The 72,089-nt window shown below is 40.0% G+C and overlaps 2 protein-coding genes across 2 annotated transcripts; one reads left to right on the top strand and one right to left on the bottom strand.

Moving 5' to 3' along the window:
• Positions 1–17,612: 17,612 nt before the first annotated feature.
• LOC128979416 (atrial natriuretic peptide receptor 2-like) lies at positions 17,613–54,827 on the top strand. The gene is given in 23 exon segments (XM_054397630.1): positions 17,613–17,666; positions 18,696–18,792; positions 23,079–23,211; positions 25,277–25,400; positions 27,353–27,457; positions 27,935–28,037; positions 29,661–29,806; positions 35,667–35,739; positions 35,830–35,842; positions 38,711–38,797; positions 39,062–39,205; positions 40,061–40,182; positions 41,699–41,840; positions 43,673–43,743; positions 44,659–44,744; positions 45,701–45,820; positions 46,675–46,768; positions 48,064–48,151; positions 48,881–49,020; positions 50,760–50,912; positions 51,812–51,910; positions 54,071–54,162; positions 54,663–54,827. Coding segments are annotated over 23 exon segments (2,451 nt in total).
• Positions 54,828–66,694: 11,867 nt separating this feature from the next.
• Positions 66,695–67,417, bottom strand: TMEM215 (transmembrane protein 215). Its single transcript, XM_054398182.1, has one exon. It carries the CDS (start codon positions 67,415–67,417, stop codon positions 66,695–66,697), a length of 723 nt encoding a protein of 240 aa, XP_054254157.1.
• Between the last annotated feature and the right edge of the window lie 4,672 nt (positions 67,418–72,089).

The following is a 72,089-nucleotide window of genomic DNA, read 5'->3' as shown; positions in this document are numbered from 1 at the left end:
CACACAGCAGCTTGTTAAAACCAAAGGGAAAATAACTTTGAAGTTCAGCAAACAAACTCTATGAAAAATGCTCTCTGATTGTTTTTCTCTCTCCTCTTGGTAGGAGGCTGCAAGGTTGAGATCTAGCTCCTCAGCTTAATAGAAGCCTTTTCCAAAAGCCATTCTCATTTTTAACCTGAAGAAATGCTGTAGCTCTGAGAAGGAAAGGAGTCATACCGGTCACATCTCAGCCTTTTTGCAGGAGCTCCCCTCTGCTGACCTTTATCTCCAGGTATGCTGGTTGTTGGTAATGCTGACATTTCTCCATTAAAAGCGAGACTAACTTCATCAGTAATAAATACAGTCTGACTGGTGTTTCAAGTAGTTTTATATTAATTTGCACTGAATTAAATCCAACAGCTGAACAAAGAAACATATGATCATAGATGACTTTAAATTCAATGTTTTATGACAAACAGTGATTTTTAGTTTATAACCAGCAGATGGCTCTTACAGATTGTTGCAGTTGCCATTTACTTCTGCTAACAAAGTAAAAAATCAGAGTTCAGGCTCTCATATCGGATGTAACATCCATCATTTATGTCTGAGTATTTGAGCTATCATTCTTTCAGGAAAAAAAAAAAAGAATGAAAAAAAAATTGTGCCAAGGAAGCTAAGAAAACAGTCCTGGAAAATAGCTGACTGCTGCACGATTGGTGTGAATTCTTGACAGGTGTTTCTAGATTTTAAAATGCACTCTTTAGGCATAGCCTGAAAAGTCTGGGTTGTGGCAAGTAACTTGTTCAATGTCTTACATGGTTTTGAATATTTTTCTTGGCTGTTATTTATCCTTCAGGAAGTAAGGAAATAAGAACCATTGAAATACTTTGCAAGGAACAAATTTCTTGGGAATGTTATGCAGTATTTTGGAACCTGGTCTGATTTATTTGTCTGATTTATTTTGCTTTCTTTAGACAAATCATTTGCCTATTTTGTTCTTTAATATCTGCTTTTCGATGTTGACACGGTACCTAATTTTGTTGGCATGTGGTATTTCCTTCAAGTAAGCACTGTAACTGAAAGATGAAAAGGCTATGTAACATGCATTTCCTTCCCAGTCATTTAATTCAACGTTCTGGAGTATCTTTATGAAGCTCAGTGTTCTAAAAAATCTATGAACATCTTATGAATGGGATAACATCTTCGTTACAAGGAGAGACTGAGAGAGCTGGGTCTCTTTAGCTTGGAGAAGAGAAAACTGAGGGGTGACCTCATTAATGTTTATAAATATGTGAAGGGTGACTGCCAAGGATTGAGTCAGGCTCTTGTCAGTGATGCCCAATGACAGGACAAGGGGCAATGGGTGGAAGTTGAGGCATAGAAAGTTTCATGGAAACATGAGGAAAGATTTTTTCACTGTGAGGGTGGCAGAACACTGGAACAGTTGTGGAGTCTCTGGAAATATTTCTCTGGAAATATTCAAAACCTGCCTGGATGCCTTCCCATGTGATCTGGTATAGGTGGTTCTGCTCTGGCAGGGGAGCTGGACTGGATGATCTTTCAAGGTCCCTTCCAACCCCTAACATTTTGTGATTCTATGATACCATTTAAATCACAAGTACTTTAATGTGTTATTTCTGTCAATCTCATAGTCATCACATTGATTAAAGAAGCAGTGAATTATACAAATTGCATTTTGATGCATTGCAAAGCTAGCGTGTGTAAATTACTGTATTTTTCTCATGGTAACTGACAAGAGGTACATTTAGTGGAAAGAATTGAATTTGTATTTGTATTTAAAATAGGATAGTATTCTTTCTTCTGTTTAAATGAGTGTGTGAAATTGAGGGATTTTTTATATCACCAAAATACATAATTTATGCATACTTTCATTTTTTCAGTATTTTGTATTTCACAGTTCCTACAGTTCCTGGTGTTTTTTTCTCAGTAGAATGTTCTAGGTATATGTAAAAAAGGCACAATGCATCTGCTTCTGTGTCCAGTTTTACACACATTCAATACAACTGCATAAAATTTACTGCATGTCATGTTTTAATTTAATAATTTTCAATGCAGATGGCTTTGTTAATAGTTGCTTTTGTTACCCCCATGTATTAACTTCAATTTCTTCCGTTCATCCCAATGAGTAAGTGGTAGTATGAAAGGACTGAAACACAGTATTCAATTTTTAAACACATCAGGGAAAGGGGAAAAGCATGTTGATTCAAAATATCATGTACCTATTGTATGTGATTCCACATTGTGTCAGTTACTATTGAAAAATAAAATGGCAAGACAGAGAATGAAGCATTAATAGACAGAAAACTAAAGAATGCCAAGAATGCCAGCAGGCCTCTGTTGACTAGACCAAAAAAATAAACTTCCAAGTATTCTGTTTTTCAGGTGCTTAGTCTGTTTCAGCACAAGGTAATGGCTTGCTCACCAAGGACTGAACTCTGTCACTCACTATGTATCCTTAGCCTGCACTGGCTATATCTAGAAAGTCACTGAATGTTTCCAGCCCTTCACAGAATCTCAGAATGGTAGAGGTTGGAAAGGACCTCTCAAGATCACTGAGTCCAACCCCTATGACAGAGCAGGACCACCTCTGGGGATATTCTTCTAGTGCTCTGCCACTCTCAAAGTAAAGTTCCTTCTCATGTTCAAGTTTATTGTTACAAGTTTAAGAACTGGGAATCCTGAAAGTCCTGAAAGTCCTCCAAGTACCAGCGAGGGGCAGGGAGGTGAACACCAGAACAAGTAATCTTTGTTACTTCATCTCCATCAGCCTGCATCTCCCTTCCCTATATAAACTGCCTGCATAGTCAGTTTCTTTCCACTTTTCCCTCCCTTTCTTCTCCCACCATGCACAGGCCCTTATCTCCCTGGTTTGCAGGAGAGTGGGGCCTGGTGCGGGCAAGCTGATTTTCTGTCTGCGTAATGTGACCTGGGGGCAGGAGAGGATGAGGGGCAGAGGGGGGAGTTGGGTGGGCACTGGGGCATTGAGGCCTGGGGTTTGGGCCTGGTTTTGGGGGAGGTTGTGGAAAGTTTTGGCCTAATGAGGTTCTGTGGTAAGCCCAGACTGGAGAACTGGGCCAGTGTTGACTATGGATTTGTGTATTTTGTATGTTTTTTTGTACTGTTGTATATAGCTGTTAATAGTACTCCGTTTAAATGTATAATTTTTTCCAATCCTGTGTGGAGCATTTTACTTTTACTCCTCTGGGGAGGGGTAAAAGGGCTTCTGTCTGCTCTCTAAAACCATGACATGTATGCACATTACCTCTTGTCCTGTCACTGGAAACCACTGACAAAGGGTTTGGTGCCTTCTTCTTGACAACCACCCCGTAGGTTTTTGTAGGTATTAATAAGATCACCCCTCAGCCTCCTGTTCTCTAAGCTAAATAGACTGAGCTTTCTCAGCCTTTCCTCATATGGTAGCTGTTCTAGGGAGGAGAACCTCCCAGGATGCCATTTGCTTTCTTGGTAGTGAGGGCACACTGCTGGTTCACAGTCATCCTGTTGTCTACAGAACTCCCAGCTCCTTTTCCTCAGAGCTGCTTTCCAGCAGGTCAGCCCCCAACCTGCACTGACACCTGGGGTTGTTCCTCCACAGATGCAGTACTTTACACTTGCCCTTACTGAATTTCATTAGATTTCTCCCCACCCAGGTCATGCTGGATGGCAGCACAGCCTTCTGGTGTGTCAGCCGCTCCTCCTAGTTTGGTATCGTCAGCAAATTTGCTGAGGGTACACTCTATCTCTTTGTCCAAATCATTAATGAATATATTAAATAGGGTCTTAATTTCCTGTCTTTTAGCACAAACCCTAAAAAAGGATTCATTTTATTAAGCATTGTCCTTTAATAAATGTCAAACTAGTTTGAATGACATCACAGAGACAGTTTTTATGAAGACATTGTCAACATTTTGCCTCACATATAGACATACAGAATATTAATAAAGACCTCAGAGTGGACACACTCATCATCCAGGTACTATAGTGGCTGAGCAATGTTTAGATATTGCTTAATGTCACAATATTGCCTTACAGAGCGTTTGATATTAAGTATCCTATTTGAAGGACAATAGCCTGTCCTGTGCATTGCTGAGTCAGCTGCATGCTCTAGAGACTTGCGATTTGGAGCCACAATTTGAAATAGAAAGGATTATCCAAGTCACACCAGCCAGGAGTCTGAAAGGCTGGATCAGTTCCCCTTAACTTATACTGTCAACTGTTTTTGAAGGAACTTCTCCTTTCTACCCAAATGGATAATTGGAGACTTGCTGACTTGTGTCTTTAAAGGAGACAATGACACTAGAGCTATTATTTGAAGGGCAAAAATTGTTACAGGTAAAGTCCTAAAAAATGCAAGGAGGAGAGTTTGTTCTAGGAAACATCCTAAGGCAAGTAGGTTTTTTGAATGGAGGTCTTGGGATATGTCTAGGGCTGCATCTTGACTCCTTGTGGAGAAAAAAGGGCTTGTTTCTTAGGCACTAAAAATTGGCATCTAAGAAGGATTAAAAACGGATGAGAACAAACCCTTGGTATCTATGTTGGTATCAATGGTATCCTTACAGCATTTTATTTTCAGTTACCTGAGTCAGTGGTAACAGTCTGTGGATTATCACACCATTCCCCCACCTCTGTTTCTTTCCTGTAGGGAGTTTTGGTATGTTCACTATTAAAGGCTTCCCCTTGTTATAAACTCTGACAGATCCCTCAGCTGGGACTAGGATAGAAAATTTTTAAGACTCCAGCTTTTGAAACAGCAGCTCTAGGGACTGAAATGCCTGGACCATTCAGTTAGAAAGAAAAAATCAGGTGTGTATACACAGATTAAAAAATAGCTTGCTTTGCAAGAGCACTGAATAGGTCTCCTACTTGTGGTAAATCAGGATCCATTAATTATAAGGCACTTAAAGCCCTATTTTGAGCATCCATCTTAAGTAAGTTTATATTAAATGTCTGCTTGAGTGCTGTAAACTGCCTCCTTGTCATTGTCTCAGAAGATGCTCACTGAAACTACTGCTATCACTCAACTGTTCTTACAGAGATGTGGAACATGCCATAACAGTTTCAATAGCAGCCAAATTATTAACCTTTCCCAGTAGTGGTGTTTTCTGTAATTAAATGTGATGAATGTGAGTTTGGGGTTTTTGGTTTTGTGAGGGTTTTTTTGTTTGATTGGGTTTTGTGTTGTTTGGTTGTTTTGGTTTTTTTCCCTCTGGGAGGGTTTTCACTTTGAGGCCCTGGGAGCTTCAAAGCAGTATTGGGTCACCACCTTCCTACCTCTACTAGTTACCCAAGAACTTCCAAGGTTCTCTGTAAACTTAAAGAGGAAGTCAAACAGGTATGTCTCTTTAAGTAGCTTAAAAATCTTTCTCTCTTTCTGTCTCACCTTTAAATGAAACAGCTGAAGGAGAGAAAAAAAAATCATAATATGTGAGCTGAAAACTGTGGTATTTTTAAAATTTCCTACAAAGAAAAGGCACTTTAGCTACAGAGAGAAAAGTTCTGGAAAAAATATATTACAAGTATTAAATTTTAGTAAATGAAAAAATTACTGGGAAGAAAATTGAGTTAATCGTGGCAGCTAGGCTAGTCTATATTTTCTCCATAATTCAGTAGAGTAATAAAATCCAACTGCAAATAAAGAAAGAAGTTAGAAAGTCCTGAAGTAATTACAGTGACACAATAATGCATTCTGGGACTGCTTTGACAAAACTGATTAGCTCATGGAGTAGGAAAAAATTCTAAAGGAAATTACTTGAAATATTTTTTTGTTTTGCTGGTTGCCTAATGCAGTCTTATGGAGGGAGAGATTCAGGTTACAGTTCTGCAGCCACAGATTGTGAACCCAGCAGAAGCATATAAGAACTTAGAAGCTTCTCCATTCTGTATCTTATATATCTATTGCTTAATACAAATTTGTTCCTAATATCAATTTCCTTTTATTCAATGCAATAACAAAGCCAAGATAAAGTTTTCATTTCTAAAGAATTCATCCTCTTGGTGTTGTTTCTTTGTATGGCTCTAACCATCAGTATTGTTGCCTCTAACAGGTGAGACATGTTTCACTGCTGAGGCAGAACTGAAATTTTCCAGAAACAATAAATTGATGTCATGTGTCACATGTCACAGAATTATGTTTGTGCTGTCCTAGGAATAAAGGAGTTAAATGAGTGTATTCTTGAACTAAGAATTAATCGAAAACCAGCACCTTGGCTAATGAAAACACCACAAAAGAAAGAATATATTAAGAATCATAACATTTACCCTGGCTAAATCAAAACCAGGGGCTTTCAAAAAATTATTACAGAAAACCGATGAAGATATATCTGTAAAAATGTTGCATTACAAGAGTTCCACACTGTGACAATTAATCATGCATGATCACTATCATCTTTATTTACTATTTTGATTCTTCTTTAAAGATCAGGTAGCAATTTGCATTACTTTTTTGCTGTTGTGTCTAAACATCCCTGGCAAGAATCTGAATCTTTCTCTTCCATTCTAAAACCAAATCCATCATGAGCAATACAAGGCATAGGCAAAGGCAGAGATTTGCAAACACAGGTGAAAAATATGTGTGTTACATGTATGACTAGAATTTCTTTTACCTGTAAGAAAACGTCATTTGCATGGCATTGCTTAAAACACAGTTAACTAATACACATTACTTGCTAATTTAACTAATTAACTAACTTTAACTAATACACATTACAATCTGGCAGTTCATCCTAAGAGCTGAGACTTCTGTTTTATCAAGTGTCTTTTTCATTATTTCTTGTAGCTCTTAGGCAAGCCATTTTTTTCAGTACACTCTGAAGAAAAAATGAAGGCTTTGCATTCACTAGAGAAGACAGCAATAATAAATATCAATAACAGTTCTCATGTGAATCAGAGAAGAAAACTCAATGGCACCTCAAGATAAGTCCAGATGTGCTTGTCTCTATTCATTTTGTATATCTAGCGAGGAGTAAATACATATCTCACAATTCTGAACGGCACTTACCCATTCCTCCCTAGCAACTGAGACTCTAAGATCATTTTGTCTCTCTCAACTAAATCAAGCTAGTTATTAAAATCCTGTGCTAGAGAGGATCATTGTGGTGGAAGGGCCATGATATGGCCCAGTACAAATCCAGACAGGCCTTAAGATGTCTAGACAGAGTCCCTTTCTCTCCCCTCCTTCCTGCAGAAAAAACAAGGCAACCTGGGAAATGGAACAAAGGGGAGAGGACTCCTACCTGTCTGGTAAACAAGATGTTTATCTGGGGTGAGAGCACCTAAGCTGACCACTGCTCCCCCAGACACAAGGTCCTTGCTTCTGCCTTTTATGGTCATAGCCTGGCAGAACGCCTTTCCATTGGGCAGCTACACATTAGCTTCAGTGCCCGTTGGACCATTTGACTTCTGGCAATTTGTATGTATACAAGTGGCTAGCTTGCCTTGCTCAAGCCTGCAGAAGCCTTGCCTTGCTTCAAGCCTTGCCACCTCAAGTTACCCTGCCCTGCCTCAAGTGTCTGGTCCAGAGCCTGGGATAAAGCCACGAGCCATTCACGTGCAAGCCGGAGAAGCCACAAGCCTAGAAGCCGAATCAAAGTCACTTAGCCTGCTTCCCCTTGCCACCAGACTCGTGCCATGCCTCAGTTTACCCAGGAACCAAGCAAGCGCCTGTCGCCAAGAGCGTCGTTAACTGCCCACCGTCCACTGAAGCCAGACCAGCCTGGGACCACGCGGGAAACCTTTCCTGCCGGCAATCTGCCGTGCTGTGCCCTACGAGAGCGCCCCAAAGCTAACGCAGCAGCAGCAGCATCACTATATGGGTGAAACTAGCTGTAACTCATTCACTGCCCTTTGGGTTTAACGCTTCTTATCGAGCCTCCTCCCCCCTGCTGTAATCGAGCGCTATCTGCTCTTGGGGACCTTCTCTTTCCAAGTTGTTGCCTCCCAATTTGCATAGAATAGTTTGTGTTTGCCCTAAGACTGCATAATTCCTATCTTCCAACTGCACAACGATCCTTTTAACGAGTTTTGGCATATTTCATATTGATAAAGGCTTACTATTATTATTAATACCTGTTTGCCATATCGTTTATTAATTATTGTTGTGAGGATAATTAATTTATTCCTGCCCTGGACCACAACAATCAGTAAATTTTGTACTTCTACCTGCTCCTTGACTGCCTGTGTTCATGAATTCTCATTGTCAATGCTTTTGAAATAGCAGGGCCATCTTGCTGTCTCTGTTCTGCCAGTGGCCATCATTCTGTATAATCTGTTCTTTCAGTTAGTTCGTCTAGTAGTCAGGGATTCCAGTAAGGAAAATGAGAAGAGCATAATAGAGCAGTTGGAGTATGTCTTCATCCCATCAAGGTATCTTTCAGCCCAGAAATCAAGAGAAACACGTTTATTCAACACAGAAGTACAATAACTTCCTCACTGTGTGACACCAGGCATATGCAGACTTTTGTCCTCACAGCTCTGGTCTTTGATTCAGCCCTCTACTCCTCTTTGCGGTCCTGGATCCTCCTTGCTCCGCTCCTTGCTCCTTTAATCACAGACATTTTGGCTATTTCAATTCTTTTAGAATGCATGTATCCTGTGGGACTCCCACAGTCCTATTGGTCATACAAGTCCAGGCAACTCTGAAACAAATTTTCTTTCTTCTTCCCAGGTTTTAGCATTTTTACTCCAAACCTTTTACTTGGCCATTCTTATCAAAGCAGGTTAACCCAACTTTCTGTGCACAGCTGTAGAATACACATTGCAATACTCCATATATTGTGTGAGTGTATTATATGATTCTCTTCCATACCATGACTTCTTTTTAAGCAGAAGTGCCTCCCAAGCATTCAAGGATGGAGTTAGAAATGCTGCTTCTTGAGAAAGTCAATCTGGCCCACTGGCTACATGTTGTGAAATGGAGCTGCTAATGGTAGGTCATATTCATTCCATGGTTGGAAGTGTAAGTGATCTCAGAATGCTTTTAAGAGAGAAGAGAATCCTCTTTATAGAATCATAGAGTCCTAATACACAAAGATGTAGCTCATAAAAGCTGCCTGACTAAGTTTTCTGAAATAGAACAATTTATAAGTTGGTTTAAGAACCAAACTTAAGTGCTGGGTATTTATCGAACCACTGGTACCTCAGAGGGAACAAAAATAACCACTGAGTTATTTAAGGGAATGATCCACTTATGTTTAACCAAAGCCACAGGAGTCATCTTCTCTTCAGCTTTATGCTAGCCACAGCTCCCCAATTTATATCTCTTACATAATCAGAGCACACATTCAGGGGAGAATTTGACCCTGAGGGAGGCAGGAGGACTGCAGAGACTTGCTAATAGTCATACGGTAAAAATAGTCTTTTCATAAACCCTGCATGAAGCACAGAGCATGCCTTGAAACATGCCCTAGCTACTATCAGAAATAGCCAAGCCAGAGATGAAAAGCATCCTTCTGCTCAAATGTAAAAAGGGGGATGGGGGGAGAGAGAGAAGAGAAAAAAACTGAAGATACTTTATAATAGTCCTCATGAGTCAGTCCAATGTGCTAATGAGTTCATCACAGCCCGCAATTTAAAATGGCATCCCTTCCTCTCCAGCACAGAAGCACACCAATTCCCTTGTCATTAAGGTTCTCATGTACCCCTTCCCTCTTTAAACAGGGAATATACTAACATCAATCTCATTTGGGGTTCATAGGAATCCATCTTCATTGCCTAGTTCTTTATTCACAGGAAGAAAAGTGAATAAGCCTCATGATCCCAGTGAAGCAGCACTTTCCACAGAAGTTGGGAGAAGAGCAGTTTCTTTCCTGATTTTGCCTGTACAGCAAGCAAATCTAGTTTCCATACCCTCTCTGCATGTAGCCTGGCTCTTTCATCCCCTGTTGTCTGACAGTGGTAGGAAATTTGTCCTCTTTCATGCTTGGAGGGATAAGAATTGTGTGTGTTGTTCTTCCAAGTGAATCACTTGCATCTCTAAATTTTCACATCAACTATGAAGCTGCTTATGCAGTTTCCATGGGATATAATAACAGCACTAGTACCGTGATTTTTTCCCTGCCACTGAAGTACAAATAACAAAATACATACAAATTAAAAGATAGGTCTTATTAATGGAATAAGTGCCTGGGGCATTAGAGAGGACATGCCTAGTCTTTTTATGACTGGAGAAAGAGTGATATTATACACCAATGCAACAATTGGTAGTGGTCAAGCATTAACAAAAAGCTATCATTCTTAAAAAAACTAAAGTGGCTGTATAAGCTGTACAAAAATTTCCAAAACCAGCACCATTCTGAGGCAGATATTTTGAAGCAGGGCTGTGTCTGGAAAACAAAACAAATCACTGTTCATTTAAAAATGGCAAGAAAATCCCAAGATAGTGATAGTGTCTGTGTTTGAAGTTAGCTATGTATAGAATTCTGTCCTGATAATTACATACTTAATATGAAAAATATTTTTTTGTTTGTAGGGTAAGTCTTTTAAAATAATCTAGACTTGCACTTGGAAACAGTTTAGCAAAAGGTGCTGTAAAAAGTATCTGTATGAGAGTTTGTGCAGAGCATTTACATTTTCATTTATGGGTAGAATTTTGTTTCATTGCATATTTACACCTTTTTTTTTTTTTAACTGCAGCATTACAGCTGATGTGTACTTGTCAGCAAGCAGCAAGGGCAAAGTGCTCCACAATGTGCGGAGATCCAGGGTGACAACAAGGCTGGCAGAATAGTGTCACCTCAAACAGACCCCAGGTCTTCAATGCCTGAAGAGGACAAGCAGGGCAGGTCTGGAGATAGCTAACAGGGTCAGACAGAAGTGGGGGGTTATGGATCAGTCCATGCTGATAAGGCAAGCCTGAGGTCAAGCCAGGAAGTCAAATCCATGTGTTGTGGTAAAAATTCAAATCAACAGGGTGCCCGACTGGGTATGGGCATAGGAGCAATGTAGCTCTGGAAAAAAAAGTAAGTGTGAAAGCCCAGCCTAAATGTAGCTCCTAGAGAAAGACATAGAGCCTCTGCCGTGAGATGAGGCATCATAAATTCCAGAAGAGAGATGTATGGTCAGGGCCCTGATAGCCTGTGTTTCCTTTTATTATTCACTGTACATTTAGTTTACATAAATAATAGAGGACATTTTTCCAAGAAGTGGCAGTAAACAGCCAGGGTTTAAATTCAGTGGTCATTAGGCCTTTGGTTGCACTTTGGAGAATCTCCTGCTTTTGTTTAAAGTTTAAAACCTTAGGAATCAAATTATAAGGGAAGTGAGAGGTCTGAAGGGAAGTGTAAGATGAGAAGCCACAGCTCAATTCCTAATTAATATGTGTCAGAGCAGAGAAATTAAATACTTTGTAGGAGAATCATACCGAAACCCCATGCTTGTTAACTAGACTACTCCAGAAACCATTAAGGATAGCACTGTGGAATGTGCTCTCTGAAAGGAGATAGATATTAAAAGACAAGAGAAAAAGCTAATCAACTAGTAGCCCTAGGCAATACAAGAGTGAAACAACAGAAAATTAAAATCATCTTTATAAGTACTGACTTGGTATGCCTGATTTTCTTCTTGCAGCATGTTCTCAAGTTCTTCATTCTGGGACCGGCATATCACTGGACAAAGCAAAGACACATGCCAGGGATTTCAGTTTAAGTGAGGCTGAGCCCTAAATCAGATGGTAGTTGCATGTGGCTATGAAAGGATACCTTATCACATCGGGCCACAGCAGGTATGTGGGTTTCAAACCAGTTTTCTATCTCTTACTTTCTGTCCCTGCCCGAAACTCTGTTCCTTGTGTCAAATCTGCAGTGCAAATCGTAGAGTGATCTCTGGATGCTAAACCTGACAACAAAAAAAGCTGTTGGCTCCCCAGTGTTTTCTGACAGAATGAAGGCATGTCTGACTTCAGCAGAGAAAGTAATGTACTCAAAGGACTAGAGAATCCTGAATGGCAGGGAAATATTTTCAGGCTCAGTAGCCTGTGAAAATCCTCAGCTTCTCCCACTCAACTAGTTCTGACAACTAGTCAGTCACAAAACTGTCTGCAAAGTGGCATTGTGCCAACTGGACACTTACCAAGTTTGCTTCACTTGAGGCACAAATTTTAAAAGCTGCTTGAGACAAAGACTTAGTAATTTTCCTTAATCACTCTTTATTCTTGTATTATATTGCTGAAACTCAGATTATCCCTTTTTTTCCTGTGAAGAAATGTAAGAATACATTTGTGTGTGGCATTTTGATATGTAGTTAACTGGCAGAAGCCAGAATGATTTCAAGCATGTAGAGAGCACGCACAACAGTAGCTGGGTTAAGTGCTGAGATTAAATTATAGCAAATAAAAAAGCAGGTGGTGACGTAAGGAAAAGTTCCTAACAAGGAAGTGTAATGAGAAACATTAGACTACATCAGAAAGGAAGGGATAGAGGGTCTGCTACGGAAAACCGTTAAAAACAGGTTAGACAAACATCTCTCTAGCTGACATGCAGAAATAATCATGACTTGAGGAAAGGAAATATTTTGAACCTCTGTTTCATTTTGAGACTTCTCCAAAGAGATGATCCAAAAGGATAAACGATCCTTCAATTACAAATACCTTCTGTCTCGGTGTCTGTTAAGAATTCCTGATCACGTGAGATCCTAGCAATGTTGAAGCAATTGTGGCTCGTGAGAGTGTCTTTTTCAGGGGAAGAAAAGGCGTGTGCACTGTCCATAAATGTGCAGTGTTAATGTGCTTAAAAATAATGGCAGAAAGTAATTCATGAATTCTGAAAATGAGTCATGCAGTGAGAAGTGAGGTGAAGAAAAACCTTTCAAGGCAAAATAAAGGTTTTGACTAATGACACTACAAGTCAAGTAGTGACCAGTGGATTTTAGGAGTATGTTGCAGGTAAGAACAGAAATGTCCCTCAGCTGCCATTTGTAACTGACACTCAGATCCTCCACAGCAGTCAAGTTAAGAGCAGTCAAGTTTGCTGTTCTTAAGCATTGCAAATCGCTGTAACATTTCTGCCTGTGTGGGCAGATGGAAAGATGGGAGACATTTGAGAATATCAGTGATGTTCTGCTCAGTTTTTTTCCAAAAGAGAAAACTCAAATTATTCTGTGCTGAACTGAGACTGACTCTTCTTAAGTCTCTCAGGCAGTTAACCTATCAAATTGAAGTTGAGTCCCACATTCTTAGACTTCCTGAATACCCTGTGAACAACTGCAGCATTGACATACTATGTTATAGTAATGGAAGCCCAGAGATTTGTTCAAGCAAACACCTTGATGAAGAAATCTCTCTTAAGCTGTGCACTAGGATCTTTTTAAAGGTTGATCTGGATCGCTTCGCAAGTGAAGCTATGGCTTCTCTGAGAACTACGAATTCAGTTGTTGTTAGAGGCTTTCAGTTGTACATTTGACCAACAGCATTTTCAGACAGAGAAATCATCCCTATTACCTGTTAGTTTTCTAGATGTTAGTATTCTCTCCACAAAACTGTAGATTCATCTTTCTTTCTACCTTCTCCTTAGAAGACAAAAAAAATATTAATTTCTTTACATGATAAAAATTCTGGAATGTTGTTTTCCTTCCACAGCAGCTCATATGCTGATAAATCCTCTGAACAGATAATAGCACATATTCTTAAAGAGAAATATTTCGTCTCCAAATCTTGGATGTATCCCAAATGATAGTCTCCATACAACCTTCAGGGACTATAAATGTTGGTTCTTGTTTCAAATGTTGATGTTTTTTCAAACATTTTTGAAAGTCATTAAAAAAGTAGTCGTGTTTAGTGCTATGGATCAATCTGAAAGCGCAGCAGCAGCAGAACAAGCTTTCTTGTGATACCCCATGAATTAGCATGTATCTTAGGAATGCATCTTTAAAAGCATAAATTTGTCCAGCATTCCCAGTAACTTGATAGTCCAATCAAGTCTGCCTGCCACCATACCAATGAATACTATTTGCATTTTTGAGGTTTCTATGCGTTTGTGAAGTATGTATAACATCATAGGTAGTAGGCAGGGAAAAAAGGGTTTAGGCCTAGTTTTCAATGTCCCTAATTAACCTTTTACAAAATCTTTCTCTGATCTGTCATGCTTTCGTTCTGCCTCCCAGCACTGTTCCTGTCTTTGCTCCTTCTGCTGCAATTGAGTTAAACTGTCATCAAAGATTAATCATCTAACATTAACCTTTCAGATCTTTAGTAACAAATATGTCACTACTGCTTTTTAATTTTATGATTGTCATTCTTTTAACCTAAGGCCTCTTTCCTTGGAATTCTCTCAAACTTTCCATATTTGGGAGAGTGTGTGAGAGAAATAAAGAGATACTACAAAGTTAAGGCATGGTGTGTGTGCAATGCTCAGGAGCTTGCTACAGCTCTCCAGCACTTTGCCAGACCCACACCTGTTCCTTGTCCAGCACTCTCAGCAAATCAAGGCCACTCATTGACTTACTACAAAACTTATGTCAATGTTTTGTCTTTTAGTTAAAAGGCCAAGAATTCTGGAGATCAGTCTTGCTAATTCAGGCTCAGCTGATATCTGAATCTGAACACTGAACCACAAGTGTATTACTTGAGTAAGAGTTTGCACCTGGAACAGATAAGAAAGACTAAGAGTGAGAAGAAAAAACACTGAGTCAGTTAAAAGTAATGCTGCATCATCATCATCATCAAAAGAAATTGTAACCAGATCATACTTTTGATCTAATTGTCAAGTTAATTTCAGCAGAAAGTTTGGAGGACCAGCACCACAGAGAGAGCAGAGTAGAAGTTCATGTTATAAGGCATGTTTGGTCACGTATCCTTGTTTGTTTCCACGTGAAGTTACAAGTCAAGCTCAACATTGTTTGGCTGTGGGATTGCATCACAGCAGAGCACTTTCTGTGGGCTAAAAATAGGTGAACAAGTAGTTATGATAACCCAGTGAAGGTGTGGTCATTTGCTGTGCTGTGATATCTTGGCCATGTTCCAGAGCCCTGGGAGTTTTTGGTTGCTGTCCAGAGCATCACTCCACTGTTTGGAAGGAGATGAGCAGGTCATCACCTGCTGCCCTCAAACTCTTAGGTGGTAACTTGAGATGAGGCAGCATCTCTGCTATCCTGCTCCTAAATACTCCATTCCTGGCAGCTTGCGCTTCAAGGGGAGGCTATCCTGAAACAAAAGAATCTGCAGGCCGTTGTTCTGCAATCAAACCACTAGAGGGAAGTGGCCACCGCTCTCACCGTGCTGCTCAACGTCCCCTTCACAGAGACAAGTTGAAGCTGTCGTGGTCCGTTATCATCACAGTAAGACATTCGGGCCCGGTCATTTACAATGCTTTTTGTAAGAGCTAACACTATAAAATGGGAGTAGGATAGAGAAACTTTCATTTCTTTAGATGCTAGAAATCTGAAGAGATGTAGCATGATGCCAAGACATGTGCAGGGTGAGAATTCTGTGTAGTGGCGTTTCTGTTTCAAGAAAGTGTTAACTACTGATTTTAAAAATGACAGCACCATTCTGACAAGTGTGTCTCTGGAATTCCATAATTTTGAATGTTCAACTACAGCCTGGTAGGGATATATTATATTTGAGGATATCTTTATTTTCAATTATATTTGAAGATTTCATTGCAGTAATTTTTGTTTCCTTATATTGCTGGAAATTGCTTTCCTAAAATACTTAGTTCTGAAATTATTATAAAGACATTAATATAAATGCAAGCTTTAACTTTGAAATATCTTTATTTTCCCTCTGCTCAGTTGCAGAAGTTATTATTGAGTTAACAAATTAAATTAAAACAATATGGCTTAAGAGACCAGAAATTAATCTGTAGATGTAAAGTTTATTGATAAACTTAATTTCAATCAGTAAAATTACTTTTTTTTTTTTTTTTTTTTAGATTAAGAGGTACCCCTAAGAAAAGAAGCCAAGGAATCATTTCATTGCTCTAAACCCATCAAGTGCTGTTAATTTATGCTAATCTCAGTCTGACTGTGTTAATAAACTCACTCATTGTATGATGCAATGTTAAGATGTTAATGCAAGTTATGTAACTGCATGTAACTTTCAAATAGACAAAGGAGCAAATATAAACCCAAGATTATTAGGTTTGAAATGACCATCTCACTTTATTCAAGTCTGTTTCTGATTTCCTTTATGTAGAAGGAGTTTAGATAGACCTGAAGAATGCATTACTCACTAACCTGTCAATCCTTTCTTTTTACCAAGGTTCGTGTATTTATATTGCAAAATAGTCCTCACTGGTTTTCTTTTTAAAATTTTCAAGCGTTTAATTGCAGAGGTGGTAATGTGCTTCTCAAAAGGCTGAAATAGATTGTTAAATCACCCATCCATCTTTAACTCAGTATTCCCAGACCAGCTTCTTGTACCTGGCCGTTCTCCAGGAATTCTGAACTTGGTGATGGACAAGTGTCTATCAAAGTAATGTACAATATTTACAGTCCTTGAATCATTATATTAATGTTGTGAATGTTTGACAGTCCTATTAAAGACAATAGGATCAGTCTGTTAATCTTTTGCCTGCTGTAGGGTCTAACAACTCATAATCCTCATCTTTCCTGCCAGCAAATTCTTCATTAAGCACAAGATATCCTAAACAAATAACCAGTAAAACATCTCCAAGGTGTTAATACATGTAGAGTTCTTTTAAGCAAATAATTCTAGCCAAAGAAAAGGCACTTTTTTTTTTCTCTACTATGAGGTTTAGGATTTCACTAAAAACATACAATTCCAACCTAAGATGTGTTCATTAGCTGATATAAATATCTTTTAGGAGTGAATCTAAACTTTTTTCTTTAACTGAACTACACTCCCTTTCAAGATGAACTACTGCTTTTTTTTCATGCAATTTTGATGCAATAAATAGTGAAGTACAAGCATTTTGACTAAGATTCTTAATCTCAATTTGAGCTTAAAGACAGAATTCCAGAGAAGACACAGAGAAATATTCAGGAGAGCTAAGTTCCACATTGGCAGTAATTGCAGCAAATAATAATAGTCAACTTTTACTGTCTTTATCATATCAGAGTGGCTAGGCAGACATCTGTTTCACTTACCAGGACTATTCTCATATAGAAGCTCCAGGGACTAAGAAATTGAAGTCATAGGGTCTAATAAAATTCAGGGTGCAAGGAACCTCAGGAGACTTAGTCCAACCTCTAGTTTTAAATTTGTCTTACATAGGTGACCTTTTCTTGCCTTGGAGTTTACACACCTTTCCTCCTCAGGTCCAGCTATATGTCTGTGTTTATTTCCACAGTGTTGATTTATCTGCAAAAGCTTCAGATGCTGCTCAAGTTTAATAAGGCAGTGAAATATCTCCTGTTGCTTCTCCAGCTTTGAGCTGGCAGGGGTAGAGACATCAATGGTCAGAGAATCAGGCTGACCCCAAGACAAGTCATGGTTTTTCAGAGAGGTTAAACAGAGGTGCAGAGGGGTGCTTCCACCCTGCACTGAGAAGTGGGGTAGGGAAGAAGAGGGAAGGAGGAGGCAGAACAGCTGCAGCAGCTGGAGTTGCCAGGATCAGCTTGCCTAGCAACCACCCTTTTTAGGCAAGGGCATCTAATTCAGTAGCAACAGCAACATCAGAAGCAGCCCTGATACTTGGTGAACTGGGTGCACATTAGGGAGCATGAGAACTATCAAAATACCAGCCTTAGGGCTCCGAAGCCTCCTGAGTTTATTGGTAGGTAAACTACAAAGATCTGCTTACTAGAGTGTATTCTTGCAGTCTGGGCATATGGAAAGTACTGTGTATGGCTTATTGCAGTAAAACTGCGATTTATACCAGGAAATTGTTGGTTGTTATTTAGCAGTGGAGGAAACAAGAGTAACAGAAGAATATATTACAAAAATCATCTGAATAAGTCTATTTTATTCCATTAATACTGTGATAAATAATTGTATGACCCAGTAGACAGTTATCCTCTGATAACTTAGAGGAAAAAAATAATAGCAAATTATACAAATAGAAACAATTATCTTTTATCAGAAGTGGAGTAAGCTAAGGATGCATTATTATAACATATTCTGTTCCATTCAGATATACCGTATAAGTGTGTATCTTAATACATAATATAGCTACTGCAATGTATAAAGTACATGCAGGTATCATGTAAATTCTGCTATTGCTGCAATTCAATCTGTATGCTATTATGATGCTGTATTCTACCTGTAATAGGCTTATGTAATGTTAGTATTATCTATAAATATGTAATTTAACGTCTATATAATTACCAGTTGTGTTAGTAAAGGCATAACCAAAATGACTCATTCAAACACTTCCAGTGTAAAAGATTAAAAGAAAACAGTCTAGAGCAGGGGAAAAGCTATTTTAAAAGCAAACAAACTTTAAATGTCTCTCTGCATATGATCCTAAAACCACCCGCTCTTCTGTAGAAAAAACTTCCTGCAAGAGGAGAATTACTTAAGTACCCTTATTATTTCATGGATAATTTCTAGATAGATCAAAACAGTATAGTGACTAAGTTTGCATACCCCTAAGAAAATGTCATTTTTTGCTCCAGAAGTTGAAGAGAGCAAAATATGCCTGGCTACTTTTCTGCATTTAGTTTAATTTCTTTAGAAGAAATATATACTTTGTAAATGGAACTTGTCCTTCCTTTGTTGTTCTTATACTGTCTTTTTTTTTTTTTTTTTAGTCTCCTTTTTTTTTCAGTCTGCTCATAGATTGTTTGTGTTTTTTTTATGACAGGTGATACTGGTGGAGGGGTGGCATGATTTAGATAACAAAGACTATGACTGTTGGCCCTTGGAAAAGCCAGATGAGTACAACATGCTGGATTGTGGAGGTGAGTGAGTGATTGCTAAAGCTGCTCAAGAAAGACCATCTCTTGCTTGAGAAATAGCTGAAAACCCAAAACCGAAGTTCTCAGAATAGTGTCTAGCTCATGACAAATATTATGCAAGGTGGAAAGTATCTGAATCAGTGATGACATCTCTTACTAGAGAATAAGTAAGAGAAAATATCCAAAAGGTACTGTAAAGCAATTATTTGTCCAATAGTCATTATTTTGAAAAGAAAAATTAATAGCAAGAGCTGAATGCTTTCCCCCAGAAAGAAACTGAGAACAGTCCATTTCTCATTAGAAAACAAAATGCAGCTTAACCCAAGCCAAGCAGGTAGGCAGCTCTTCATTGAGTCATTGCTGAAATTTTGTAGCATCATTTCAAAAGTGGGCTGTGTTTAAACCCTCCAGCCAGTAAGCAAAATCACCTGTTCTTCATATCATGCATTTCCAGTCTGCTCAGAACTGTTTTCCATGAGTATTTAAGAAAAACTTATATCTTTAACCATTTATTCCTGTCAATTTTAAAAGTAATTTACATGGTGAATTAAACCTAAACAAGATCATGAGCAACATGCTTTAGATGACCCTGCCTTGAGTAACACAGGGCTGGATCAAATTATTTACAGAGATGCATTTAATTTCAACAGTTCTGTGGTCTTGTGGCTCTGTAACTGACAAAAGGAACACATTTGTTTATGTTTTAAAAGACTAGACCAGAGACAATGTGTTTCAATAGGCTTTTCAGAAACAAAACAAGAACAGCTGAAAAACTAATACTGAGAAAACACTCCAGGAAATATACTGCTGTGTCATGCTCAATATTACGGTTAAATGTTTTTGAGAGTTCCATTGGAACAGTGAAATTCAAAGACTATGTAGATGATTGCCAAGTAAGCCTCTATGAATTCACTATTGCTTTAATGTTGAAACAACTATTAATCAAAAGAGATTATTTGTTTAAAGCTGTTCTTACTAATAATCAAATTTACAACCAATTTTAGAATTAACTCCACCCTCTCTTCTACCCTTCTCTGTATTTTTTCCCTTGTCATCTTCTGGACATTGCTAAAAGCAAAACAAGAGGCATATATTTCAGTATCATTGCTGTGAATTTAAGAAAATATCTACAAAGCATTTAGATGTAGGAGTATCTATCATTTAAAGAAGGAGTTTTGTTTATTTTGTGAGACCTTTAAAGGAAAGTAGAAAGTAATTTAACTGAAATATATGCTGACCTTTTGCCTTCATTCTTACACATTCCCTGAAACTCAACTCTCTCTTACCTTTTAGTACAAATCACACTAGCATTTGTTTTTATAAAAAAATCTTAGTGTTGTAGTTTCTCTCATAGTGTTAACATGAGAGTGTTTACTTTTCAAGGTAAATGGGAAATTGAGGTTGTTTTACAGTTTGCTTCTATAGATACAAAAATGAGTTATATTTACAGTAAAAATAAACAGCTCCACTAACCATGCAAATGAAGAAAACACATGCATAAACAACTCTGGAGCAATAAATAAACTTTATAGTTGAACAATTACACCAACAAAAGTGAGGACATCTTCAAGTGGAGATTTACCCATCCCTTGCAGAAGGGATTTAAAAATTCTGGAGGTTGTGGTTTAACACAGCCTGCTTTCACAAGCAAGTACTCCACACAAAGATTGTGAGGGAAAGTAACACAAAAAGCTCTGTGTTGTGAGAAGGATTTCAATGGAAATAATGCAATGTATTAGATTATTTTACAGAGAAGCACAACAAAAGCAGAAGCAACAGCAAAAGCTCGCAATAAAATGACCCCCTTAACCCCATTAGCTCACAGCCTGCCCAACAGAAGAGACCAAAACCCCAAAACCAGAAACCAGAAGCAGATACTGAAAACAGGAAGCATCTCATGTTACAATTCAAACTATAAGCTACATAATACTTTGCTCCAGCCAGCACTTTCATTGTAAAGCTGTCATGGTCAGCATGGCATTGAATATCAGCAGATATGGCTAAACCCATGACATTCTCTATCTCTTATTCTATGCCATCTACATCATGCCCAGCAGCAATTAACATCATGTGTCATACATCACACATCATTCACTCAAATCTCACACATCCATTCTCACTCAAATGAGATCGCCTTCCAGTACACAACAGACTTGTTACTGTAGATGCTCTGGAGCCCCACCCTATTCCAATACAGTCTGGGTCAGTCCATGACAGTCCAAGTGGTGGGGCTGTATTTCCACCTCTGGGCCAATTGATTCCAGTGACTCCTTCCACCCCTCCAAGAGAAAGCAAACTGTAGTTTGCAATTTGCTGCTCTGCTTCCAAAACATCCAGCTGTTGGGATCCCACTGTCACATCAGAAACACAGATGGGTTCCATCCTCCCTAGTTTCATGGCATTGGAGTGCACCATGAGCCTGTATCTGCTAAGGCTGTATACACTTGTGTGTTCAACTTGCCAAGCCATCAAAACCATACAGTCTAATAAACCCAACTGTTTCTCTCCTCCATCTGGTTGGAGAGAGGGCCCCTCTAATTCTAACTGGAATCACTTGTGTCTTGTGAAGATGCTTTGGGAGTCCCTTCAGGAGGATCAGAAGCAGTATCAGTCCTTCTGCTCTTTTGGGGCAATTTTCCACTGGAAACTCAGGCAGCATTTCTTCCAGGGAGAATTTCTCTGTGATTCACAGACTCATACAGCTAGGACTGAAGACGGTTTTCCATCCCACTTCCTCATGTTCTCTCCATGGTCATGTAAGTAAAATCACGGAGTATGCCATGATGTGTACCTCCCAGATTCTCTCTCCTGGACAGGGAAGCACCTGCTCCTCATGGCTGAAAAAGAGAACCGAACAGGTGGGGCATAGGAGAGGTTTGTTTTTGAGTTTATGGACCTCCCAGAACAGTTTCTTCACAGTTGAAACATAGGCCTGGACAGAGAAAGAGAGACTTCCCTCACGTTGCTGGGGCCTGATAGTCATTTCATCCACTGTTTGTCCTTGGCCATCTTTCAAGGCCAGGGTTAAAGACCAAGTGGCTACCTCAGTGTGCTTTCACAAGCAAATCCCACACACAAAGATCAGGATGGAAAGTAATACAAGAAGCTTTGGGTTGAGATGAGGAGTTTAATGGAAATAATACAATGTACAATTACCATTTAGCCTATTTCATAGAAAAGGACAGCAGAAGCAGCAGCACAAACCAGACGTAAAACAACCCTGCTCACCCCCCAAGCCTGCAGGCCACTCAGCAGAAGAGACAAACACCCAAAAACTGGAAACCAGAAGTTGTAACTGGAACAGGAAGCCTCTCATGTCACAATCTGAACTACAAGCCCCATGATCACAGAATCACAAAATTATAGAATGTTAGGGGTTAGAAGGGACCTCCAGAGATCAAGTCCAACCCCCCTGGCAAAGCAGGATCACCTAGGGCAGGTCACACAGGAACACAAGAAAAGGAGACTCCACAACCTCTCTGGGCAGCCTGCTCCAGTGCTCCATCACCCTCACTGTAAAGAAGTGTCTCTGTGTTGAGGTGGAACCTCCTGTGTTCTAGCTTGTACCCATTGTTCCTTGCCCTGTAACTGGACACAACCAGAAAAAGACTGGCAGCTTCATCTTGACACCCACCTGTCAGACATTTATAGGTGTCAATAAGATATTGTTTAAAAGTACGGCTTAAAAACTTTGCCCACCTCTTCTCAGTGACTCAGAGAATGTAATGTGGTGTCCAAAAAGACGAGTTTTCTGGGATAAATCATTATCTTTCCCATTAAGAGCATGGAAATGGGTAGCAACAGATGTCTGAGTAGTACTCCTTCCTCTGCCCTCTGTTACACATGTGATATGGTTTTATAAAAAGAGAGTGATTTCTTAAATATGTAATTATTTCTCAAGAAGTTAAGAGGTTTGACTGAATTTTATGTGTGGTAGAGTTGTCTGTTCTTCTTCTGTAATGAGATGTGCCTCAATGAATGCAGCCAAGAATGATCAAAGAGGAAAGCAAATATATCATGACAAGCAGAACTTCGTTATATTGGGAGCAAAGTTACTTTAGATAAGATGACGAGATTTTTTGTCACATTCCTCCAATTGCATGATTCTTTCAAAATTGTTCAATTAACATGCATATGTGTTTACTTTTACAACAACTAAAATGGATGACCAGTTTGGGCTCATATAAATCAATTGGAACAACAGATTAAAATTACTACAGATTAAGTTTTACATTTGTATGTGTCTCTAAAGTTGAAATTTATAGCAAATACGATTATGTTCTTTCTAGGCCTCGAGATGGTATGGGTACAAAGGCCCCCAGAAAAGGTTGTGAGTGGGGAATTCTTTAATGTGACCTATGCAGTCTTTGCTTCAGACAGCTTTTATCAATATGCAGTGCAAAATGGAATCCTTTCTCACAGGTATGAGCTCCTAGAAAAATCCCTTCATGGTCATGAACATCCAGTGTGTACATTTTTAGTAACATGATTGGAACATAGACTCCAGGGCTTCTTACTTTCTTACATCCCTTGAGAACTCTTATTGGTCTGTTTGCCCTGATATTTTCTCCGATGACTTTGCTCTCTGAGTAGCCATCATGGCATGCTTGCATACATGATCAAGGATAGGGTATGTCATCATGTTAACTGCATTGCTGTCTCAGCAATTATCTGATTACTTCCTGTCTTCTTTACACAGGGAATTTACAGCTGAAGTTTATGCAAATGTCCCAGACTAACTGTGTCTTATCCTCATTTTAATCCTGTCTGAAGTGTTTAACATGTATATGAAAAATAGGCTGGCCCAACCTTAAACCCACTGAGCTCTGTGATGAACTTTTTTTGATTTCTGTGGGAATGAAGTCAGACAAAAGCTTACATATCCGTTCAGAGACCATGCTAGTAACTGTAGAGAACAGAAGTTAAATACAGAATGTGTATGTGTACAATTCCAAATCACTAAAAGGGTATTATACCCCAATTTTACACTTTTTTCTGTATATCCCTTTATAGCAATGTCTGGGACAGAAGCTGCAGCTGCAGTTCCCTTATTATTGTTCTGTACTTGGTTAGCATAACAGATATTCATGGAAAACCTCACATTTTTCTCTGACAGTCTGAATGTTTACATTGTAAAGTTCAGATTGTAAAACCAGTTATCCAGAGATATTTTTTTTCATATTGAAAGATCCCTTGGAACCCATTTGCAATGGATAAAAGTTTATGTTGACTTTTGATCACTTGTGCACAGTTTTGCAAAGTATTTTCATTATATTTTTTGAAATTTATGGATAGTGATAGTTCCAAAAGCTACCTTTGTCTTTCAGGGATGACTTTTGAAAGGCCCACCTTGGTTTGCAGAACAGTCTATTCACATTTTGGTTTGAGGAATTGTATCTGGCATGGTTCACAGAATCACAGAACATTAGGGGTTGGAAGGGACCTGCCAGAGCAGGATCAGCTAAGTCCCATAGGACCCATCCAGGTGGGTTTTGAATGTCTCCAGAGGAGACTCCACAATCTCTCTGGGCAGCCCATTCCAGTGTTTTATCACCCTCACAGTGAAAACAGTTTTCTTTATGTTCATGTGAAACCTCCTATGCTCCAGCTTGCACCCATTGCACCTTGTTCTATCATCGGACATCAGCAAGAAGAGCCTGGCTCAATCATCCTGACAATTGCCCTTCACATATTTATAAACATTAATGAGGTCACCCCCCAGTCTCCTCCAAACTAAAGAGACACAGCTCCCCCAGCCTTTCCTTGTAAGGCAGATGTGCCACTCTCTTAATCATCTTTGTGGCTCTGTGCTGGACTCTCAAGTAGCTCCCTGTGGTTCTTCTTGAACTGAGGGGCCCAGAACTGAACACAATATTTCAGATGTGTCTTCACCAGGGCAGAGTAGAGGGAGAGGACAACCTCTCTTGACCTACTAACTACACCCCTTCTAATACATCCCAGGATGCCATTGGCCTTCTTGGGCACAAGGGTGCATTGCCCAGTATAATTATGTTCTGTGGTGGCTTGGGTTGTGGAGCAACCATTCAGACAGGTGCAGGACCTTGCACTTGGCCTTGTTGAACTTCATATAATTAGCCTTGGCCCATCAGTCTAACCTGTCTGGGTCCCACTGCAAAGCCTCCCTACCCTCTAGCAGATCAACACAGCCACCCAGCTTGGTGTCATCTGCAAATTTACAGAGTGTACACTCAATCCCCTCATCCAGATCACTGATAAAGATATTGAAGACACCAGGTCCCAGTACTGAACCCTGGGGGACACCACTAGTGACAGGGCACCAGCTGTACTTAACTCCATTTTCTACCACTCTTTGGGCCTGGCCATTCAGCCAGTTTTTAATCCAATGCAGAGTGCAGTTATCCAAGCCTTGTGCCCTGAGTTTCTGAAAGAGAATGCTGTGGGAGACAGTGTCAGAGGCTTTGCTAAAGTCCATGAAAGTTTCTCTCTGTCTTTGCTGCTTGACTAGCAATGCTACTGCTGCAAAGGAATTCTGTGAGGAGCATGAATGCCCTGCCATCTGGAAAGATGCAGATGGGGAGAACTGCTGTGTTCACCATGCCAACATTCACTCCTGTCCTTTGGCCTTCATGGTTAGTAAAATGGTACAGTATGTGCTCTGTTCTTATTACTGGATGAGACTTCATCATAATGGTCATATTCAAGTTAATGAAGTTTTTCTATAATTACAAGTAAACTAAATCTATAGTTTGCTATAACCACTGTGAGGAATTTTGTCACTTTTAGAATGTTTTTGCATTGATACTGAGGTTGCAAAGTAAAGAGTGGAGTTTTTTGACAAGGCAGTATTCAGCATCTCTAATGTTTATTGTGACCTGTTTCATCTCTTTGAGATTACTTGACTCAGATCTTTATACATTCAATAGAGAAAAAGAGAGTTAGTTTAATTCTAATGCAAGCAGGTTGACTTGTCCATTGGAGGTGTTACTGTCTCTGCAGAGGGACCTTGAATGAATGACTTGAATTACTGAAGTCACAGGTATGACTTAAACAACTGAAGCCCATATATAAACATCCTGAGATGGGATGATTTTTTTTCTGTATTAGATCACAGAGAAAAATAAGGAAAAAAAAAAACACAATACAGGAAAACAAAATTTGTTCACGCAGTGTTAGCAGGATCCATTCTTAACCTGTTTTCTTAGCTCATTTTAAGAGCCTGGCCATGAATGCATGTTTGAAGTTCCCTCTAACAATACAGTTTGGGACAGGTTGGTTTGTTTGTTTGTTTGCTTGTTTAATCTGTGAGGTAAGCCTTATCCTGTATAATAACCTCTGTGCAGTTGATCTCTCTTCTGACAGTTTGACACACTCTTCATGACCAAAGATAATGTAATAGAAAACCTAGTCTGCACATCTTGCAGCTATTTTATGTACTTTTCTGTATGTATGTCCACAGGATCTCTAGCTTACATTTTGGCAGTCCCTTCTTGAGGAGCTGTTTTATTAATGTTTCCCCAGGGGCCTTACCTGATGCCAGAAATTTGTTTCAAAAGAGAGATCCCATTACATCAAAAATTTTGTTTAGAACCATAGCAGAGAAATTCAAGATCCCAAAATTGTGGTGACCTCTCCATTGTTTCTTTCTTTCACAGTTAGTTCTGCCTGGAATTAAGGTGTGGAAAAGGTGAAAGTATGTAGCCAACATGCATTGTCTAGCTTCCATGTAATAATATAAATATTTCCATTTTTGCTTTGAAGAAATCTAAGCAGGTTGGCTGTCATACAGCAAGAAGGCCATGAGAATCGTTGCATAAAACTGAATATCCACTTCAAAGCAAGCCATTATTTGAGAGGAGGTTTTGGTGTGTGTTTTTGTTGATTTTGCTTCGTGTTTGGTTTGGTGGCTTGTTTTTCAGTGTCAGGACTTCTAAAACATTTTATCTTGGTTAACATGAAATCCATTGCTTTTGATTTGGTCTGTGTCTTAGAGTGCATTGAAAGATGTGCCTGAAGTAGTATCTGGAGCTAGGATACAGAGTTAATCCTTTCAAACAAACCAAAAAATGCAAGATCTTCAGGCAGCCAAAATCTTCTATGGTTGCAATTACTGGGAGGTTTACAGCTTTACTGAGGAGTGATCTGCATACAGGCACAACAGAGATGTCTTCCTTCCTCATTTTCGTGTAAATATACATATATATACACACACATACACACACACTTTTTATATGGCTTTACATATATATGTGTGTGTGTATGTAAAGCAATACAAAAAGTGAAACTGCAGTAAAATCCCTTTAGAAAACTTAAGAAGTGGGATATTATTCTGGTTCTAAGATAACAAATCCTGAAGAAGTATATTAACTTCACAGAATTACTGCAGTTTAAATTCAGCATCACATGTTGTACTTTAAAAAATAACATTTGTGAGATTTTTAACTCAGTATAGGAATAATTGCTTCTCTCTTATTTCACTTCATTTACTGGTATAGAATACATATCATTTTAAGAAGGTAAAAGAGGACGAGCTAGGATTTTGATTGTGTCATGATTACTGACATCACCTGTATGTCTCATAAAGGGCAGAGGAGGAATATGTGGTCCATGGATCCCAGACGATGGCCAGATATTTACTCACACTTTGTCTACAGCAGGCAAAATGAGTCAAAGAAACTGGACTGCCAAGGTACTGTATATTTATAGCATAAACTATGGCTTTTCATACCAGTGAGGTAGTAAGTAGAAGTAATGGGGGTGAGAAGAAACAGAACAACCTAGTCTGTCCATTTTGACCTAAATTAACAGTGCATTTCACTATTGACTGGACTATGTGGCAGGTCAGTATGGTCATTAGGGGGCTTCTACACAGCAGAAGAGGAAGGCAAACATGGCAGAATGCACAGGCTGGTAGCCCCACCTGGTAAAAAGAATACACATCATGAGGGTCAGGGAGAATCAGTCCTGCCTTTCCCACAGGGGATATCTCTTCTGCTTCTGTTTGTCTCCTCAGTCAAAGACACATGTTCTTCCTCATTTTGAAAAAATGCACACATTCTTTTGCAAGACATCATAATTAGACAATTGTTATCGTAGTTTACTGTATGCAGGTAAAGTTTTGATGTTTTATTTATGCTTTAATATGCTTTATTCACTTGTTTGGCAGGTTGTTTTAGTTCATGTGGGTCTGACTTCTCTCATCGCACACATCAGAGTTGGAAGAATGCAAGTTGCTCTGGAAGCAAAAACTACAGTGCTTCCTGCAGTAGGTATGATATAAAATGAAGATGTGAGGAAAATGCTTATTGACCTTGAATCTCAGTGCTTTTATCTTTCCTACGTGGTTATCAAGAGCAAAAGGGACTCTACTCATCCTTATTATTGAAAATACAAGAAGTCTTCCTAAAATCTTCTTCACATAACAGTGAATATCTGAAAAACTGTTTGAGCTTCTAACCTGTGTCTGAATCTGGAACAGTAGGGAGTTGCTCTTGTCAAGTAAATGAAGTCAGATACCTGTGCCAACAGCTTTGGGCTTTTCTGCAGTTGAGGGGGATATGAAAGTAAACTTCCTATTACTATGTTTTGCGGGTCTGGACACTTCATCTGAAAAGGAGCAGACTAGCCTTAGCATATTGGAAAGGTAGGAATCCATCTTGGTTCCCTTGTTCACACTAAAATTCAATTGCTTGCAAAGACATCAGTCATTTGTTCACTCTAGTAGAGCTGCATGCAAGGAAGCAGAAATAGCAGTAACAATTCTCTTAGCAATGCAAAAGTATAACAGTGGGGTTTATTTAATAAATTAAACACACAGCCTGAACTAAAATACTGGGTAAATCACAAATATCATCACAGTACTCTTGTTAGGTGTTTTTCTGACAGATGAGAATATATTTCCCAATGTTACGGTGAAAAGAAAAGGGGGGTGGGGGGTGGGGAGGAAGACCCAAAGCAACTCCAGTGTTGGATGGAAGCATTTAGCTATAGATTTTGCTAATAATTTCAAGACAGCTGCAGCTGAGTTTTCCAGGAAAATTTTTATCAATAAATAAATAAATCGTGCAGCTCTACCAGTGAGGCAGAAAGTGACTTCTGTGGTTTTCCTGGAATTATACTGGAACTAAATGGACTAGGGAAGACTTACTATTGAGAAAAGGGTTTTATTTTGCTGAGGCTTTTAAGAAAAAAAAAAAAAGTATTACATAGTGGCAGAATAATACCTTCAGCTCAGAGGGCTGAAGTACAGTGTGGTATTAGTTTAGTTATAAAGGTAAAATTGAAACACCATCAAGGACATGGGAGAAATAGCTTTGGCCTTCAGGGCTTTTGTTTGATATTGATGATAGTTTTCATAAGACCACGGAGAAAAAGAAATTCTTGAAGTATAGATTGCAAGGTTTCATTCTGCAGGAACTATCATCTGCTGCTGCTTTGGAAGGATCATCAGCTTCTGGGTATCTCAAGGGCTGGATTAAGTACAAATAATACAAAAGACAATGTGTATCTTGAAGAACTTCAAGTCACAGAAAAATAGATGGACCATGAAAAGTAGAGTAGTGATTAAGTGATCTATACACAAAATGTAACAAAGGCTCTGATCATAGAATCATAGAGTCGTAGAATAGTCTGGATTGGAAGGGACCTCCAAAGGTCATCTAGTCCAACCCCAATGTCATTAACAATTTGATCAGAGAGACTCTGTATCACCTTAAAATTTCAGATTATTCTTTCAGCTGCTGGGATGCTATTTCTGGATTCTTCAAAATATATTCTTTCTGGTACTCTAAGATGTCTCATCTCAGGAACTATGCATTTAAATTTTGTTACAACTTTGTGGATAGACGAAAGTACCTTAAAATATCCTGATGTGTGTTTTCTTTTCTAATCAGTCTGTGGAGATGGCTTTTGTGAGGAAGAAGAAGGCTGTTCCATCTGTCCAGCAGACTGTGGGGAATGTCCATTGTCTACAGATGCTAGAGTAGCAATTGCCTTACCGATATGTTTGGTCTGTGCTGGCTTCATTTTGGCAGTCACAGTAAGTATCCTTTCTCTTGTACTTCATTTCACTTATATGATTGGGTTATAGTGGAGGGATTCTTCTGCATGCAGAACCTGTGGTCTGGAAGAAAGAAGAAAGAAATGAAGCAACCTTTTTGGCTTCCTTATGAGAGGAGACTCACTAGGCTGGCAGTTTTCATCCTGTAAGAGAGAAAACTGAAGAGGAATGTAACAGAGGGATGAACATATCATTGGGAGCTAGGAGTTCCCAGTAAAGTAAGAGTAATTTTCATGCAGAATAAAACTCTGTTTTGAAATTAACTGCCTCAAAACCCCATGGAGACCAGAAGTATAAATGAATTCAGAAACAAATTAAGTAAATTTAAGTAAATTTATGAAGGAATTACCTCTACCAAAGGCCAATAAATCTCAGAGTCCAAACAGAATTCGTGATGGAAAACATTCAACTCGGGATATTCATCAGAAGAAATAAAGAGAAGAGGATTTTTCTCTCTTCTTTTTTTTTTTAATTTTGGTTTGTTGGTTGGTTGGTTTTGGTTTGGTTTGGGGTATGAGGTTTTTGGAGTTTGGGTTGGGTTGGATTTTGGTGGCTCATTTTCTAAGTGTAACTGAACCAGTATGGATCAAAGTGATTAGTTTTGCATAGTAGTTTTAAATTATTATGACAGACTCACAAAGGAAGAACAAAAAGGGAGAGAAAAGTGTATGAATATGGGAGAAGTAGTTTTGGATACCTTTGAATGAAAGTGTCTGTATAAAGAAGAGGCTGCAGGTTATTATGGATTTTTACTTCACAGTGGTTCTATGAAAGAAGATCTACATTACTTATGTGTCTGTATCTTAAAACATTTGTGAATTTCATAACAAAGATTTGACACTGTCATAGGTGACTCACTACTGAAGGGAGTGGAAGGCTTGATATGCAGGCCAGACCCATGTTTTCTGGAAGTCTGCTGCCTGCCAGGGGGCCCAGGTTAGTGATGTGAGGAGAAAGTTTCCTTCCCTAGGGCAGCCCTCAGACTACTATCCACTGCTGATCTTTCAGGTAGGCAGTAATGAAGTAATGACAAGAAGTCCAAGGGCAATGAAGAGAGACTTCAGGGCCTTGGAATGACTGGTTAAGGGATTGGGAGCACAAGTAGTGTTCTCTTCTGTCCCCCTAGTTGTGGAAACTGATGACAACATAAACAGGAAGAGCAAGATTAATGCCTGGCTCCAAGTCTGGTATGTCCAGCAGAACTTTGGGTTCTTTAGTCATGAATTGGTTTACAGGACACCAGGCCTGCTGGCAGCAGATGTGATACATCTGTCTCAAAATGGGAAAAGGATCCTAGCCCAGGAGCTTGCAGGGCTCATTGAAAGAGCTTTAAACTAGATTGGAAGGGTACAAAACTAGGGTTAGTACAAATAAACCTGAGGGCAACACAGCAATATTTAAGAAATGATGTTCTAGTGAGGTCTGTCAGTCTGTCCATATCAGTGGAGGCAGGGAATGGAGACCCATGTGGCAGTAAAGACACTAGGGTTACAACCACAGGAGCACCTGAGAACAGACAGGTAGGGATTAGGACTTGTCCCTGCAGAAAGGTGGCAAGACATTTAGACAAACCAAAGTGTATCTACACTAAGGGACACAGCATGGGAAACAAACAGGAAGAGATGGAAGCCATTGTGCATCAGGAGAACTATGATATGGTGGCCATCACAGAAATGTGGTAAGATGTCTCTCATGACTGCAGTGCCACAAGCAATGGCTACAAACTCTTCAGAAGGGACAGGCAAGGAAGGAGAGGCAGTGGGGTGGTCCTGTATGTCAGGGAATCTTTTGGTTATACTGAGGTTAGTGATGGTGATGACAGAGTTTTTTATGGGCAAAAATCAGGCAGAAGGCCAACAAGGCAGATATCCTGGTGAGATTCTGTTACAGAACGCCCAACTGCAATGAAGAGACAGATAAAATATTCTTAAAGCATCTGAGAAAATCACAATCTCTTGTTCTCATGGGTTACTGACTTTTCTGACATCTGCTGGAAATGTAACACAGCAGAGAGGTAGCAGTCCCAGAGGTTCCTAGAGGGTGTGTGGAGAAGAACTTCCTGACACAGCTGGTGTGAGAGCCAAGTAGCCAAGGCACTCTGCTGGTCCTGCTGTTTATGAGAAGGACTTGTAGGTGATGTAACTGTTTGGGCCCATCTTGGGCACAGTGATCACGAGATGACAGAGTTCTCAGTTCTTGAAGAGAGGTTCATCAGAACTGCCATCTGGGACTTCCAGTGGGCAGACTTCAGCCTGTTGTGGAAACCTGGGTCACAACCCCATGCAGTGCTACAGGTTTGGGGCTGAATGTCTGGAAAGCTGACTGGCAGATGGGTGAACATCAGGCAGCAGCATGCTCAGGTGGCCAAAAAGGCCAACAGCATCCTGGCCTTCATCAGGAATAGTGTAGCCAGCAGCAGTAGGGAAGTGATTGTGCCCCTATTCTCAGCACTGGTGAGTCTGCACCCTGAGTATTGTGCTCAGTTTTGGGACCCTAACTAGACAAGAAAGACATTGCATTGCTGGAGTATGTCCAGAGAAGGGAAGAAAAGCTGGTGAAGGGCCCGGAAAACAAGTCTTCTGAAGAGTGACTGAGGGAACTGGGATTGTTTAGTTTGCAGAAGAGGATCAAATGATAGAAAAAGATGAAATGGCCTCAGGTTGCACCAGGGAAGGGTTAGGTTGGATATTACGAAAAAATTATTTACTGAAGGTGTGGTCAGGCATTGAAATAGGCTGCCCAGAGAGCTGGTGGAGTTACCATCCCTGGGGGTGTTCAAAAAACTTGCAGACAGGGCACTCTGGGTCATGGTTTAATGGCCATGGTGGTCTTAGGCTGATGGTTGGATTCAATCATCTTAGAGGTCTTTTCCATCTGAAACAATTCTATGATTTAGAAGGTCAACATGATATGTAAAGTCAGTATCTTGACTGTGTAACTAACAGATGAATTATTTGGGGTTTGGCCCATAAATCAATAGGCTTCTCTTTCTTTGGGGATTCCTTCTCTTTCCATTCTGCACTGCAGTTGCAGTGAGCATCTGAGGTAGGAAAGTATGCTGAAAGGGAATGACCAGGAGAAAGCTGATGGCCCACAGAGTAAGGTACTACATGAGGCCTGAATCACAGTCAGGTTTTTTGTCTTGTTTTGCCTCCCTGTGTGGCTTTATGAGTTAAGAGCAGAAGCACTGTTGAAAACTATTTCACAGAATCACAGAATTATTGAGGCTGGAATAGACCTCTGAGATCATGAAGTCCAGCCTATGACCTAACACCACCACATCAACTAGACCATGTCACTTAGTGCCACATCCAATCTTTCCTTAAACACCTCCAGGGACACTGACTCCACCACCTCCCTGAGCAGTCCATTCCAGTGTCTTCAGGCCATGCCCTCTCATCACAAGTTGCCTGGGAGAAGAGCTCAACCTCCACCTTGCTACAATTTCCCTTCAGAGTAGTTGTAGAGTCTCCTCTTCTCCAGGCTAAAGAACCCCATCTCCCTCAGCCTCTCCTCATAAGACTTTCCATCCAGTCCCTTCACGAGTGCCATCGCTCTCTTCTCAACCTGCTCCAGCATGTCAATATCTTTCTTGAAGTGAGGGGCCCAGAACAGCACACAGCACTCGAGGTGAGGCCTCACCAATGCCAAGCACAGGGGCAGAATTACATCTCTAGTCCTGCTGGCCACAGTATTCCTGGTACAAGCCAAGATGCATTGGCCTTTCATGCTACCTGGGCACACTTAGCTCGTGTTCAGCCAGTTGCCAAGCAGTACTCCCAGGTCCCTCTCTGCCTGGCCACTTTCCAGCCACTCATCCCCAGTCTGTAGCACTGCATGGGGTTATTGTGGCCAAAGTGTAGGACTCTGGACTTGGCATTGTTAAACCTCATACCATTGGCCTCAGCCCATCGACCCAGCCTGTCCAGGTCTCTCTGAAGTGTCTTCCTACCTTCCAGCAGATCGACATCCCTCCCCGACTTGGTGTCATCCATGAATTTACTAACAGTAGACTCGATTCCCCTCATCCAGGTCATCAATAAGGATGTTGAATAGAACTGAGCCCAATACTGATCCCTGGGGGACACCACTGGTCACTGGACACCAATTGGATGCTGCACCATTCACTACCACTCTCTGTGCACGGCCAGTCAGCTAGTTTTTAACCAAGCAAAGGGTGCACTGTCCAAACCATGGGCTGCCAGCTTTTCAAGCAGGATGATGTGTCAAAGGCTTTGCTGAGATCTAGATAGACCACATCCACAGCCCTCCCCTCATCTATCAGGCAGGTCACTCAGTCATAGAATGAGATAAAATTGGTTAGGCAGGACCTTCCTTTCCTAAACCCACATTATCTGGGCCTGATCCCCTGGTTTTCCTGCACATGCCGCTTGATGGCACTCAGGATGAGCTGCTCCCTAACCTTGCCAGGCGCTGAGCTGAGGGTGACAGGCCTATAGTTCCCTGGATCCTCCTTTCAGCCCTTCTTGTGGATGAGCATCACATTGGTCAACCGCCAATCATCTGGGACCTCTCCAGTTAGCCAGGACCACTGACAAATGATGGAGAATGGCCTAGTCAGCTCTTGTGACAGCTCCCTAAGCGCCCTAGGATGAATCCCATCTGGACCCATCGAGCATTTATAATACACAGGGCAGTGGTCACAATGGGTTTGTACTAACTGTCCAGTGAAAACAAATAATCTGATAGAAATCTGTAATTGGACAGATGAGAAATTCAGAGTATTTTAAACAATTGGCATTTTAGAAAAGGCAGTGGAGTTTCTTGGCTTTTCAGAGGTTTATCTAAAGGTCTTATAGCAAAGTTTACCTATTATTTCTGCTATTTTTCTGTAGGTTTTGAGGTTTGTGTTTATCTTCTTCCATTTCTGTGTGCCTATTCCTGCTAACTTCTGTAGTAACATCTTCCCTATTTTAGAAGTTTTATTTAGATGATAAGTAAACAAGATAGCAAGGATACTTTTACGAAATTCAGTAATTAATGTCATGTAAAAAGAATGGTCTGGGAAATTAATGCCTTCTTTAACCACTTAAGTAGAGAAGAGGATTTCTTTGTTAGCAGTGTCTGTAGCAAGCCTAGTGGTCACTTCTAGATAATACACTACACTAAAGAAAACAGTATAATGATAGTAAAATGATACTTTAGTTTGATATTTTGGCATTGACTGGAGCTGTAACAACTGTATAATTTAATCTGCTGCTTCTCTTTTGAAGATCTGTGTTTACACTTTCTGTGTTAGTTTTGTCTGTCATCCATACAGAAAATCAACTATTAGATCAATGCCTTCTATACAAAGCAGCCACAGAATCCCTACCTAATATTCTTTATGCTAGACTATTTGACATAACATGACCTCATTTGTGTATCAGGGGCTAATTCTATTACAGGATATAAGATGTACTGCTCCTTATCTTGGGGTTGTGATGTAGTGTGCTCTTCATATGCACTTACATAGCAGAGGACATTTTCATGACATGAAATGATGCAAAGCACTCATCTGATGCCCAGGCTGAGATGTAAATGTAGTGCATAAGAAGTACTGACAATAATGGAGATGCTTGGGCCAATGTAAAATATGATATGTAATTAAATTGTAGAAAGTTTTTAGATACTTACTAGATAATGTTTTCTTCTAAGCCTGTTATTAATACTCATGGTACTAATGTTACTTATAAGATATATGATGGATGCATAAACATCAGATTTTTTTTTTATACTTACAAACTTTCATATTTGAAAAAAAAAAACATATTCTCTGATTTAATGCCTGCAAATTCAGTAGGACTACATCAGGAATTAACTTCTTTTATATTTGTAGTGGTTTCAATATCAGAAACAGAAAATGTTTTGGGATGAAAGCTGGATTATAGACTTTGCGTGCATCAAACAAGGTTAGTAACTTGCCATTTTGTTACTATAATACATTTCCTTAATCATTTTGAGAAATAATCTCAACCATAAGTGTATCTTTATGTTTTAAGGGTCTTACAAAAGGTGAACCAACTTGTGAAAGATGTATTCAAATTTCCATCTCTCTAACTTCTGTGAACTGACCACTGATAGTTTCATTTATTGAAACTTCAGATGTCAAAAGTTATTTTGTTTTCTTTTTTTTTCCCTTTTTTTTCTTTTTTTTTTTTTCAATGGTGATTTTTCTTTTTTCACTTAGAAAAAGACAGGCCTATCCCAAAATAAATAGATGATATCTGGACTGGGACAAAATAAATTACAATTGCATCAGGGGATGTATCATTCTGTATAATTCATCTCACTAAGTTGCCCTGGATTTCTACAAATATAATGAGATCTTCATTTCTCTTGGTGTATACTATATGTGACAAACTAAAATATTACTTAATTTGTTCTACTTAAACATGCTAAGAATAAAATCATCATATTACATGCTTTATTATGCTGCATGCAAAACATATACAGATTGTTTACTTTGCTGTTCATTGTTTTAGCATTCAGAAATAAAATAAAACAATGTCTACACCCTCAGAAAGGGTAAATCTCCACAAATCTGCTGAAGTTGGTAGGTCTGTACTGATGTACACTCTCTCACTTTCTGTCTCTGAGAACTCGCTAGAAAGATATCTGCTTTATGTGTGTTATGTCATTGTGTGCTAGTAGAAGTATTAAGAAGTATTAAGACATCCTTCTGTTAATATACAGTAGACATACTTTCAACCTTGGACTTGAAGATTAGTGTCTATGTAGTATTGACACAATATCACTGTTACTGTAAAGAATAGATACTGACTTAGAAATTAATTTGACCATGTAAGCCAAACTGAATTTCAATACAGACTTAAGAAAACAGAAACAGAACACCAAAGGAAAAGGGTCTTTAAATATGGCAAAAAGGAATATCAGCAAATTTTCAGATGATAATGTGCTAGAAGAGGACATAAACAGGAGAAACAATAGAAAGAGACTGAGGGAAATTAGAAGAATGATGAAAAAATAACACATAGAGATTAATTTGAAAAATCCAAGATGAAAGAGAATTTTCTTGTAGAGCAAGAAAATTGTTCCTTCCTGTGAAGGAAAAATACTGTTGAAGATATAGGTGTGATAACTAGCAATTGAAGTGTAATGAAAAGCAGCAATATGATGAGATTGGGACACAAGACAGTCTTCTCTGGACAGAACTATCCACAGATACCCATATTAACCTGAAACTATCTAAATGGAAACACACCAGCAGTGGTGTACACAGGGTATGTAGCCTGTACCGTGAAAAATTAACTTCATTTTCTTAAGATAACAACTATTTGGGTGCTTTGCACTATGTGTAAGTATACACACACACACACACCCCCTTATTTGCAAAGCTATCTCAAGGATCACTTAATATATTTCTGGGTGGAATCCTGTAGAAAGGCTCCAAATGTCAATGCAATTTTAAACTGCGTGTGAGTAATACTATGGTGTGAGAACATGGCAGTCCTTCAAGGTGAGATGCAGAACTTCCTCAGCAATACTTTATTGCATACTGGTACAAGGACGATTTGAGGGGTTTCAGCAGTGTTGAGACTAATTGGCTAAATCTCATTTTTAATTGGAGATGGTGAAATTACATGAAATTCATTAAATTTATTTTTAAATTTTGAGCTGGTCATCAGAGATTAAAAAGACAAACTTTAAGATCACTGGGTTGTTTTTTTTTCATATGACTGTTTTGTTGCTCTTTTCTGTCTTCCCTCTGGTGTCAGAATCACTTCCCACATCCCTGTACTTTACAGTCTTCTAGGAGCTCCAAATAGACTTGTTAAAGTATGGCACAGGGCTTGCTCTCCTTCCCTGGGTTCTGTCCTCATCATCTAAATAACAGCAAGAGCTCATCATCCCAAGAGCAGCGAAATTGAATTCGTATCACATCCTGAGGATTAGTAGGAAAGATCTCTGGCAATGAATCACCTCTGTAACTTCGTTACTTTTTATGCAGCAGATATATTCCATACAATGGCTTTCCATTTTAAGTGTTAATAAGACCAGCTGAGATACAAAAATTTGAAGAATTTCCTGTATTTGTCTGCATTTTCAGTCTCTACCTCAGCAATAATATGCATCTTCAAGTGCCTTTTCTCATCCCACATTCCATTTAGATCACACAGTTTGGACTGCTACAGGAAGCATGAGTGCTCCTCCATTACCCAGTGACTCCAAAGCCAGTTGCATCAGTGCTCTGAGCTCTTCTTGCACAGCAGCTCCTAACATACCCAGGAAACAGTACTTCACCCAGACTGGGAGATAGTGAGTCAATACATTGTTAATTTATTGCAGTACCTACTACTCTACAGTTTCTTCACATTTTCTTTCTTGCTGCTTTACAGTTGGATAGGTAGTGCAAAAGCTTGCATTTCTCTCATTAGGCCAAATCTAGTACATTAACATTATCTGACTTCTGTACCACATACTGGCTGTGGCATATTTTATATGACAGGCATCTGTTTGGGTGCTCGTTTCTCCCAGTTAGACATTGGAATAATCTCCCAAGAGAAGTAGTGGGTTCCTCTACACTGTTCAGTCTTAAGACTCAGCTTGGCAGGGTGATGGGCCATCTTATTTGAACTTCACTATCACCTGTATAGTTTGGATTCCAGTCCCTGGTGTCCCTTCCAAATTGGTATTCTGTGATTCTGTGATTCCTTTATCATAGAAACAGAGCTCTGCCACCTGTCATGTACTCAGATTTTTATTTACACCCACATATGGACATACTTGAATTCTGTGCTTCATCTTTAGAGATAGGAAGCTGTCCACTGTAAAAAAAAAAAATTTAGTCCAATTTTAGCAGTCTGGCTAGCTTACATAGTAGGCCTAAAACTCTGTGAAGAGCATTTCATTCTGTTTCAGTGATGGAAGAACAGTGGCCATAAAGAAAATAATGAAGAAGGCATTTACACTGTCCAAAACCATACGTAAAGAAGTAAAGCAAGTGAGGTAAGAAGTACAATATGAGATGTATGTTCCATTTTTACACAGGTTCCTTAAAGGCTACAATTTGTTCAGATGTGACTGTAAGTTCACATTCTTCTTTCTTTGAAACTTTGCTTTGACACCAAATCAAAATCTTCTTATGCCTGTTTTACTTTTCTTTCTACCTTGTGTGAGACAAGGCACTTAATTTTCCATTTACCCTAAAAAAAGCAGGTGGGATATCCCTGAAAATTAATAGTGCACTGAGATTTCTGTTGGTTTTCACAGGGAACTTGATCATCCCAATCTCTGCAAATTTATTGGAGGTTGTATAGAAGTTCCAAATGTTGCCATCGTGACAGAGTACTGCCCCAAAGGCAGCCTGAGTGATGTTCTACTCAATGAAGACATTCCTCTGAACTGGGGTTTCAGGTAGTAAAAAAGGTTTTAAGTAGTTAATGAAATGATTTGTGCTATGTGCTGTTTAGGACAAGATGTTAAGTTTAGATAAAGTCCTTGGATAGTCAGGTCTGCACTGTGATACAGAGAGAATGAAGAAGAAAGAAAATTAATTCAAATATCCAGCCCAACTCTTTTTGAGTTATATATTGAGTATATATTGAGTTATATATATCGAGTAGTTATACTGCAAAACTCAGTTTAACCCTTTTTACCCACGTAGTTTATTTTGTTCTCAAATATCTTGGGCATCCCCATTTAATTAAAAACCACTGCATCTCTGTTTGTGAAGACACATATCTGAAATTTTTAGCATACCTACAAACACTTAATTGTATTTTCCAATACAGAAAATGAGCTCACAGTGAGCTGTGAGACTGTCAGTGAGACTTCCACAAAGGCAATGACATTGTTTTTTGAAAATAATATTCTTGGCACACTCTTAATACTTCTGCCTTATGTTTGCCTTCAGCAAAGAAACAGATTGCAAGGGAGAAAGCCCTGCAAATACAGTGAGAAAGTTAATAAAAAGTTGTTTCTCTTGTAAACACTTGAAAGCACTCTCAAAGATAACAAAGGTACTGGGAATTTCCAGAAGAAATTCAACTTTCTTAAAAGAAGCTAAAGGCTTAGGGGCTCAGACAACTGAGTGGGAATTAAGGACTTTCAGCAACCCACCTTAACTGTTTTGGAAAAAATTAGCATGGGGACACAAATTTAAAGCTATTACAGTCCGAGGGAGGCTTTCTGTGAACTTCAGCAGGCTTTGGAGCCACTCCTAAGTGAAAGTTTAGTGGAAATATTAGCTCTTTGATTTTTATCTTTCAGGTTTTCTTTTGCTACTGATATAGCACAAGGAATGGCCTATCTTCACCACCACAAAATGTATCATGGTCGATTGAGGTCAAGTAACTGTGTGATAGATGACCGATGGGTTTGTAAAATTGCAGGTAAAGAGAAGATAAGAAAATTTCAAAACTATCAAGCTAACCTGATCATGCATAACTTTCACACTCAGCACTGCTCCCAAGCACCTCCATATTCACATTTCTTGTGGAAATGCTGACTATACAACCTTCACTAAAGTGCCCTATACTGGAGTGAATTTCATGCTACATTATCATGTCAAGTCATTTAACATGTGTTACTGATGCACACTTCAGATCCCACAAATTATGGATTCTGGCTCGAAACCTTGTCTCATTCTCAGTTTTGATACAGGGAGGAAACCTGAGCCATGGACAGTACTGTAAAGACATGTAATCATGCTGACTTACTGGTCTGCTCCTGGAAGACAGCCTATGGGGGGCAAGAAAACCAGTGGAGCATTTAGTTTAGTTTGCAGCTGCCAAAGGGAATGAAAGCAAGTTCATCTATTCTGTTTCCTTCCTGAAGTAGTTATCATGCCCTATAACCTGCAGCCATCTTAAAATCAGCAGCAGCAGTTTTGTATTTCAATGGGTCATCCTATGACTAAGACTCGTGCACAGGGCCTTGCCTGCTTCTCCAACTTGTTTGGTATCCTGATATCTTCAAAAGTGCCTGCTTTGCTTAGAACCTGTTCTGGAACTAGATGGATTACATCAACTGCCTTACCTTAGTACAGCTCCTCTGAATTACACGGGACTTCAGCAAAATTGTTCAGAAGTTAACTGGTATCACTGTAGAGACTTCAAATATTCTTGGTTTATCTCGATGCAACAATGTTCAACAAACCTCACAAATGACCAATGTGAGAGCTATTCAAAAACCTCTAATGACCTCTAACATAAAGAATAAAGCTCTAAGGCCATCTTAATTAGAGGTCACTTCAGGCAAATCCAGACATCCGCATCCTGCCTTCCCATACAGTCAGCAGAGTGCTGTTTATATGAGAAAGAAAACTGAAGTCAGTTGTTTTTTTCTCCTCTCCAGTGCTGAGTCACACACTGAGAATCTCTTCTATGTTAAGCTAAAAGTATAGCTGTAGAGATGTTCCACATTTTTGCTGCCATTGCTCTGAAGCCAGTGGTGTGCAAGTGAAGCCCACCATCTGATTTTCAGTAGTTCCAGTCTGTCTGACTTGTAATTACTCTAGCAATTTGCTACTACAGATAAGGATCAGGTGATGAGTAGAACAAAAACCTGCACTTACATGCTAACTTTTTGCACTGCAGTAAGCCTATGCTTTGAATGCAGTTTTACAAAATCATAAAATAATTCTGATTGGAAGGGACCATGTAGTTCAACTTCCCCATTGTCATACAGTTTCACCCAAATGTTTGGTTTCCATATCATATATATGCAATTCATTTAGAGGAACAAGACTAACACACACATACAGAGCCATGCTATTTACAGACTAAGGCAGGTATTTCAAATAGGGAAAATTAATTCCTTTGGACTAATTGTGTTACTGCCTACTAATGCATGTGTTTCAGAGAAGTACCCAGTGCAAAATTTGCTTCCTATTTTCTTCCCTGTTAGATTACGGTTTGCAGTCATACAGAAAAGAAGATTCTCCTGAGGGGTCAGGCTCATACCAGCAACATTTGATACAGATTTACACAGCTCCTGAAATCCATTCCCTTTCAGACTTTGAACCCAATTCTATGACAGACGTCTACAGGTAGTTAACTTTTCCTGTTTCTCACTCTTATAGATCTCATCCCAAATCAAGTATTCTTTAATCACAATTAATTAAAAGTAATTCTGTAATCACTCCAGGCACATGATCATATTTTAGAAAAGGATTGTTCTAGAATATAGAGCATCATAAATATCACAGAATCTTCTCTTTCAAGGTAGATAACCAAATATAGAATTCACTGACATTATGCGAATGCAGAGTTGTTGCAATGATATGTAAGAATTTAGTCTGGTAGATTTAAAAAAGTATGAAGATCTGCTATTGTCTAGTAATACTTTTTTGTTGCTGTTTCTTATGGGGAAAAAATAATAAAAAATACTATTTTCAATAATAAGTTTTGCAGGATTTTAGACTAACAGAATGTTAGGGGTTAGAAGGTCTTTGTAACTGAGCTATTCTTCAAAACCTGCATTTTAATACAGTTTGGTTTTGATTATATGAGCAGGTGCTAACCTTTCCTGATGTGGCTTACCGGCCAAGGAGCAGTGTCCCAGTCTTGAAATCCGCAGTTTTCAGTTATGAAGGGAAAAAAAAAAAAAAAAAACAGAAACTGCAAGAGTGGGACTTGGAATTTTGTGTGCTCTTAGAGATGAATCACTTGCTTTTAAAGTTCTCCAGGGAATGTGTTGGTCAGATGAGAAAGCTAAAAGCAAAATGAGAACAGGAGCATGAAAGCAGCTCCTGTTTAAACTAAAGAGGCTGTTTCCAGACAATTGCTTCTCAGTTGGCTCCTCTTGATTTGTAATTTTCATGTGACTTTCAACTATGTTAAGATCTTTCTGAGCAGTGCTGCTCAGCTGTGTGAAATCAATACAGCTTTATTGAAGTTACCATTCTCTAATTACTCTCCTTCAAAATCTGTTTCAGCATGCTGTCTCATCAGGATTGGTATTGCTTTCTACTACCAAATCACCCCAAAATTAACCAAAAAAATCTCATCAGATTAATTTCTACACCATTCAAGCATAGTTTATATGCATTATTCTATTTACCCATGGTGGTCCATGAGTGGACTGAAAGATAGGTAGACATATCCCATTATACAGATAGAATGCCTTACAGAACAGAGCAAACCAGTATTCTCCCTAAAAATGAATGCTATCAAGTACAAATGCATGCAGAGTGTTAATTATTGCACAGTTTCCATACATGCAGAGGCAAGAGCGTCTGTATCAGGATTGCTGTCTGGAGGAGATGTTCTAAAAGATCTCTGGGGAGTTCATTAAAGAGACTGAGCACTCAGTTCGTACCCCACTTTTTCCATTCTTCACCCTTGATGCATGTGTTTGATGTTGCTTCATCTCAGGGAGATGATGCTGAAAATACAATTCAGAAAGAAAGAGCAAAAATGCTTGCTGTAAAAGATCTATTTTGGATACAGTGTTTCATCACTGCCTTTATATGCTGAAAAGAAGCCACTCCTCCAGCTGATGATCCTGATGAACCTCCTGCCCCTTGTTTATAATACAAACCTGTCCTGTATACTTAATTGATAGATATCATGTAAGTCCCTGCACGTATGCCCTCTGGGTTACATTAATTCTTTCAGGGAAAATTGCTTTGCTGTTCATCAAACTCAAGTGTTTCATCTCTGAGACTGATAACTGTGAGAGGAGACTCCTCTGAAATGATCAGTGACAGATCTCTAGAAACACAGAGTAGTAATAGCACCACTGTTGCCATTCTCCCTCTTGGGGGATATTGGGCTTTCAGTCATAAAATGGGGGAGAATGAAAAACCACGGATAAAAAGAAATCACTGACTCCATTAAATGTTATTTCATTAAGATTTGATTTGCTTTTATTCTGCAGCTATGCCATCATTTTACTAGAAATTGCCACGAGAAGTGACCCTATGCCAGTAAGTAAAGATGCACTTTGAAGTTTCCATGACAACTTTGATTCTGTTTCTGTTGAGTATACAAACTAAACACTGCAAATTTGATTTACTTTTGGAGCTTGCATTTTCCTTTTGATATTTTGGATGCAAGTTCGCTTCCAATGGAACGTGCAGTTAGGGCTTCCTTGTGCATCAAAAGTCTTCCGTTCAGGATTTGAAAAGTGTATGACAAAACTCATGTAGCTCCAAAACTGCCTTTTGCTTAGCAATCTGAGACTTAGTGGCTGGGAGATGAAGGGGTAAGGTATGCCACAAGTTCCTTCTTTTTCTCATGTTGCTCTTTCCCTTTCCTGCCATGCGAAGGCCTTTTCAGTGGAATCTTGCAGTGGTTAGAATATTCTAGAAGAGAAAATGAGCTGCTCTCCATAAGGAAAATGTTGTCTTTGTGTCTTGTGATCGTTGCTAAATGACAAACACAAAAATTTCAACTTGAAAATGAAGTCAGATGTTCTGGATATTTAACCATATTCTGTCTGAAATAGTTTGCTTATTTGCTTTTCTAACAGCAAAGACATGAAACTGCCTACTACTTACTACTTACATTTCTCAGTTTGTGGTAAAAGATCAATGTAGGTATTGCGGTTTGTGAAAGGCTTCCCAGTATCCTACCAGGTGTCAATTTGTTTCAGAAGTTGTTTACCTCATGTAAACACTGAGAGTAAAGTCTCCAACCATGAAAAAGCTTCTAGACAAAGCCATGCAATTTAGAGTGGGTTATATATTTTTTTTTCTTTACTATGGTGCGCTTTTGTGCAGAAAAAGCTGATCGGAAGCAATAGGAAAGATGTCATAAAAGTAACAACGACCATATATTTTCAATGGGTGGTATGAAAAATACACCACTTATTTCAACATTATTTAATCCTTTTTTCTCTTTAGAAAGATGATGTGCATTTAGCTGAATATTCTTGGTGCCCACCTTTGGCAGAATTAATTTCAGGAAAGGCTGACAATTCTTGCCCATGTCCCACAGATTACATAGAGGTAAGTTAAAATGTTATGTACAACAAATCCTTATTGAAATGAATTTAAGACATACCACTGAAGTTTTGTGACGGTATTACCTGTGTTGGTTGTAAACAAGAAGTACATCTCAAGATACTATTACATGCTTTAATATTTGTAATTAAAATCCAGTCATTCTGACAAACTCAGTCAGTGTGATAAATGATGGTTTTAATATTCAGTCATTGATTTTTGTGGATTCTATTATAAAGTGTTGAGTTCTATACATATTTATCTTAATGGCAAGGGACTTTCAGATAGTGAGGAATGTGTCTCAGGTAAAACATGAATTTGGTTTGATTTTCATGCAAAAGTCCTATGTGTTCACTAGCCTCAAGCTGCCTAATAAAGTAAAGCCCCTCCCAGTTCAATCAAATCAGAACAAGGCTGTGGGATACTTACAGAATCACAGAATCAATAAGGTTGGAAAAGACCAAGGATCATCAAAGTCCAACCTGTCACCCAAGACCTCATGACTTGTTTCAGTTTAAGAGCTATATAGTTCACCTTTGGTGTTTTGCAGAAACCTAAATGTAACAGGTTTCTCAGAACTAACACTAGATTTTAGTCAGGAGTTAATATTCTTCAGAAGTAGTTAAGTTGTTAAGCTTTTACTTTATGTGCAGACAAGTTCTTTGAAAACAGTATGTGACTCCAAAAACCTAACAATGTCTTAAAGAGCTTAAGCAGTGTTTGGCATAAGGATTGTGAGCATCTAATTCATGATATCCCACAGCAACACTTTAATGAACTAACATCCCTCATTCTGCATAAATCTGTATAGCACCTTATAGCTCAGCCACTTTTTACCAGCTGCAGAGAGAGGATTCACATGCACAGTTTGCACTGAGAAGATATTAGTATTAATTCAAACACTACCAGTGCTTGGAATTCAAAAGCCTCTTTGCTTTTCTTGCTCTCTTTCCCTGATGCAGTTAATCAGAAGGTGCAGAAAAAACAACCCAGCTCAAAGGCCTACATTTGAACAAGTCAAGAAAATGTTGTGTAAGATGAATCCTAATAAAGTTAACCCTGTTGACATGATGATGACTCTGGTAAATTTAGTTTTTTAATCTAATCTCAAACAATCTGCCTACTTGCAATAACTTTCAACCTCTCCTTCAGGTTTACCTTTTGATTTCATACTCCTTGTTTGATGAGAAAAACCCACTGTCATGCATTCACCTCTGGTAGGCTGATTGTAACTGGAGTTTTGTTTCAGATGCAGCTGTCCTTCTCATTCCATTTCTGTCAATTTTTCTTAACTTTCTCGGTTTCCTTTGAGCTGAACACTTTGGTTTACTCAGTCAAATGCAGTTTGTTGTTTAATGCACTTACAGGAAACTATCTTCCCTTTTCTGGTGGCTCAGTGGTGGCCTTGAGAGTATAGAATCCCTCCATGCCACAAATAGCGTGTTTACAGATGCATCTTGAGCAGAGTATTTAAAGTCCATTAGAGCAGAAAAGGGGATTCCTGCCTCCACAGCTTGTCACACACAGCAAGGATGCAAAAAGCATAGTATATCATAGGACAGTTTATGAAAGAGCATTGTGAGTTTTTGATAAGATTGAGACTTAGAAACCCTCAGGTTTGGTAGCATTTTAATCCATGTCTACAGATTGTGTCTCTGCGTTGGATTTGAACCCTACTATTTATATGGGCTTTGAAAAGTCTGGAATTGGCTTCTGCCGTCTTACATGTAAACAAAAATCTTGCATCTAGAATCATAATTTTACCTATGCAATAATCTGATCTCTAGATTTCATAAGAAAAAATGAGCTATTTCAGAGCAGAGCCTTAGCTTAGCTGAATGTTTTCAAAACAGAATCATTCACATGCTTGAATCCTGTTCAGCTATGAATTGTTTCAGTAAAATGATTATTTTATGCAGTTCTCTATGTTATTTAGATGGAGAAATACAGCAAACATCTGGAGATACTGGTTTCTGAGAGAACACAGGATTTAATGCATGAAAAACAGAAGACTGATCGTCTATTGTACAGTAAGTTATATAGCAAAACCAATAAATATTCTTCTCAATAATACTTTGATTTTAACTATCTAATTTCAAACAGAAATCCCTTGATATGTTATTATTTACTAAATAACATTTAGTTGAAAATAAATTAATATACTTGTTCCATGCGAAGCTGGAAAAATATTCAGCTAGTTTTTTATCTTTCCCCTAAAATCAGTGCACTTATCTGAGAGCTGAAATTCTGCAATAAAAAAGGGGCAAAGGAACAGGATAGCACAGAGGAATGAAAAACAAGAAAAGACTGTGGAAGTGCTAGATAGGTGAAATTAAGATTAAAAAAATCAGAGATGAGATAGTAAACAAATCTATCAGAGAAAGATTTAAATCCTAGCAAAGAGTTATCAAAGGAGGACTTAGCAACATCCCAGGTTACACTGTCAGAATCTAACCTTGCTCTGACTCAAAATGCATTTGTTTCAAGTAGAACTAACAGGTCATCTGAAAAATCTGAACTTGTTATCTGTGCAATTTACTGTGAATTCTCAGATTACAACAGAGCAGATTTTCATGCTAAAGAGAGCTTTCATTTTCAGAATAGCTCACAATTATCCTGAGTTGTATTAAGAAAAAGGGTCCAGCAGGTCTAGGGAGATTCTCCTCCCTCTCTGCTATGCCCTGGTGAGACCACACCTGGAAAACCATGTCCAGTTTTGGGCTTCCCTATTAAAGAGAGGCAGGCATCTGCTAGGGAGAGTCTAACAAAGCTATGAGGATGATAAGGGACTTCAACATCTCTCCAATGAAGAAAGACTGAGAAAGAATGGGGCTGTTTAGTCTTTAGAAGGCTGAGAGGGGATCTTACCAATGTCTATAAATATCTGAAGACTGGGTGTCAAGACAAAGGTGCCAGACTCTTTTCTGTTGTGCCCAGTGATAAAACAAGGAACAAGCTAGAACACAGGAGAAGCAGGTACAAGCTAGAACACAGAAGGATCCACCTCAACACAAGGAGACACTTCTCTGCAGTGAGGGTGATGGAGCACTGGAACAGGATACCCAGGTTGTGGAGTCTCCTTCTCTGGAGACTTTCAGAACCCACCTGGATGCATTCCTGTGTGGCCTGCCCTAGGTGATCCTGCTTTGGCAATGAAGTGGGACTCAATGATCTCTGGAGAATCTGGAGGTCCCTTCCAGATTCTAACAGTCTGTGACTCTGTGATTTACAAATATTGCTTTTATACCTTTAAACAAATATGTTCTGTTTATTGTGTGCTTTTTTGCATGCCAAAAGAGTGACCATGCTCTAATTTCTACAACAGGTATGTTGCCAAAGCAAGTAGCAGATGATCTCAGGCAGGGAAAGCATGCACAAGCTCAAAGTTACTCAAGTGCCACCATCTTTTTCAGGTAAACAAAAATGAAAGATAGGACTAGAACTGACTCCTACTGAAGAAACTTGCAGGATCCTGTAGAGGTGAAGCTCCTAAATGAGTACAGAATCTCTATCTAAATTGCCGTTTATTGTACCAGATGTCAACACTTGACTCTGCAAATTAGTGTCTTTCAAAATTCTCACAGCTCTCCATGTTTCATTATAAAAAATGTGATAACTGCGGAGTTCTAACACACAGCAGCACATCACTTTGTGTGTTACGAACACATGCATCTATGTTTCATAAAATAGTCCTAAGCAAAGTGTCAAGCATTTGTCTGTGTAAAGGAAAATTGTCTGTCCTTAGAGTCCATGTGGATTTACAGTCATTGTCCTGTTACGTGTGCATGAAGCAAAATAGAATTTGCACGTTCTGTCATAAATAGACAAATATTATTTATCTTTTTTCATTTGTACATAACTCAAAATTGAATACTACTTAGTCTGTCACAGATTAAACCTGAGCTGTTTTCTGCATTGGTAAGCAAAAAGACTTAGGTCAATCAGTACTTTTAACTGAAGAAGTCTGTTTTCAGTTTAAGTAAATGTTTGAAGACAAAACTATGATGATCCTTAGTAAAATAAATAATGTAAAAAGAGAAGGTTGAGGTAATTCCACTAAGAAATTATGTTTGTGTTTAAGATTACTAGTCTGCAATAGTTAAAACAGTGCTAAATACGTTCTTTTTGTGGTGTTTTAACAGTGACATCGTTGGCTTCACTCAGCTGTCCAGCAGCAGCACACCTTACCAAGTGGTAGATCTCTTGAACAAGCTTTATACCACTTTTGATGAAATCATAGATAACTATGATGTCTATAAGGTGGAGACAATAGGAGATGCCTGTAAGTTCTTTGAGCTGTGGACACCGGTGAGGGGTGGGTATTTGTTTCATGACGACAGAGATCTTAGATGACAAGGAAGAAAAGACAAATGAGATTTTTGAAAGCTTATTACCACTGCAAACACCACAAAAGCAATCAGAGAAGCTCTAGCACAGCCCTAGCAAACTAGGAACATTTTCCTGCATACCTTTCATCCTTTCTACAAAAGATATAGATGAAAAAAATGAGTTGAGTAAACTAGTTTTTATGTTTGGTTGGTTCCTATGAGCAGTAAGGTCTGGCTTTAAACCAGGGTAACAGACTACTCTCATTTGATAACTTTTTTTTTTGTTTCACAGGAACACAACTGAAAAAATTACCTTCTGCATGGGAGCATAGATGCCATTCAATAAGCTTTATTATCTCTGTCATTTTTGCAAAGATCATGACAATATTCCCTTTCTTAATACTCTGTAGGAGCTTGGCTGTTTATCTTTTTAAATTTGTAGGGAAAGGGCTTTCTATTTCCTGTCATCAGAATCTGCTAGGGACTGACAACCATTAAAACTGAGTTCCATCAAAAGCCTAGCAGGATTTTTTGGATAAGACTCACATGAAATGGTGTAAGAGATGTGGAAAAAATCCTACTCATTTTTTTTCCCTGTGCATGGTTGAACACATTTTGGGGCATAAAATTCCTGCATAAAATTCCTGAACAAATGCACTCAAGGGAGCCTGAAGAGACCTGGTTTTTTTCCTACACAGTAGCAGTCAGTGCAGGAAGTATAGGACAATGCCTAGTCAAAAGCATTGTCTCTCTTTATAATACCTGCCCAAGGCAAAAGGTATTGAAAGCCACTTTCCCACCACTATGCATCCACAATGGAGGCAGAGAGGGAGAAAGAAAGAAAAGGTAGGACATGAGCAGGCAGTGTGCATCAAAAGATGTGTGGCCAGCAGGCCAAGAGAGGTGATTCTGCCACTTTGCTCTGGTGAGACTTTATCTGGAGTACTGTGTCCATTTCTGGAGCCCTCAATACAGGAAGGACATGGACCTGATGGAGCAGGTCCAGAGGATGGCCGTGAAAATTATTAGGGGGTTGGAACACCTCTGCTATGAGGACAAGCTGAAGGAGCTGGGGTTGTTCAAACCTGGAGAAGAGAAGGCTCCAGGGAGACCTAATAGCAGTCTTCCAGTACCTTTAGGGAGCCTACAAGCAGGATGGAGAGAGATTGTTTACAAAGGCCTGCAGTGATAGGACAAGGGACAATGGCTTCCAACTAGAGAAGAGTAGATTTAGATTGGATGTTAGGAACAAGTTGTTTATTATGAGGCTGGTCAAACACTGGAACAGGTTGCCCAGGGAGGTGATTGGGGCACCATCCCTGGAGATATTCAAGGTGATGTTCAACGGGGCTCTGGGCAACCTGATCTCATTGAGGATGCCCCTGCTTACTGCAGAGGGGGTTGGACTAGATGATGTTCAGAGGTCCCTTCCAACACAGGCCATTCTATGATCCTATGATTCTAGGGTGGAACAAATCTTACAGAAAAGTAAAGAGGAAATCCAACATTTTTCAGAGCTAAGGTAGTAACACCCATGAGCTGTTGCTCTAAACTTCATTGTTTCTGGCTTTTTCTGCTCAGCGGGCACAAGTATGCTACAGGATATGAAGGTATAGGGCTTTAATTTTTTTTTTAATTTAGGTAAATCTGTGTGTAATGCCAAAGGTTAATACAGTTGCATTGTTGTATTAAGATATGGTGGTGTCAGGAGTACCCAGAGAGAATGGGATCCGTCATGCTGGTGAGATCGCAAGCATGGCTTTAGATCTTCTGGATGTCTGCAAGACTTTTAAGATCCCACACAAACCCAGCACTCTCCTGAAGATAAGAGCAGGAATCCATTCAGGTATGTTGAGAGGGCTCTGTTTCAACAAATGTTTCTCTAGTGGCATTGCCCCTCATTAAAAATTACGTTAGTTTCTTGACGTGGCATGGAGAACCCCATAACAGTCATCTCAAAGAATAAATTGCTGGATACCTGAAATATTTGAACATAATGGGGAATACAGCTTTGGAAATACCACACGACACCAGTGCCTTTACTGATACAAGTGGGGACTGTCATTCTGTGTCTGTTACTTGACATTTTCAGCTGTTGTCTTCTGAAAACAGTGAGTTTCTTCTTGACTCTTTGATCTGGCTTTCAGTCTCAGTCTTCTAGTTCCCTGATCTAAGCTAGTGTGTAATTGCAGCTCCTTCTTGACAGACAGCCATAACTGGGCATGTGCTATGCAGGCCCGGCATCTGCAAAGTAAGTGGCTTACATTGTCTCAGCAAGAGATCATATCATCTGTATTTTAAATCCACTGGGGCTGACATGAAGGAATCAAAACACTCATTTATGCCTTCAGCAGGAGCAGGTTACTTCCTGTTCCTGCTTTTCCAGCCAACCGGTGGGTGTTGTGTGCACAATTCCTATTGGTGGTTATTTCACTGCCCCTCAAAATATTCTCTTGTCATGTTGAAACATGATTCTGCAGGTACCTTCATTCATACACACTACCTCCGTCCCATCATCACTTCTCCCAGCATTCTCCTTTGAAAGACCTTTTGCAATTCCCACCATGGCTCTGGAAGCCATCTGTAAGTTCATATGTATAACCCATATAAGGCAGTACTGGCACTCAGTCCTTCTCTTGTTAATGAATGAGACGTAAGGTGAGGAAGGGTACAGTCCTGAGGATGCATGACTGATTACGTGATTTAAAATCACAAAATATCTTGGGTTTTTTTTTTCTTTCACAGGGGCAGTTGTAGCTGGAGTTGTAGGGACCAAAATGCCACGATATTGTTTATTTGGAGATACTGTGAACACAGCTTCCAGGATGGAATCCACCAGTGAAGGTAACTAACAACAAACTGCAGACATCGGTTTGACCTCCTTCAACAAGTTCTGGAAAAATGTTATGCTGAGTTCTGAGTCCTGTTTAAATGACTGCAAAACCTGTAAGAAAGGTGTTGATTTTCAGGTCTAATCTGCCTGTGGGCGAATTATGCCGGTAATATTCTCTTCGATCTTTGTAACAAGATCCCTTTATTCCCCAAGCCTCAGAAGTTCTTTTCAATAAAAAAAGGTTAAGAATCAAATAAAATGAGAAGTGGATATATTCACTGCTTCTATTCCTTCCTGGCACCCAGTTGAATTAACAGTAAAAATGATTTCTTGACTCCTCTTTTTCACTGATAAACTCCTCTAACAGAGAACAAAATAGATGGTAGGACACCATGAGAGCTGTGTCTGCCTTTAACCAGCAAGGACATTGAACAGAAATCTAGAAACATTAAGTCAATCTCTAAACATTAAGTGATAGAGATATCCCCCCTTTCACTTCTTTCCAGGAGGTAACAGAGCTCCATGTTTAGTTAGCCAGCTTCATTTTTAGCCAGTACAAGCATTTGAAACTAATCTTCTGAAATAATTTAGCCTGGTCTAAAAGAACTGGGAAAAAAAATAAAAGAATGAGGGAGTTATTCAAGGTCAAACAACTTGGATGGCTTGTTTGGCTTATTTGTTTTTTCATTCCTGAAATGGAGCTGGATAGGTTTATGGCTTACATCGCAATGCTTTGTAGATGGATTCGAATTAGGCAATGTACAAGGAGTTTTCAAGTTTAATTTCAGGTGATTCTTTAATCTACCACAATTTACTGGAAACAAGACAGGAAGGCAGAGGAGTGGTTCTACATGATGTCTTTGAAGGTTTGTCATGGGGATTTCAGAATGAACCAGGATCCAATCCTTCTCACCATTTTAGACATTTTTCCAAAGCAAATGCTAGCCCGAGTGGAACACATATAACTGCATTTTCCTTCAATCAGTCTCCCAGATAACTCTTTTCCTTCTCCTTTCAGGCTCCTTCTATCATCTCATCTGAACTACTTTAAAACCAATGTCTTCAAGATCTTGTTCCATAATTCTTCATATTTCATCTTTTATTCTAGATTTCAGTCTATTTCTTATGTGGTACATCAATGCTATAAACTTAAAGTCAGAGCTTCTTACCTTTTAAGCCTTTCTTTTATCTCTCTCTTTCTCTGGCCTTACATGCAAGGATCTCATATTGTATTAGCATGTTTTAACTCTGAGGACTTTGAAATAGATTGATTAATTACTAGCAATGTAATTAAAATTGCTATCAACTGGAATCTGATAGTGTCTTGTTACCAAGCAGGATGATCACTTAAAAGATCACATATCTACTAGAAATTTTATATATATATATATATATATATATATATATATATATATATGTATATATATATATAATGTATCCATTTATATATATGGATATGTTGAAACAGGTATTTCCTGGTCTACATTAAACATAAAAGGAAAACAAACAAACAAAACAAACGTGTTTCTTTGGCAGTTTTCCAAATCTTGGCAACATTTTGCTTTCTGGCAAAAATAGTGCTGTTCAAAATTTGTTCTATCTGTCTTCCTCCTTGGTCCTTCCTCCATCATTTGCAAAAGGCAACATGGCCAGGATTTATGTAAAGATACCAAAAAATCACATTGCTAAAAACAAATAGTGGAATTATGGTAATACTGTCTCTTCTTCCTTCTTTTATTTACAGGTTTGGAGGCAGAACAAGGATGGTAGTTTCTTTAATGTTTAGATTTTACTGAAAACTCTACGTGCAAAGAAACACTGGCTCTTTATTGACCAGGAAGTAGAACTATGCATGGCTTTCTTTGAAAGTTGGAAAAGGCACTCCTCAGTAATTCTAGCCAGACAGCTACTAAGAGTAGGCAAATATTAGACGCAGGATGTGAAGAGTAGTGTTTGTTGACAGCCACGTATTTGTCCTGAGATGCTCTCACAAAGAGGCTGGGGTACTGGAGCTGGTGTGTGTTTCGAATAATAGAGGAATAACAGCAAGGAGATGAAAAAAGCAAGGAGAAGTTCATTAATGAGTCTTGAAGTCTTTGTCACAGAGAACAGGATGGGTCTGTCTTTGATGTTTAAATGGTTATGATAATACAAGTTGTCTCTCCTTCCAGCTCTTAAAATACAGTGCAGTTCAAGTGCATACCAGCTGTTGAAGCAGATTGGAGAGTATGTATTAGTATGCCGGGGGAATTTACAAGTCAAGGTGTGTATGCAACATTTATACTCAGCTTTTCAGAGTAGAGAGTGTGAAAGCACTCGAGTTCCTGAATTTTAACCCATGCAGTCCTCTATGTCTCTTGGATTAGACTAGTTCTTGTCCCTGAAGAAAGCAGGTTTAAGATTTAAACCAGGACTGATTCCATGGAATTGTTCATGGGTCAACCCTGATAATCCACAGATTAAGGATTTAGCCAAACTTCGATGTACTGCATAGCACATCACTCTGTCATAAGAAATCAAGAAAGGCCATTTACAGCCATCATAAATCATCATGATTTCCATAAGAGGACTTCAATGAACTGTTTTAGTGAACAGTGCTGCCATTGTCTTTTAAGGAAAAGGCTTGTGCCTCAGTTTTCCTGTATGTAAAATGGCTGACTGGCACATCAGCCTCTTTATAAGACTTGCTTTGATTTGTAATAGGATAGTTATTACACAAGTGGTGTGTAGCATTATAACCCCATGACTCTTTTTCTTCCTTAGGGGAAAGGAGATATGGTAACATACTGGCTTGAAGGTAAGAAAACCTCTACTATCCAGAAGACCGGCACCAACACTTCTTTGACTCTTCAGGACCCCAACAGGGCTTCATTTAGTTTGATACCAGGTGTCCTGCCTTGTGATCCTCTCTCAAATCCTGCTTACTAGCCACTCAATAACTCCAGCCTCCATCCTGCTTTCAGTCTGCTAGGTCACCCAAACTGGACTAGAAAGTATGAAAAGAGATAGTGTGCCCCTTTGGCCTTGTGGATTTGTTAGCTCAGACTTTATTCACAGGCATCTCTCTTCCACCAGTGGTAGAAAAAATACAAAAGAGCAAAAATTCATCTTGAGGAATGATACATAAGACTGGAACAGCAGATAGTAGGGCAGAAGGTATCTCCCAGTGTTACTTGTTGTTTTTCACGGATAATGCCCTGTCAGCATCCTGTGTCACTTCACAACCAGCTGGCTGGACATTCCAGCCTGTGAACTGCTCCCACAGGAAAAAAGAGAGTATAATGTTGCTATTTAGTGGTATGACAAACATTGTGGGTGTGATTGGTTTTGTCCCATGAAAGTGAAAAATGAGATGTGTATTGTGTTAGAAAGCGAGGCTTACTGAAACAGGACAATGAAGCAGAGAAATCATAGTGAATACAAATCAAAATGAGAATTTGTGCTTCTGCTTCCATTGCCTGGAGCACAGAAAGAAGCATTAAGAAGAAAAATTAAGAAGAAAGCCCAGGGTATTTCCATAGACTCAACATTTAATGATACCTGCTATCTTGGTACAAAGACCTGAAAATCTTGATATAGAAAAGTGAAAGACATTGCATGCTGTTGTTAAATAGAGGACAGTCCGTGACACCTGTTCTTGTCTTTGACTGCTCTGGGATTTCTCTCAAAACCTGATTTTAATATTAGCTTATATTACGGGATGGCTTTGACTAAAGTGGTGGTGAACCTACTTTATCTGGCTAGCTGTCTGACTGTGACATCAACTAGCCCTCTGAGTCACAGTGTAATTTAGGACACAGTTTAGAAAAGGTCATTCCTGAGCAAGAATTTCCTGTAAAGAGAGACCTCTTGCTACAAGGGGAGTAATCTGTTGATGAGCGTGGTCTTGTAAGCACTGCTGCTGTTGACTTTCTTTAAAGACAAAGCATATTTACAGAGGGCCCTGTTTATACATTTAGAGTTTTACTTACGTGATAAATTACCTTTCAGGGCTAACCTGTTTTGAAGAATTTAGGCAGTTCCAGCTGAAATTGTTAACAAACAGTCTAACAGTAAGATATGTGAAAAAGAGGAAGTAAAGATACTAAGTGTCACAGGAATTCCACCATAATGTGAACTGGACTGACAAAAAACAGCTGGGAGGAGGTGAAAAGGAAAGATATATGAGTGTCCTGCCACCATTTACCCTCTTTGTTTTGTTCCCTTACTCTGCAGTCTGTTCTCAGTCCTAGGTACAAATACAAAAACACATACGCAGATGCAATTTTTTTCTGGTATAAATGTGTGTGGGTTAAACAAGCAGCTTACTAATTGCTAGTAATTAGCTAGCAATTGTAGCTAGCATCCTTTTAATGATGAAGATGTGCTGTGTGATAGTAATACGAGAGTCCTTCTTCAGCTTCTGTGGAGAGTAAATGCAATGGTAATAACATTAGATTCTTCAGAGGTGCCTAACAGAGGTAGAAAACTAAATCCTTCCGAATTATGGAAGACTTTTTTTGAAGTTCACTAGAAAATCTAAAACACTGAGTGAAATTCTGTGGAATACTACCACTTAAGTGGGACCAGCATCTCAGCAAGGGGCGTACCCATAGCAGATCTTGACACGTGATATCAGAATTTAGAGTTCAGTCATTTCTTTTAAATTGGTTTCGCACTTTTTTCTAAACTTAAAAGATTCCTTTCTCTACTTTTGGGGGTTCCTATTAATACATGGTACAGTAGAATTACCTTATTTGTAATCTTAGAAAATAAATCTTTCCATTATTGAGAGCCCAGAGATGTCCTTTAATACAAAGTTTCCTTTATCCAGGTACTAATTACATATTGTGAAACTCTCTGCTCTATTATAGTGCTGCATGGTGCGTAATGCAGTTTTCTTTTTCTTTTTAATGAGTTAGCATTTTTCACATTTTTATTAGAAAGGTGCATATCATAGGGTCTTTTATCAAATGCATATGTAAAATCTTGTGCTTTGTTATATATGTTCATCTGTAGCAGTACTTCAGCTGTAACTCTTCTGTTTTATATTAGTGTTGTTTTTAGAATTAAAAGCTTTAAAATTAATGTCTTCTGAGTTTAGAGTCTTTCTTCCAAATAGAAATGAGTGACTACTAGCAAGCTTGTCTGGTTGACAGCCTTCACCACTAACATGTCCTTAGGTAGTATTCCAATTCTGCTGAAGACAGTAGATAGACACCTACTGACTTCAAGAGAATTAGAGTCTGGTGATTATCTACAGCTTGAAGAACACTAGTGTCAGCCTACCTTTCTGTTTGTTTTTATCTCTTAATCCTCTCCTTGAACAAAGCATCTCCAGAATGAGAACTGGATTTATTTTCTAAGTACCATTGAACCTGTGATATCTCTCCTGAGACTTCAAGCATTACTCCTTGTTAATGTCAGATTGTCTGGTGATTGTGGTGATAGGATTGTTCTTCCTCCAGAAGTTAGAATTATGGGGTAAAGAATGTCATAGGTGCAACCAGAAGAGTCTTCAGTCAGCTGGCAAGTATTTATTGCAGGCATTTTGACAGACGTAGTCCATGGCCACAGCTATATTTCATTATGAACTACCAAAGCTGTAGGCAAGTTTCAGGAGCATGAGCTCTACTTGGTTGCACTGGTTTAGACTAGAAGTTAGCTACAATGCAGAAGTCATTTGAGCTAGTATGATACAGCTATTTCAGCAAAGGTAGCTGCAGCATAAAGCCTATGAGAGGTATTTTGCTTTTACCTCCTGAGGATGGCATAGCTGCAAAGATACCTTTTTTCTGTATTGTTGTGGCCAAAGAGGCATACATATATGTAATAATATATCTGAAGAATATATATAATAGAGAGAAAGTTGTATATTCTTATATATGTAAAACATGTGGCTATAAATACAGTGGTATAGGGAGAGGTTAGTGTAAATCAGTGCCTGGTGTAAGGATACAAAACTACTGACTATTTTTGCCCCACATCTGAACTCCACAAGGTTCAACAAGGATAAGTGCAGAATCCTGCATCTGGGAAGTAATAATAAACTGCAGCAGTACAGGTTAGGAGGTGATCTGCTGGAGAGCAGCCCTGTGGAGATGGACCTAGAAGTCCTGGTGGACAAGTTCTCCATGGGTCAGCAATGTGCCCTTTGTGGCAAAGAAGGCCAATGTGATCCTGGGGTGCATTAAGAAAAGTGCATCCAGCAGATCGAGGGAGGTTCTTCTCCCCCTCTACTCTTTCTTGGGGAGACCTCACCTGTAACATTGTGTCCAGTTTTGGGCTCCCCAGTTCAAGAGGGACAAGGATTTGCTGGAGAAAGTCCAATGGAGAGCTACAAGGATGATTAAGGAACTGGAGCATGTGCCCTATGAGGAGAGGTTGAGAGCCCTGGGACTTTTAGTCTGGAGAAGACTGAAAGGGGATTTAATAAATGTTTATAAATACCTGAGGGCTGGGTGTCAAGAGGGAGGGGACAGGCTCTGCTCAGTTGCACTCTGTGATAGGACAAGGGGCAATGCATATAAACTACAGCATAAGAGGTTCCACCTCAACATGAGGAGGAACTTCTTCACTGTGAGGGTCACAGAGCACTGGAACAGGCTGCCCAGAGAGGTTGTGGAGTCTCCTTCTCTGGAGACTTTCAAGACCCATCTGGATGTGTTCCTGTGAGACCTGTGCTAGATTCTATGGTCCTGCTCTGGCAGGGGGGTTGGACTCGATTTTCGTTGTTCCCTTCCAACCCCTAACATCCTATGAGCCTATGAGCCTGTGATCTTTTGAACACACCAAGGGAACTCGGAGCGGAACTCCACACAAAACTTCATACACAGCTTACAGCTAATCTAAACCTATCCTCTTTCAAGCCATTACTCCTTGTTCTGTCAACAAGGAGCTGATAGAACTGTATCTCCAGGAGCTGATAGAACTGTATCTCCTCTTCAGGTTTTTTTCCATCTCCCTTTGAGTATTGGAAGGCTTCTATAAGGTCTCTCCAGAGCCTTTTCTTCCCCAGAGTGAACAACCCAAATTATTGCAGCTTGTGTTCACAGGAGAGGTGCTCCAGACCTCTTATCATATTTGTGGCCCTCCTCTGGACCTGTCTGGACCTCATGGACAGGTCCACGTCCTTCTTCTTTTGGGGGTCCTACAGCTTGATGCAGAACTTCTGGTAAGCACTCAGAAGAGCAAAGGAGGGGGCAGAATCACCTCTCTTGACCTGCTGTCCATGTTTCTTTTGATATAGCTCAGGATATGGTTTGCATTCTGAGCTGCAATACCACATTGCAGTGTTGTGTTGAGCTTCTCACTATCCAACACCCCAAAGTCCTTCTCCAAATGGCTGCCCTTAATCCACTCATCCCCAAGCCTGTATGAATACCAGGGACTGATCCTACTCAGGTGCAGACCTCAGCAGGATCACACAGACCCACTTCTCAAGCATTTGCAGATCCCTCTGGATAGCATCCTGTCCCTCCAGTGTGTCAGCTGCAAAATTCAGCTGGGTGTCATCAGCAAACTTGCATCTTGGTGTCATAGGCAAACTTGCTGGGGGTGCACTTAATCCCACTGTCTCCATCACATAGTAGTCACGGACAGTGCATCCCACTGTCCATGTCATGCACTAACAGAGCTGAGGAACTGAAGGTGATAGATAGATAGATAGAACTTTACAGATCTTCAGTTCTTCACTCTGCGGCTGTTCATTACCCATGGTTGGGCAAAGAATGCCATGGATGCTAATACTGTATTCATGATGTGGGGGTTTTATGGAAAGATTGTGCATTTTGATTATTGGAGCTTCATCTACATACAGGTGAGTGTTCAGACAGGTGCATTAAATAAATCACACCACACAAAAACTGACTGATGAAAGTCTTTAATGACATCAATAAACCTTCACTGTATTATTTCAGTTTGAGTGTTGAGGAACAGACTGAATAACCACAATACTTTAAAAAATCCCAACAAGTAAAAAAAAATGGTTAATCCATTTCCAACTGTAAAACTTCCTAGATTTTATTCAAACTTTTGGCTTGGAAAAGTCCATGTTTTGCCACCAAAAAGTTAGTCTTTATCCCCTAGATAAGGTAGCAAACATCTTTTATTTAGCTTGTTATCAATATGTGGAAAGGGTCTCCAGTTCCATGGTTCTTTTCGTGTAAACACAAAAGTTGTCTGCTTCTTCCTAAAGCTAATTAGTCAAACCAGGAAAAGTAATTAATTTAAAGAAAAAAATGGAATGAAATCAGGTGTTGCTTACAAACAGTTCTAGGGCATACTGTAAAAGTTGAGCCTGACTGTGCAGTCAGAACATGCAGGGTCTCTTGAAGATGTCTGAAGAAGAGATTGGCATGAGATTCCCCATCTTGTAGACCGTCTCTCTCTCCCACCCCACTTACACTCCTAAAAATTATTAGTAGCCCTTCCATCTGAATTAACCTCAAAAGTAAGTCTTTGGTTTTTTAAGAATATCTTTCTGGGGCTGTCCTTTCAGACCAATAAAAAGACAAGGCTATGCAAGAATATTCTGATTACTCACCAGCTGGCTACCATCTGGTTTTCAGCTAATGAGCACTCCGTCCTCCTAACTCCTGCCTGAATTTTCCCCTACTTCACAGCAGTTAGCATAAAACATTGGATTGTATATTATTACATTCTAAACAGGAATTCAAAGACAAAATCATTTCCCAACCAACGTCCTCTTAATTTATAATTTTCTAAAATGCATTTTCTGATGTAGAGAGGTAAAACAAACCGGTCTACAATCTGAGAGAGTAGAATTTGTTTGTGTGGCAACCCTACAGATTGAAACCTTCCAATGAGCATGCAGGAGTCTGCACTCTCTTCTTTAGTGTCCCATACTGTACTGGCCACGGTCCTCTAGTTCAGATTGGGAGCTTACTGCCCCACCTTCTGCACTTGTACCTCACATTTCCACTGCACTAGGTCTGTTTAGAACAAACTTCTAGTGCTGAACAGTTTTCATACAGCACTAAGTTTGGCTTTGAAGCTCCACATGAAGTTTTGACTGTTACACCCGTGTTAATTTTGCCTGGGATTTCAGTGGCAGTCAAATAGGTACTGCCTTGTCCCGTAAATCCCAAAAATGAAGCTACTGGAGTAGCATCGTTATGTTCATGAGTACACATAATTGCTAATGGTTACTACTGCATTTCATAGTAAAACACAATGGTGTGCAAATAAGTGTTTTGATGAGATCTGAAAATTAATTTTCTTACTACATACCAGTTTTTTTTTCTGTGTCTCTTACATTTTGCCTCCAGACAGAAAACCACTCTGTCTCTACCTAAGGTGCCTGTTCAGGGTAAGCTGTCAAAGAGGAGGTATACATATGGAAGATTGCACTAAGTACATGCTTGCTAAGTGGTCAGAATATAACACAGTTAATCCAATAAAGTAATGAAATAAAGGTCTATCAGGCCTTTTTGGTCTCCTTTGCTTTCATGAATAATACTTTTTGGTTGGTTGGTTTGGTTTGGTTTTTGTTCTTGCCTTACTAGAACAAAATCCAGAGACAGATTTTCAGAGTTATTTAACCCTTTTCTACTCCATAAATAATGAAACCATAGTAGAAGAAATTCTAGTACTTTATCCGTCAGAACTGATCAAGGTTTTGAGGCTCTTGCCAATGATTTGGGGAAATGCTGAAGGCAAAGTACTGAAAATCTTCAGTTTGTGATCAGTAACAGAGCCAGGATTCACATGGGAATATAATAAAACACAGTCCTGAGGCTTTTAAACTGTGCATCCTGTTGGAAGAGCCCTGTGTCCTTAAAGAGTCACAGCGGAGTTCTTCCCAGAAAAATCCTCTTCTCCTAAAGGTCACAACGAGTTTTAAATTTCAATAAGCTTGAAGCAGAAAATTTGACTGAGATGTCAGAAAGACAGAGGGGTCCTCTGAGCAGATGTGAAATTAGTATGTTGCTGCTTTTGTGATTTCCATGACCTGCTCTTGAAAACAAGTATGTAATACATACACACCTATGCATTGTGCAGGTTTTTTTAAATAAAAATATTAAAAATAAACACTTCTGTGTGCATCTGACATTTGGGTGGTTAGGGCTAACCCATGCAACTGACCATCTCAACAAAATAAATAGTGATTAAAAAACAATTATAGCTGGACCTCCTTGCTTGGTAAAGACATAGAGGTTTGAAATTCCCCCACTGAGAGGACCGATAACTTTATACGCACTAATGAAAGTTTGCCAGCGAGCATTAAAAGTGAATTCTAGATCCACTCTGTTGTTTCTATATACCAGACAGAAAAGGGTCCATAGTACTAGAGAAACAACAAACCTCCCAGCTGTCCTCCCAGTAGGGACTGCATGTTCAGACAAGCTGCAGAGTAGGAAAGAGCTCAGAACAAGCTCCGTGCTGTGTGTTAATGTGTCAAGAAAAATCCTCTAGTTTACATATTAAGAAACTCTTCTATGAGTTCTAATATGATTGATACTAGAAACTTACACAAAAACCTTTCAAGACTCAGAATACCTCCCATGTCAGAACTGCATTACCTAGCAATATGGCTTCACTGGCAACGTGTTGAGATTTAAGGTTCTGAGTGCAGATAGTGCTCTGCATATAAATAGATTGGTCCCTCATGAAAATCAGGCTGGAAGTGGCTTTGAGGCCTGACAGGCACCCATCTCTACAGCACCTTTAGTGTGAAAGGTATTACACAGAGATGGAAAATCCCAGGCCTGTGCAGCAAGAACTGAAAATGTAGTTGCATGTCTCAATGCAACAGTTTGTGTAGGACGGATGATGAAAGGTCAGATTTTACCACTCAGGAGCAGAATCATACTCTGCAAACACTCTTATACATACCAGGAGAAGTGCTGAGAGGGGCTGTTACTCAGCTAAATACAACATAATAAATAGTTACTTGAGCCAGGACTGTGGAGAGACTTGCAGGGAGGAACTGCCTGTGGAACCACATTTCTGCAGAACACAGATCAAGAGTACAATCTCCGTCTGGAGGGACACGCAGCCTGTGCACATTCACCTCCCACTCATTCAGTTCCAAGCAGAAAGGACCAGCTATTGTTTAGTGCACCAGGAGGACAAACTGCACATTGACTAAACCCCCTAGTTTTCTATTAAAGGCTTTGCAATGATCATCTTGTATAACTGTAAAAATGCTATTCAGGACAACAGAAATTTAAACAACGCAACACAAAACTGCCCTGTGTGCAGCTGATCTCTGTATCACATTGTTTCTTAAAAGAAGTTAAGCTCCACTGGAGCACTATGACAAATCCTGTCATAAAAGTATTTTTTATATATATCTTAGAAAACTGCTCTGAATGCTAAAATCACTGGTTTTCTTCAAACATCAAGATATGCTCTGCCACTCATAGCGTATAGCCAAGAAATATGTGGGAACTGACTTCAATGAGACCGGGCATTAAACCCAGGGACAGAGAGCTCCACTACAACTCTGTGTTGACTGGAGAATAGCAATGAGGAGTGGGATTTGGACCAAGAGATGTTTTAAACGTGGCAAGGCCAGAAAGAAGCTCTCATCTCTGGGTCACAGCTTAGAATCACACCCACAGCTGTGGCATCCTGAAGCCACATTCAGACCCAGGACTTCCGAAATGCAACATCATTACGCCTGCTTGTTCCAAGACCAGCGTTGGTACTGTGAGTTCTAGTCACCATGAAAAAAGACCATGCAAGCTGAATGAAAATAAAGCCCCAGTAATTCTCTGGCCTTGGCATGATATCTGCATAAAAAGCTTGAAGCTGCTGTCATGCCTTCTTTGATCAAAAAAGCAGTAGCTCTCTACTGGTGAAACTACAATTCATGAAGTAAAAAAATCACTTCATTTAAAAAATAAATTTTAAAAAAATTCTCTTTAAGCAGACAAGATCGTATTTTATAATGGCCAAATTAATCCATTTCCATTTCATTCTCTGCTTAACTAGCAGAAAAGAAAGGAAAAATAGAAAAAGAGATTTCAGAGGCAGTACTAATTTATTTCTTTAACTTCAAATTCCCACATGCTCAATAAAAAGCTTCAGTAGATTATGATGGATTAGCCTAGAAATATTGCTTAAACTTATATTTCGTTATGAAATCTTAGCTAAATGCATGGTGGACGGACATTGCCAATAAATATCACATGTTAAATAAACACTTGTTTATATTTCTTTCTACATTATGGGAAAATTTCAGTCCCATTAAGCCTTGCTTTAACACAAACCTTTTCTTATTTTCACACTAAGAATGGAATAAAGCACATGACTTGGATATGCATGGCTGTATCTCAAGTTATATATATCTACCATTCCATTTGTCACTGGAGTTTGCTGTCTTGCCTTGTAAAACCCTGTATAACTTTTGACAGAGAACATCTAATCCTGACAAAATGGAAAAACTTGACCTCTTCCTATATATATTTGCAGAACTGTACAAATCTAAGTTCCCAGCGGGCTGACGCTTTGCTCACTTTATGCAAGGCAAGTGATTGCTCACAACCCTGGAAAAGGCAATATGCAGCTACCTGGTAGCCTGTTTTCTAGTGGGGGTCTGATCTTCAAGGATACTGACCACCCACGGGCACATGCTGAGCCCCTTGCCTGCCTCCCTTGGGAACAGAAGTGATGAAAGATCCCACTCCTCGTTATGTTCATAATCAGCATTTTAGATGTTGCTTTCAGAGGTCATGAAATAAGACTTCCCAGTGCCATCAAAAAAGCTGCTCTGTGCATTACAGAGTAAGGTCCTGCAGTGACTAAGCCTGCAGGAGACAATCTGCCTGACAACAGAGTGCTTTTATGTGGAAGTGGGAGTTGAACATGTCAGGGAAAGGGTCTGTTTCTGTGGAATTCCATTACTCTGTGGACAAAACTCAGGGTGTACAGAGTATGTAAGTGGTTTTTTATTCCTGCAGTACTACTGTGGCAGCAAAGCTGCCTGTAATCACCTATTGAGAGGTTTCACCTGACTCAGACTTACTGTTTGGTTTGGGTTTTTTGGGGTAGGTTGTTTTTTCTTTTTTTCTTTTTTTTTTAATTGTTATTTTATTCTAATAACATCTTGATGCCCAACCAAAGCCTGGCCAAAATGCTAGAATCTTATTTGTCCTGAAAGAAACCAAACTATCTTATGTGAAAAAAATGTATTTCCTCCCTTCTGGAAATCTCTTCAGAGACTGATTGTCTGTAATGATTTGACAGAAATTTCCAAACAAGCAAATTAACGGATGCATAAAATTTCCATTCACTTTCCAAACAATTCCATGGGGAGTGAAGAATGGCTTATTTCAGTAGAGCATTTCTTGCCACTTTCTACACAGCACCTCAGGCTGCTACAAAAGAAAGGCTATTTTTCTTCTTTCCTACCCTGGTAATTCAATACATTTGCCTGTTACAATGTATGGTCAACAAAAAATAGTAAGTAAAAACAGTCACTAGGACTCTCATCACAGAGGATTTTTTGGATTTGTGAGAGTTTAGTTATAGGAACTGGGACTTTGAGAGACGGTAGCAAATTACTCCATGATTTAGGAAACATTTCTCTAAGACCTTTACTCTTAAAGTAGCTGCCTAGCATGTACAGGACATTATACCACATTTCTGAAACCTACATAGTAGAGGCCACGTAAGTTGTTTACACACAGCATGGAACACGCAATTTACTGTGACAGAACAGTCAGGATTTTTGTCCCTGTACATAAGCTACAGGCTCAGAATTTGAATGGTTAGTCATTACTCACTTATCTCCAGCTATGTGACCATAAAATGTGAACAAAAACATGCGACCTGCTAGCCAGATCCTCTGTTCTGTCCCACAGTAAAGCATGCCTTTGAGACCCCTGAGTGGACTGTAACCATTCATCACCCACAGAGAAACACCTGGCATTTTATCAAAGGCACATGAAAATGACATTTTCAGAAGAGACAGATCCAGCTCTCCACGAAACCCATGGAAGTTTATTCCCTAAGCAACTTTAGAGGTACTCACATGTACCTTTAAGACCCTGAGACCACTGACATTTGCTCCTAGTCTCTGCAAGAACTGTGTCATGATCATGTTATAATATACTTGTCAGGTCTGCCTATAAAACCTGAAAGTTAGAAACATTCCAGTGAACTCAGCATCAGCATGGAATGAGGCTATAAAACCTGTACCTTGCATGCTATTGACGATGGATTAGTCTTTGAAATCTTCCCCCAAGCCTATTTGGCTCCTAGGAGACATTCAGAAGAGCCCACAGGGTCACTGCATCAGTTCCTTGAAGCAGAATAAACTAAACTCATGCCATGAAGGGAGAGAGACACATCGCTTCTACACTCCCTAACATCTACCAGCTACTGGAGCGCATGCTGACATCTCTCAGTAACTCCTAAAGCAAAGTGACACTATTGCTGAGACCCATTCAGCCACAGAGCAACATATTCTTTCCTGCAGACAGCTCCAGTTTTGATTCAACTCCTGGTTTCAGCTGATAGCCACTGCTGCCCTCCTGCCAGTATGTCTATGGGCTTGGTTACAATAGGCAGCAGGAAAACAAGAGGGAGGGAAAATAGAATTAAAATGTAGGTTTTGTTTTTTTTTTTTCCAAAATGAAGAATTGAATTCTTTAACCTTTGAACATGCTTGTTTACTTACAGAAAGAGTATTTCAGGCACAAAAGGTTTGAGTATCAGTCACATACCAGGTTAAACTGTAATAGTATCAGGATTGTCCCATGCAGTGCAGTCAGCTATATTATCCCCTATCAAGAAGTCGAAGTTGTAGGTTTTGTACACATACACATATATAAAGTTTGCATCTTTCACACTATGGTCTCCTGGTCTGAGTTGACTCCAGTAGGGTTTATGTAACAACAGTATCTGTCATAAGGGCTATTGTCCTTGTAAGAGCAGACAATGATACTGTCTTTAGGAGCAACAAAAATGTTGTCTTCAATGTCAGGGCAAGCAACACTGTCCCTGGTCGGAGAAGAGCTCTTCTTCTCCAAGGCACTGTACGTGGAGCTATCTCCCACGAACACATTCCCCGGCATCTCTGGATAACAGGTCTCCAGGTATTTCAGCATCTCCTCCTGCTCCACCTTTCTGATGAGGCTCTTGCACTCTCCCATGGTGGTGGTGGTGGTGGTAGTGCAGATAGACACGGAGTCCTCTCCCCGCAGCACTCTCCTGTCCTTCTGGTATGCTTTCTTGGCCAGCTCGTCACAACTCCCTTTGCCAGACTCCAGGTCTGAGGGAGTCCTCAGCAGCTCCATGACATCCCGGTCCTTGACTTGCTTGCAGCATGGACACTTGAAGTTTTTGGGCCATTTGGTGCAGCCGTCGGTCTTTCTGGTGAGGGCGATGGCGGCGATGCCCGGCAGGCAAATGGCCGGGCCTATGGCCAGCAGAGGGATGTCCCCCAATGTCTCTCCCTTGATGCCGGACACAGTGAACATGAAGCCGAACACCAGGAAGACGCTGACCAAAGCCACCACCAGCCCCGTCCGCGGGTTGATGTCATCGGGTCTCAGGGTCCTCCCCATCTTGCTGGCGTACAAGTGGCCGCTTTCCTACTCCGAAGCAGCCCCTCGGGGCGGGTAGTGGACGCTCCCCGGCAACTGGCTGAAGTTTCCCGGGGAGCGAAGAGCGGCGGCCCCCGACGGCCGACACCGCTCGGCTTCCCCTTGGCCGAGCACCAGCCGGAGGGCGGAACGGGGCCGGGGCCGGGGCCGGGGCCGGGCCGGCGGGCGGGAGCCGTCCTGCCTCCTCCCTGCCCGGAGCCGCTCTGAGCCGCGCTCCGCCGAACGCTCCGCTAAGTGGGAGCGCCCACCCCCGCCGGCAGCCCCGCCGCGCCCTCTCACGCGTGACGATGGGGATGTGTGTGCACGGCCGTGCAGCCGTGGGCTCGGGACTCAAACCCTGATAAAAGCCTGTGAAAGGAGAGGGTGAAGAGAGAGCCAGGCGGCCCCGAGCAACCGGCGGGCAGGGAACGAGCGGCCGCAAGGGACACCTGCCCTTCCTCCGCCTCCTCCGCCTCCTCCCCCTCCTCCTTCTCGCCCAGCCCCGCCGGAGCCCTGCAGCAGTCGTGAGTACGTGCACCGCCCACGAGTGCTGCAGCGCAGGGGGCTGCGGGGTCGAGGAGAGAGAAGGTGGGCTTTCAGGAGGGCATCCCGGCAAGGTTCAAGGGGGTTCCCCTCATGTGATGGCCGCAGGGGTTTCGCTGATAGCAGCCGTCACGGCGGCCCCCTTTACGTCCCAGGCGGCGAAACTGGGTCTGGGAGGCCGTCGCCGGACGCTGCAAGAGCCGGGGACACCACCCCCCTCTTTGGAAAGCCGAGGCCGTGCCGTGTCTGCAGGGCCTCCCGCCCTCAAGCCTCCACATTCAAAGCCGTTGCCCTCAAACCTCCCGCCCTCAAAGGCCGAGCTCACGAAGTCCCTGCTCTCAAAGCCCTTGCCCTCGAAGCCCGTGCCTTTGTGGATCTGGGATTTGTGGACTAAAATCTCCTCTGGAGAGAGAGCAGTCAGCAGTTGTGCCCTAAACTCTCCCGAGTTAGGGAGTTAGGTTCAATCAGAGTACATGTCGTTAAGAGATGCTGTGCTGATGCTGAATTTCATCTTGGAGGAGGCCTTAGAGATAAGATTCTCTCCCCAAGACCCCAAGAATTAAACTTAGCCGTTGGGATGCACCTCAGAGGGTTTCCCTTGGTGTCCAAGGCGGGCCATGAATTGGTTGTGATGGTGATTGTCAGTCTCTGTGTTTGGTGCACATGGCTGATGGGAATTCAAAGCAAGCCCCACCATATGAAAGACTATAGAAAAGAATATGTAATGGGTGGGAACGTGGGAAGTCAGGAGGAGCCTTATGAACAGCAGCATTTTCAGTCAAGTTACTTCAACATCTAATGTGCCAGTGACAAAAAGGAGTATACTCCAGTGCTTTCACCTGGGGCAAAGATACTGGGAGATAAAAAGAAGTGATGCCAGAAAGTGTCCAAGAGAAGTAAGAGAATAAGGACGTGCACTGTGAGCCAAAGAGTGAAATTGTAGTTTCCATAGTTTTGCCCATTAACATGATTCCTTCCTTTATACTAGAAATTTGGAAAGCTCAGAGAAGCCATTTTAGAAAACACCCAAACACCTCTCAGCTTTCACCTGTGGAAAGACCTGGCTTTTTTTGTCTTCCCTACAATACAGCATGAACAAAGAACATCTATGTTGTGGATTTTCAAGCTGCCTTGCAAAGTGCAAGCCCAAGAATATCTTGTTAGTGGGCAAAACTCCTGCCTTAAAGGACACTTTTTTCATAAACAAGGTGTCAAGTGATAGCATTTGCTGTGTTGTGAAGGAAAAGTGTGGGAGCAAAAGTACACATGCTGGGAAGAAGTGTTTAAGTCGGTAGCAATGGCCTGGTTTTGAGATTCAAAGTCTGCAATGGATAATGATCATTGCCTGAACTTGCCCTCCAGAATGTTGTCCAGTAAAATCCATGTTGAGCCTCTCACCTGTTGCTGAAGTGGGCTAAAATAAGAATAATTTGGACTTTGGTAGGAATACCCTCCACCATGACTGAACGACTCAAAAACCTTCCAGGTAGATCTCAGCACAAGTTAACTTCTGCTTTTTGTCACTGTGCAGGATTTGGCAGGGTGAGAAACTACTTTGGCATCTTGGCTCATATTTTCTGGAGTCAGAATTTGCTGCTTATTTCCATCTGCTGTTATTCAGATATGCAGCTTTTATGTCCTCACGTTAGAATGAATAATGCCTTTTTTTTACCCGTCTGCTAAGTTCTGGTTGAAGGGAAGTGATTAACCTCCAGCCAGTCTGTCCCAATAGCTAGAATGTTGTAAAGGTTATGTCATGAGCAGGGTTACATTGGTAACTACTGCTGTGAAGCTCACCTTTCTGACTCCCTGACCTTCCTTGTCTCCTCTCATACATAAGAATGGTCTTTAAGATTTCCTTTTGGGTTGGGAGTCAGTCTGTTGCTGAAAAACAAACTATATTGTTTGAGAATAGCAATTAGCTGTAGCTATATTCACCAACAGCCCTTCAGAGAAAGGAAAGCTGTACCAGTAGATGACACACAAATGTAAGTATCTTTAGTTGCATGAGTGAAGGGGGGAAAAGTACTGTAAGAACTGCAGTACATGTCAGAAGATCTAAAAGAAATAAAAATGGCCCTTCAAATCTAAATGACAACATTACTGAAATGACAGAATTACTGAGATGGAAGAGAAACCATCTACTTTGGAACAGAAAGCTGTTAGCAGGCAGAGAAATTCTTACACAAAATGTCAGGATTCAAAGGTGGAACTAAATGCCTCCGAATTGTGACTTTGCAAGTGGTTTCCAAAACTAACAGTATGAGCATTGTATGCTTCCTGGGGAAGCTATAAAAGGGAAAGCAACCACCCTGATCCAGGAAAGCGTGCTTCTTAGGTGGTTAGAATTGTCTTTCCAAGCTAGGTATCAAGAGATCAGCACAACTGAGCAACAGTGCAAGTGGCTGAATTTTTTTTGTCCCTTTCATAACTAACAGGGGTGGGGGTTGGGAAAATGGCTCCTTTGGGATCAGGCATGTTTTTGTCATAGTACCTTACACAAGGGTTTGGATTAGCTAGAGCAATGACTGAAAATCCAGAGTATTAATTGAAGAGATGATGATGGTGAATAATGATCTTTTATTGCTATTACCCATAACTTAGATTGTTCACTCAAAGCAAAATCGGAGCTGAATTTAGGGCATGGGGAGGGAAATGGTATTCTCATTCTACACTGTGATTTTTGTCAGATCTTTTGGGTCTGGTTTTAATTGGATTATTCTCTGGAAGAGACTTTTGGGAAGATCATTAAGAGAAGGCTGTGATCAGACATCCTTTACCAGGGCAGGCAGAATGCTGATAGTGGACGTGGGTCGTGTGTCTGTGTAAATGGTAAGCTGGTATGTTCTGGACTGGGACACTAATTTCAGGTTGCTCCCTCTATACTCAGATACAAAATCCTCTTCTTGTCCCACATAATAGCTTAGTGTAGCCGATAATCAGGTAGTGGCTATCATCCTCTCAGTGTTTGAAATTCCTAACTGAAAGTAGTGGCCACTGTTGGCAAAATGTGTAAGCATCACTCAGGTTGAAACAGCTACAGAGATGTCACCTACCCTAGCTTCTTATGGCTGTGAGGTGGAAGCTGGAAAACTGCAAATTAGAGCTGACTTCACATTTAAAATAAAGATTAAAATAAAGAGCTAATGCAAAAGACAGTGACTATTGTAGTGATAGTCATATTAAGTATTGTGGGTGCCCAAAAGTGCTCAACCCTCTTTATTACCATTTTGATCCATCAAATGTAAAATATATAAGATTGAATGTCCCCATATTAATAAAACACTGTTGAGCATTAGCTAGGAAGGTGAGAACTTTAATTTGTCAAAGATCTTAGAGTCTTCAGCAGCCCTGGTCTTGTGCACTGGTCTGAGCTCAGTGCATCTAATACAGGAATAACTTAACCTTCCAAATAGGTTAGATGCCTTAAATAGTGATGATCCCATATTCTTTTTTATCTCCACTACTTTAGCACTTGCCACCTCAACAATGCAACTGTCCTCTGGCCTGCATTTTCTGACCAGTTCTACTGATGCTAAAATACTAAAAATCAGCCTGTCTGGTTGTTACTGTTTGAACTTCAAGTAATGTTTTAAGTCCATGGCAGGCTATTTCATAGCACTGTAGAATCACGGAATAGCTTGGGTTGGGAAGGGACTTCTAGTGGTCTTCTGGTACACCACCAGCTGCAAAAAGCAGGACATCCTCAACTAGATCAGGTTGCTCAGAGCCCTGTCCAACCTGACCTTGAATGTTTCCAGGGATGGGGCATCTGTCACCTCTCTGGGCAACTATGCCATAGTAATCATGAAAAATATCTACCCTATATCTAGTCTCACTCTACCCTCTTTTAGTTTGAAACTATCACCCCTTGTTCTGTTGCAAGAGACCCTCCTAAAAAGTCTGTCTGCTTATAGGAAAGACTTATAAGCACCCTATAAGTCTTGAAGACTGCAATAAGGTTTCCCCTTCTCCAGGCAGAACAACTCCAGCAGTCTCAGCCTTCTTCAAATGTGAGGTGCTCCAGCTCTCTGATCATTTTTGTGGTCCTCCTCTGGACCTATTACAAGAGGTTCATATCCTTCTTGTGCTGAGGACTCCAGAGCTGGAT

The sequence above is a fragment of the Indicator indicator genome, chromosome Z (assembly GCF_027791375.1).
Source record: "Indicator indicator isolate 239-I01 chromosome Z, UM_Iind_1.1, whole genome shotgun sequence".
Classification (NCBI taxonomy): Eukaryota; Metazoa; Chordata; class Aves; order Piciformes; family Indicatoridae; genus Indicator; species Indicator indicator.
This window is presented reverse-complemented; position numbering and strand designations above follow the sequence as displayed.

Bases quoted from the DNA above. Each gene is read 5' to 3' on its own strand.
- TMEM215 (XM_054398182.1), bottom strand. From the start codon at position 67,417: ATGGGGAGGACCCTGAGACCCGATGACATCAACCCGCGGACGGGGCTG.